The 70,469-nt window shown below is 53.3% G+C and overlaps 2 protein-coding genes across 4 annotated transcripts in view; both read right to left on the bottom strand.

Moving 5' to 3' along the window:
* ELK4 (ETS transcription factor ELK4) overlaps positions 1-6,634 on the bottom strand; it is a 17,273-nt gene extending 10,639 nt beyond the window's left edge. The window contains exon 1 of one of the 2 annotated variants that reach the window (XM_036442137.2): positions 6,341-6,627. The gene's annotated coding sequence lies outside the window, so the exon portion shown is untranslated. Of the gene's footprint in view, positions 1-6,340 lie in introns of both variants that reach the window. The other variant, XM_045583051.1, reaches the window with a different exon arrangement.
* A 17,395-nt stretch (positions 6,635-24,029) lies between these two features.
* Positions 24,030-44,802, bottom strand: SLC45A3 (solute carrier family 45 member 3). Of its 2 annotated transcripts, XM_036442520.2 has the most exons (6): positions 44,649-44,789; positions 44,139-44,213; positions 28,804-29,195; positions 27,004-27,792; positions 26,029-26,294; positions 24,030-24,592 (listed from the first exon to the last, which is right to left on the bottom strand). In XM_036442520.2, exons 3-6 carry the CDS (start codon positions 28,973-28,975, stop codon positions 24,155-24,157), a joined length of 1,665 nt encoding a protein of 554 aa, XP_036298413.1. In that variant the 5' UTR covers positions 28,976-29,195; positions 44,139-44,213; positions 44,649-44,789; the 3' UTR covers positions 24,030-24,154. The 2 variants fall into 2 exon arrangements, with proteins under 2 accessions (XP_036298413.1, XP_036298412.1); XM_036442519.2 differs by lacking the exon at positions 44,139-44,213 and having other exon boundaries at positions 44,649-44,802.
* Between the last annotated feature and the right edge of the window lie 25,667 nt (positions 44,803-70,469).

Below are 70,469 nucleotides of genomic sequence, written 5' to 3' on the forward strand. Positions count from 1 at the left end.
CTAGAAGCTGTTCTGTGCATTGTTTAGCAAAATCTCTGTCCTCTACCCACCAGGTGCCTTGTAGTACTTCCTGCCCACCTGTGACAACCAAAGATGGCCTCAGACACTGCCAATGTTCCCCCAGGGTACAAAGCCAACCCGCCGAAAACCACTGGTTTAGGCAATGGAGCAGCAAGGAACTGTTTGCACAAAGTTATTTTTCTCATAAAACTTCAAAACATCTTGTTTAACAGGAAGAATTCTTTAGGGCAAAAAACTCTGGCCAAATACATATCAGCACATCTAAGAAGCCCGTAACTGAACAATACCAACACACACACACACACACACACACACACACACAAAACAAACAAAAAAACAAAACAAAAAAAAAAAACTTCCTTTTTTAAATCTAGAAATGAGATCTCAATGAATCGGGATAGGACTTGAAAACTATTAAGCCATTAAAATACTACAAAAAACTCAAAACTTCTGTGCTGCACAGTAAAAAGAAGACTCTTTTACCCTTTGAGCAGCATGGAGGGACCTGGAGAGCAGCATGCTAAATGAAATAAGTCAGTTAGAGAATGTTAAGTATGACATGATTGCACTCATATGTGGAAGCTAAGTGACAAAATAACCTGATGAACAGAATGGATGCAGGTACATGGAAGCATGAAACAGAGGGCGCAATCTCAGTGGGAAGGTGGGGGAGGTGGGTTGGGTGGGAGGTAATCAGCCAAGGACCTTGTATGCATATTTGCATGGCCCTTGGACACAGATGAGGCCATGCAGATATGTGGCAGTGAGGGCCTGGGGTGGGCTGGAGGGGGTCAATGGGAGAAAAAAGGAGACATGGGTAATACTTTCAACAATAAATTATTATTTAAAGTAATAATAAAAATGAAACTTTATTTTGCTGCAAAAAATATCATCAAGTAAGAAGACAATCTGTAGAATGGGGAAAATATTTTCAAATCATAGAGACCTATATAAAAAAATTATAAAGAACTCTTATAATTAAAGAAGAAAAGAAAACACAGAAAAATAGGCAAAGGATTTGAAAAGACATTTCCCTAAAGATGGACAAATGACCAATATGCACATGAAAAGATGCTCAATATCATTACTTATTAGGGGAATAAAAATGAAAACCATCTTAGATACCAGATAATTCTTAGTAAGATAGCTGTAATTAAAAAGACAGACAGTAACAAGTGTTAGCAAGGATATGGAGGAAGTGAAACCCTCATACATTATAGGTGGGAATGTAAAATGGTATAGCCACAAGAAAGACAGTTTTGATGTTTCTTAAAATGCTAAATACAGAGTTACCTCATGACCCAGCAATTCCACCCTTAGCTCCAGACCCAAGAAAAATGGAAATTTATGTCTACACAGACACTTGAACAGGAATGTTCACAACAGCATTACTCATAATATCCAAAAAGTAGAAAGAGCCGAAATCGGTTTGGCTCAATGGATAGAGCCTCGGCTTGGGGACTGAAAGGTCCCGGGTTCGATTCCGGTCAAGGGCATGTTCCTTGGTTGCGGGCATATCCCCAGTAGGGGGTGTGCAAGAGGCAGCTGATGGATGACTTTCTCTCATCGATGTTTCTAACTCTATCTCTCTCCCTTCCTCTCTGTACAAAATCAATAAAATATATTTAAAAAAAAAAAAAAGTAGAAAGAACCCAGATGTCCACCAACTAATAATTGTATAAACAAAATGTAACACAACCATATGGTAGAATATTATCCAGCCAGAAAACAGAATGAAGTACTGATACATGCTACAGTGATGGATAAACCTTGAAAACATTAGGCTAAATGAAAGAAGCCAGACACAAAAGGACAGGTATTGTGTAATCCCATTTATATATCAATAAAATGTCCAGAATAGGCAAATCTATTAGACATAGAAAGCAGATCAGTTGCTGAGGGATGAAGATGGTTGGGAAGAAGAGTGGAGAGTGAGTAGTAATGGAGTGATTTAAATTATTCTAAACATAGATTGTGGTGGTGGTTACACAACTCTGTGAATAAACTAAAAGCATTTAATTTTACATTCTAGGTAGGTGAATTTTATGGTATGTGAATTATATCTCAACAGATGTTAAAAACATTAACTATAAACATTACAAAAGGTAGGCCTGAGCAGCTCAATCCAAGCCTATATAATAAAAGCCTAATATGCCAAGTGTCCAGTCATCTGTTCAACCAATCAAAGCGTAATATGCTATGATATGCTAAGGCCATTCAACCGCTCTCTATGATGTGCACTGACCACCAGGGTGGCAGTCGACTTGTCAACCAGTTGCTATGACGTGCACTGACTACCAGGTGGCAGATACTCTGACCGGTAGGTTAGCTTGCTGCTGGGGTCTGGCTGATTGGGACTGAGGGAGATGGGTCGGACATGCCCACAGTCCCTCCTGGCTGACCAACCTCCCATGTGCCTCCCCAGCCGCGATCGTGTACCAGTGGGGTCGCTAGGCCTGGCCTGCGCCCACTTGAAATCCAGGCTGAGGGGACCCCACTCCCTAAGTGCACGAATTTTGTGTACCTGGCCTCTAGTAAGGTATAATTCATCTCTATGAATCCAAGATCCTTAGGAGTCACCCATGCATGCTCCCAAAAAGGAGCAGAGATAAGGACCTTAAGTGGAAAATATTTGGGTTCCTATAACTTTTCTGAGACACTCAAAATGTCCCCCAACTACCCTCAGAGTTATCATGTTGAAAGCCTGGTTATGTAGAGGTACTGTCACCCAAAAGCAGAGGAGGGGAAATAGCCAAGAACAGAAAGGGGGAGATGCCTCCCACAGTTCCCCAGTTCACAGAGAAGCTGAAGCCAGGAATCCAACTCCCTTTCACCACAGGTCACCAGCTGTTCATTAGGAAAAGTAGTCCCTTTATGGACAAAAGCATTCACACCTGGCCAGTCGGGTGTAAAGAACTATTACATATTAGATACTAAATAACCTACAACTATGAAGTGCTACTTTAATGCTAAGTAACAAAGCCCACTAGAAACCAGTTTCCCAAAGTCTCCCTTAAACTAGGTTCAAACAGTAGATTATATTCTATCCATCAAGCACTGGGGGGCAGGGGAGAGGGGTTTCCCTGTTATTTCTCCCAGTTTACCAGATACCTTCTTCTGATACCTGGTCAAGGTAAGTTACTTTTTAACTTACATGTGTTTCCCATTTAAACAACTGCTTGTTACTCTAAACCTGTTAAAACTAGTACAGTGGTCGGCAAACTCATTAGTCAACAGAGCCAAATATCAACAGTACAACGATTGAAATTTCTCTTGAGAGCCAAATTTTTTAAACTTAAACTTCTTCCAACACCACTTCTTCAAAACAGACTCGCCCAGGCCGTATTTGTGGGAGAGCCACACTCAAGGGGCCAAAGAGCCACATGTGGCTCATGTGAGCTGAGGTTTGCCGACCACTGCCCTATAAGTTTTAGCTAAGACAAAGAAAAAGTCTCTACAATTCCAGATATCATCTTCATTATCAAGAATGCTTTTAGCTCTGGCTGGTTTGGCTCAGTGGATAGAGCGTCGGCCTGCAGACTGAAGGGTCCCAGGTTCCATTCCAGTCAGGGCATGTGCCTGGGTTGCAGTCTAGGGGACATGCAGGAGGCGGCGATCAATGATTCTCTTTCATCATTGATGTTACTCTCTCTCTCTCTCCCCCTTCTCTCTTCCTCTCGGAAATTAACAAAAATTAAAAAAAAAATAATGCTTATAGGAGAAGTGTGAATGTTCGAATTCAATGATCATGGTGATGGAAAGATGGGGGAGGGAGAAGGGAAGACAGGAAGGAAAGAAGAAAGTAAAGACTACTACAAATTTGGTACCTATCATTCCATGTTTTGGGGAAAAGTCCCAAAACCAAATCCTAGAGTCTTGATACCTCTCATGTACAATAGCTCATGCCTGAGCCGCACAGATTTGTAACAGCCAACCTGTACGTGCAAAGACAGAACAGCATCAACAGCGCCACGGTGAGCACGCAGGTGCCTCTGAGCCAAGGGGAGCTTCCCAAGTACAGGTGTTTCCCAGGTGCCTGTACTTTACAGGCTGGTTACTGGGGAGCGAGCGTACTCAGCTGTTTGAGATTTTAAGGCAGAACCTAACTGCTGTGGAAAATGCTGGGATAGACTCTGGGATAGAAGGCTGTGAGAATAAAAGAAATGGCATTGTGGTTTTGGACTGAGGTACTGGAAGATAATTTTCTTTTGCAAAAAATAAAAACAAAATCCCACAAACATACAATGGATATCTTCAGAGGGCACTTTAAAGAAACATTTTATTCACTCAATTTTGATACCAGGTTATTCCTTGTTTGAAAAGTTGGGGGACCTCTGGGTATAAGGTTAAATTTAATCTCCATTTTAGTTCCTCGGTCATAAAAGAGAACTAAAAGGAAAAGATTTCAGAAGACCATTTTAAAATTACAAAGGTGACATGAAGGGTCAAAAAATATACTTTTATTCTTGCCACCTACCAATCAAAAAAATAAAAACAACCCTTTATTTTTCTTCTCACAAAAATCTCATTTCCTACAATTACAGTTTTAAAAGTTGTTTTTGTTTTTTTTGTGTTTTTTTTAAGAAATATGAGGGAAGGAAACATCTGATCCAAATGAAGGAATCTGGTTTTTGAGAGGCTAAATAGTGAAAACTCAACTGATTCTACCTTAACGCTTCCAAGACAGTAGACAAATCCCTGAGCTACAATGAAAGAGGGAGCATGTTGAAATAAACTATTAGGGAAAGGAAGTCTCTATTAAATGACAACTTTTCCACCCTAAGTATGTTTATAATACACAAAGTCCAGTTGCTGTGGTGACCCACAGCCCAGCTTTTTTTTCAGAAACAGTAGCTAAGACCCAGAAAAAGAAATGTCTCCAAATTCAGCGGGCTGCTTAAATAAAAACACCGGATTATAAAATGTATCAAGACTTGTCTTGAGTCAAAACATTGTCGTTGTCAAAAAGTAACCAGCTGTCTAACTGTACAGTAGCCTATACTAAGAGAATATTACTAAAATAAAAGTATACTGCACCCTAACCAGTTTGGCTCAATGGATAGTGTCTAAAAGGGTCCCAGGTTCAATTCCGGTCAAGGGCAAGTACTTTGGCTGCGGGCACATCCCCAGTGGGGGAGGGGTGTACAGGAGGCAGCTGATCGATGTTTCTGATTATCCCTCTCCCTTCCTCTATGTAAAAAAAAATATATTTTTAAAAAGTATACTGCTATGTTACAATACAACTGGAAGCCAATAGTTCCCTAGGAATGTCATGAATTCCACTTATATAACTTTAATGCTTAAATAAAATCAAAGAGGAGAGAGATGGAGGGAGGGATTGAATCCTAACTACGTTTTAACGAAAACACCTCTGACAGTCTTCAATGTGGAAGCACCAAGTTTTGCTTTGCAAGCAGTGTGGAGGGAAGATCCGACCCAATCACCTGAGAGATAGGCTGAACCATCCTGATGACTACAACTCCGTCTTTATATTGTATTTAAACTCCAAACAGCAATCAGCTGGATCATCGCCAACTGTGCGCGCATCTTCCCCCCAAACAAAACCTCTTCTTTCCCAGCAGAGCCAGTTAATATTCCGCCCCTAAAAGTAAGGTGACCAGACGTCCCGATTTTTAACAATTTGTCCCGCAGCGTTTTAAAAAAGTCCCGATTTTTGCAGAGAATTTTTTTTTTTAATCGGGACTTTTTTAAAGACGTCTCGGGACTGTCCCGCCAAAAGCGGGACGTCTGGTCACCTTACCTAAAAAAGATGACCCCAAGGGATCTTCCTAGGCATGAAGCAGCTCCCGGCCCCGCTCCCACGTGAAGCGGAAAATGTAGGGGGAGGAGGTTTGAAGTAGGGAAAGACACGAAACTCGACACCGGATGAACGCGAGCTCGCGGGGCGGAGGCGGCAGCGGGGACCGTGCGCCGCGGGGAAGATCAAAGTCCGGAGGAAGCGCCCGTCGCACTGGCCCGAGGAGCGCCGAGTGACTGCACTTTCAGTTTCCGACTTCCTGCCACTGGGGCCCGACAGCCCCGCTGGGCGCCCCCTCCCCCCGCAAAACAAACAAAAACAAACAAACAAACCACCGCCCCCTGCGCCCGCGGGACCCGCTGGACAAAATCAGGGCGACGCGAGCGGATGGGCGCAGCGGCTCCACCTGCACGCGCCGCGGGGCAGGCGGGACCCCGAGGGGCAGCGCTGCGGAGGGTCCCCGGGGAGCCCGCCGCCCGCTCAGCCCCGCCGCCGCCCCCCGGCCCCGCTCCGCGCTCCCAGGGCGGTGTCCGCGAGACCCCGACGGGCCGCGCCGCTCACCGAGGACGCGCGCGGGGCTCCCTCCGGGTCTCCGTCTCCCGCAGGACGCCGCTCTCCGCCCGCCGCCTCCTCACGCCGGCACCTCGGGGACGGCGCGGCAGCCACGGCGGCCCCCGCGGCGGAGCCGGACAAGGCGGCTGCGGCGGCCGAGCCCAGCCCGCCGGGTGCCTGCGGCCGCCCGCATCTCCCTGCGCCCCGCCCTGCCGCCCCCGCGCGCGGTTCTCGTCGGGCCGCTAAACGCGGGCGGGCGCGCGCTCCGCGTTCCTGGCCGCCGCTCTGCCAGTCGCCCCGGCCGCCGCCCGTCGTAAACCCCCCTGCGGCGCGGGCCCCTCCCGGACGCCGTAGCCGCCGCGTCACTTCTGGGGGCGTGGCCGCGGGCGCCGCTCCCCGGGGGTCCGAGCCGCGCCCGCCCCTGCCCGGTGCGCCCGGGTGCGCTGGCCGGCGTTTGCCCTGGCTCCTCTGACTCGCCACTCTCCGCCCCGCGGTGTGCGAGGCGCGGACCCGCTCCCTCCGCACCTCCGCCGCCGCCGGAGCCTGGGCCGCCGGCCGGTGTTCCTCCCGCCCGTGGGAGGGTGGCGCGCCCGGCGCCCCCAGGGACCGCGTCTCTCACCGCCCAGCCGGGTGCTGCCCGAGCCGCCTTCGCCCCCGCGGCGAGGACGGAGAAGTTGGCGCCACCTCAGCTTCCCCGTCCACGTGCCCGGCCCCGGGACACCGCAGACCCTGGATAAATGTTAAATCCGCCGCCCTGAGGCTCTCTAGCCTGGGGACTGACCCATGGGGCGCGGGTGCCATTGGGGTCAGACCTGAGTCCAGTCCTGGGTCTCCTAAGGTGACCAGATCGTCCCGCTTTTGGCGGGACAGTCCCGATTTCTAACCATTTTTCCCGCGGCGTTTTACAGTCTACCCCCCCCCCCCACACACACACACACACACTAACTCGGTGATCTTTGCAACTTTCTTCACCTCCCAAGACAGCTCGTCACCTATAACACGGAGAAAGCGCCACCGCTTACACTTGTACTAATGAAAGGAGATCAGGTGCATACATCACCCTGCAGAGCCTCTAGCCCATAAGGTTTTCATTAGCTATAATTCCTAAGGAACAGGTCACACACGTGGCTCCTTAAATAATTCAGCAGCTGAAAGGATGTGCCAGTCGATTAGCTGAACTGAACAAAACCTCCACGAAATAGATTGCCTGTTCTACTTCACAGGAAACCAAGACAGGCCAGTGTGGGAGCTGCTTGTGCCTACCCATGTACGAGCTGTGTGACCTGCAGTGAATTGAATAACCTCTCTGAACCTCAGTCCCTTCCTCCGGTACAATGCAGGTGATGATGAGCGTTGCTGAGAACACTAGAAGAGATACAGGCTATGTTAATGTGCTGAGGGTATCACGTGGCACAGAGCAGGCACCTGGTGAATAATGATGTCCCATATTCCTCCCCCACCTACAACTGGATTCAGGGTAAAATTCATTTAAAAAAAATTATATACATACATATATATATATATATATATATATATATATTATTGATTTTTTACAGAGAGGGATAGAGAGGGAAAGAGAGTTAGAAACATCAATGAGAGAGAATCATTGATCAGCTGCCTCTTGCACACCCCCTACTGGGGATGTACCCGCAACTGAGGTACATGGCCTTGACTGGAATCGAACCCGGGACCTTTCAGTCCGCAGGCCGACGCTCTATCCACTGAGCCAAACCGGTTTTGGCAGGGTAAAATTCATTTGAATTCACTGAGTGAAACATGACCCTCTCATTATAGGCTTTTGAAAGAGAACCACCTCTCCCTTGGGTTTCTAACCTCCACTATGATACAGAGTAATTCTCATACACAGAGGTATTCCTGTAAAAAGCAACGCCATCAAAAGATGTGAGATTCTCTAAAATAATTTTACCAAAGGATGTAAGAAATAACGCGTTTTTAAAGGAACACGGAATATATGAAACCACCTACCACTCTTGGCACCTAATAATAATTTTTTTTTTTTTTTGCAATAGCTTCCATTAAAAAAAAAAAAAAACGAGGAAAAATAAGAATTTCTCAGGTCGGCTAAGGTGCATCCACTGGAAACGTTTGTTTATAGGAAGCTTCCTTCTTAAAGGCCCACATTAAGAACAGTTGATGGTGGTGGAGTTCTACCCTGCTCTGCCCTGGTGAGCAACGATCACCTGAGTCAGCCTCGGGGTCCACAGTTGCATCATAACCCCCTGAGACTGAGCCGACAGGATTGTCAATTGCAATGCAGTTTAGGAAAGGCCCTGTTTTGGGAGTTGTTCTTCATAGCAAGTCTGTGTGCTATTAGATTGACTTAGAACAACAACAACAGTGTATGTTGACAGAAACTAGAAGAAAAATCGATTTCAGATTAGTGGACTCAGGAGAAAAAAGTTTATTCACGTGCCTGATTTTCCCACTTAAGATTCTATAAATACAGAATCTCTCTCCATGGCTCCTCACACAGCAGATGGTCCTGTTTTTGCAAATTCTGTCGTGGTTATATTGGTCAACCAAAACAGTTGTGCTTTTTTTTGTTATCTTGTTGGGTCATTTTCCCTCCAGATACACGGATTCCAATCTTAGCCTTAGCTATGGAGGACTATCTCAAATCAAATTTGCTTTGGGCGCTTGTTAAATGACTTGTAATTATTGTATATGTGGGAACTGAATCTTAGAGGAAAATCTATCTTTAAAAATAAAATGCAGCCGAAACCGGTTTGGCTCAGTGAATTGAGCGTCGGTCTGTGGACTGAAGGGTCCCGGGTTCGATTCCGGTCAAGGGCATGTACTTGGTTGCGGGCACATCCCTGGTGGGGGGTGTGCAGGAGGCAGCTGGTCGATGTTTCTTTCTCATCGATGTTTCTAGCTCTCTATCCCTCTCCCTTCCTCTCTGTGAAAAATCAATAAAATATATTTTTAAAAAATAAAATAAATAAATAAATAAAATGCAGCCCTAACTGGTTTGGCTCGGTGGATGAACTTTGGCCTGGAGAATGAAGGGTCCCGGGTTCCATTCTTGTCAATGCACATTCCTCGGTTGCAGGCTCCTCCCCAGCCCAGGCCCTGGTCAGGCCTCATGCAGGAGGCAATCAATTGATGTGTTTCTCTCACACCAATATTTCTCTCTGTCTTTCCCTCTCTCTTTCACTTTCCCTAAAAACTGATGGAAAAATATCTTCAGGTGAGGATTTTTAAAATAAATAAAGAAACCTTAAAATTTAAAAAAATAAAAATAAAATGCAGAGTCGCTGTATATTGAATTTGGCAGTATTTGCTAACCCCACTACCGATTGAGGCCCTGAAATTCACCAAAGACGACCACAGAAGGGATGCTTAGAAATATTTTCACCAGCCCTAACCAGTTTGACTCAGTGGATAGAGCGTCGGCCTGCGGACTAAAAGATCTCAGGTTTGATTCTAGTCAAGGGCATGTACCTTGGTTTCGTGCACATCCCCAATAGGAGGCAGCTGATCAGTGTTTCTCTCTCATCAATGGTTCTAACTCTCTATCCCTCTCCCTCTCTGTAAAAAATCAATAAAATATATATATTTTTTAAAAAGAAATACCTTCACCACGGCTCTTATTGGGGCAAAGACGTTTAGTGCCCAGTAATAAGACTTAATCATCAGCAGGTATTCAAGGTCCAGAGAAATACGCCTGAGCAGGCCCTAGAACAAGGTACTTACGGCCTCTGGGTTAGGAGGAAAGCTGGTGGCAATCTCTCAGCCCTGGCTGGAATCCACAGCGCATTGTTTCCCCGGAGAGGACATGACAAGACACGCGTTCTTTATTGCCACTACGTGCCCGGGCATAGCAACCAATACAGCGAATGACCTATCCCAAGCATACCTCAGGAATCACTTCATCTCGTTTTAAATCTCTGGAATCTATACCCAGTCTACTTCCTCTCTCCTCCGCTAACATCTTTATTGGTCTCTCACGGATGTACTTTTCCTGGGCTTCTGAAATCGAGACGGAGTGTGTACTAGAGAAAGGAGGGCGCTTTCTCTATTGAATGTGGCAGCATTTGCTAACCCCACTACCAATTGAGGCCCTGAAATTCACCAAAGATGATCACAGAAGTGATGCTTAAAAATATTTTCACCAGCCCTAACCAGTTTGGCTCAGCAGATAGAGCATCGGCCTGTGGACTGAAAGATCCCAGGTTTGATTCTATTGTGCTTTGGAAAGGACGTCCCCAGCAGCAGCTCCTGACGCCCACCTCCTGCTTAAACTGTGTGAGACTCTGGGTACCTACTGCTCGGCATCATAAGCCGGGAGTTGCATTCCCTCTCTTGTACATCTTAGGATGGCCAGCTGGAAAGTGTTTCTTTTTCGATTGCAACTAACTCATGCCCTCCGGGGAGAGCATGAAGTTCCTCCCCGACCCCGTGCTCCCAGCACCCAGTGTTCACCCTTCTTCCGCTGCACCCTTCCTGCACCCCAGTGATTTTTTTACTGAAACCTCTAAAGCGGAGAGGATGGTCTCAGTCACCGCTGCATCCCCTCCAGGATCTTGTGCAGCCTCCAGACCATGGCTATGCATACACATACTGTGTGGGCCCTGGCTGGTTTGGCTCAGTGGATAGAGCATCGGCCTGCAGACTGAAGGATCTTGGGTTCGATTCCAGTCAAGGGCACATGCCCAGGTTGCAGGCTCCAACCCCAGAACGGGGTGTGCAGGAGACAGCCAATCGATGATTCTTTTTCATCATTGATGTTTCTATCTCTCTTTCCTCTCTCGCTTTCTCTCTGAAAGCAATAAAAATATGTTTAAAAACAATACTGTGTGAAATGAAATCCTCTCTGCCCACAGACCAGTATCCTGGCTAGATTTTCTTTTCCTTCTTAAAAAAAAATTTTAATATATATTTTATTGATTTTTTACAGAGAGGAAGGGAGAAGGATAGAGAGTTAGAAACATCATCGAAGAGAGACACTGATCAGCTGCCTTCTGCACACCCCCCACTGGGTATGTGCCTGCAACCAAGATACACACCCTTGACCAGAATCGAACCTAGGACCTTCCAGTCTGCAGGCAGACACTCTATCCACTGAGCCAAACCGGTTTCTGCTCGGCTAGATCGTCAGGGAGCCACTGGCAGGGTGAAGGCCTGGAGGAAAGAGGGAAAGGAATGTATAATACTATTGTGTTTACTATATACTACACTGTTTACTAGAGAGGACACTACGGAAGGTTTTGTTCTATTTTCTAGGAATTTTCCGTCTCAGACCAGTAACCCTCAGGGACCATCCTCAGTGTCCACGCCTTCCATCTGTGTTAGCGTTCTCGCACATCATCTCTTGCTCAGACAAAGAATCCAGCTGAGTGTCCAGCGAGGACGGGGAGGGCTGACAGTGGAGGGAGAACCAGCTCTCACAGGTTCTGCGGGCCCAGGCGGAGGGAGAGGAGAGGGAGCGAGGTTACCTCCTCCGCGGCCATGGGCGGAGGCCCGGAGACTCGGTGCTAATTCAGACGTGTGATGCCAGCTCCTCTCTTCCGCCCTGTATTTATCCAGCTGCAAAGCAGGAGGAGGTTCGCTCGCTCAGGAACTTGGCTGGGGTTTGAGCAGACAATTCCGAAGTGTGACAGCCGCCAGCTTCCCTCCCGCAGGCTCCCGGACACACACTGGCAGTCTGTCTAGGCTCGCCCTGAGAACAGGGGAATTGTGGGGTCTGTGGGGCTTTTTTCTCTCCCTCCTTTCTCGCAGCTTCTCCCTGCTGCTCAGAAAATGCGGTCGAAATCAGATCCCCGTGAGAGGCATGGGGTTCTCCCACGAGGGACAGGGAAGCCCAGCCAAGGCTTCGTGGGCACGGAGCACACTGTGAGGTTCTGTCTGGCACTGTGCTCTCCCCATTGTGCACACCTTTTACCTTCCTTTGCCTTTTACCTTCCTTTGCCTTCTCCTCACTCCTCATCCCAGCCCCCTCATCCCAGCCCTCTCTCTCAGCCTTATTTTTCTTCCATATCTACCTTTCCTTCCCCTTCCCCCCCCCCCTTTTTTTAAAGGGGTCTGGGATGGAGGAACCTGGAAGGGTAGTCGAGGCTCCACTGGCTGGATGGATCAAGGAAAGTTGCACCTATTAAAAGGAGACATGAGATGGGGTTCTGAAGTATGTTTGACACTTTTTAAAAAAATTTATTGATTTTTTTTACAGAGAGGAAGAGAGAGGGATAGAGAGTTAGAAACATTGATCAGCTGCCTCTTGCACACCCCCTAATGGGGATGTGCCTGCAAGCAAGGTACATGCCCTTGACTGGAATCGAACCCAGGACCTTTCAGTCTGCAGGCTGACGTTCTATCCACTGAGCCAAACCGGTTTTGGCTCCTTTTCTTTTTTTTACCTCCAGGCCTTCACCCTGCCAGAAGCCCTTGACAATGTAGCCGTGATTCTGGTCCGTGGGCCTGAGAGGATTTCATTTCACATGGTGTTTTTATGCATCGCCATGGTCTGAGGGGTACGGAGATGACTGAGACCAGCCTCTCTGCTTCAGACGTTTCTAGTGGGTGAGGGATGAAGGCCACTTGGGTGCAGGAAGGGGTGCAGGAAGTAAGGGTGAAAGCTAGGTGCTGGGAGCAGGCAGGAGGAGCATCATGTTCTCCCCAGAGAGCATCACCGCACTGCAGGGCCTCTGGGATTTAGAGGAAGTTGGGGGGTGGGGGTGTAGGATGCAGTTTGCTTGAATGCCTCCCCCCCTGCTCTTCCCTCCCCCCCCCCCATCTCCCACCTGAGGTCTCAGCTCAGATGGCATTTCCCGGAGGGTGTCCCCCCCACCCTACACTGGGAGTGTGACAGTACCAGCCCTGCTTGTGGCACCCCCACATTGGTCTGAAGGGTCTTATTTGCCTCCCCAGTCCTTGGGATGGGGTCCCCTAGAGGCCTGTTGGCCCATGCAGCCCAGCGCCCAGCGCCCAGCACAGCCCCTGCCCCCAGAGCTGCTCGGTGCCTGCGGAGGGAACAGTGCCGTCACCTTCTGCCACAGGTGTGCTTCCTGAGCCACAGCTGAGCCTCCCCCCTGGGCCTCACACAGGGCAGCGTCTCCTCTGAGAGCACCAGTCTCACGCACCCTCATGGCCCAAGCACCTCCCTTCCCTCAACACCAGCATCTTGGAGCAGCAGGATTTCAACATACGAATTGGGGGAAAGGGGGGACACCAACATGCAGTCCATAGCATGTGACAATGAGATGTGCCAGCTACACATCAGGGCTACAGGCAAGAGAGCCCTCCTCATCCCTGTCTCCACCGCCCCTCCTTCTTCCCCCCACCCCCACCCCCCCACCCCCCCACCCCTCAACAACGTGGGGCCGATCACTCTGGCACCGTCTTCACCGAGTCTCTTTCTGTCTCTACTGCCCACCTCCCTGCTGCTGACAGGTTCTCCTTAGCTGTCTTAAAAAGGTCTCCCAGGTGCTAGCAAGCACTGCCACTCCTAACCCAGTGGTGGGCAAACTCATCAGTCAACAGAGCCAAATGTCACCAGTACAACGATTGACATTCCTTTGGAGAGCCAAATTTTTTAAACGTAAACTTCTTCTAACCCCACTTCTTCAAAATAGACTCGCCTAGGCCGTGGTATTTTGTAGAAGAGCCACACTCAAGGGGCTGAAGAGCTGCAGGTGACTCAGGAGCCGCAGTTTGCCGACCACTGTCCTAACCAAACAAGGCATATCTAACAGAAAAAGAAGAAAAGTGTTGAGCCTCTTTACAGCCTAGATAACATCCTCTTTTGTGTTAGAGCCGGCTGTGTCTGTGGGATCGGGACCCTATATCTCTAGCCAAATAGAGGGCTTGTACCCCGCAGACCGGCACCTCTGGTTAAGGGATGGGTCCTATTCACACCTCTGTGCTTGTGGCCCCTGTCCATGTCTACAGCTTAGTTCAGCAGATCTCATGGTTAGAAGGTGCTTAATATTTCTCCTCTTTTTAAAAGATTTTTTATTGATTTTTTACAAAGAGGAAGGGAGAGGGACAGAGAGTCAGAATCATCCATGAGAGAGAATCATCTATCAGTTGCCTCCTGCACAGTCCCCACTGGATATGTGCCTGCAACCAATGTACATGCCCTTGACCGGAATCGAACCTGGAATCCCTTCAGTCTGCAGGCTGATGCTCTATCCACTGAGCCAAAACGGTCAGAGCTACACCTGCTATCTCTCTCTTTAAAAAAAAAAAAAAAAAAAAAAAAAAAAAAAAAATATATATATATATATATATATATATATATATATATATATATATATAGATTTTTTTTTTACAGAGAAGAAGAGAGGAAAAGAGAGTTAGAAACATCGATGAGAGAGAAACATCGATCAGCTGCCTCTTGCACACCCCCTACTGGGGATGTGCCCGCAACCAAGGTACATGCCTTTGACCGGAATCAAATCTGGGACCCTTGAGTCCGCAGGCCGACGCTCTATCCACTGAGCAAACTGGTTAGGGCTACACCTGCTATCTCTTAACGCATGAATCTCCTCCATGACCCTGCACCAAGCTCCTGTCCAGCCCGCGTCCCAGGAGAACTCCCTACCTCGGTTTACCCTTTGACTCCATCACTAACTGGATTCTGTGCCTCTCTCCGGCCTCCTGTTCTCGGGAAAACACAGAACCACCCACTCCTTCCTCCACGGAACAGCTCTTTAAATAGCGGGGACAGCTCTGCAGTCTCCTGAGGAAGCCAAGCCAAACACACCTCCACTTCCTCCACCCCTTCCCCACGGGATGGGATTTCCAGTGTCTCCACCATCTGGCCCGTGGCCCTGGCTCTACATCGGATGATGGACAATTCCGATGCCACATGGGGCAGAACATGGCTTTCCTTTTCAAAATATTGACCTGGGGAGAAAATTCCATCACAAGCTTCAAACAAGCAAAAAGAAGGAGAAAAAAAAAAAAAAAAGTTGCCATAAGGCTTGGAAACAGGCTACGGCTCCTCCCTGCTCCACACACTCTGCCGCCCACGCAACCCACAGGGCTTCCCAGTGTGATCAGGGAGGCAGACGGCATGCACTAAAAATGTCCCCTTTAGAAACATGCAAGCAGCAGCTAACCGTCTGCATTTCCAGAAATGTTCTGGGAGTTCACTGGAATGAGGGATTGGCCAGCTCCAGCCATTTAACCCCTGTACCCCCCCTTCCCCAGATGTGTACCGTTTCAGCTTCCCAGTGTCACAGACCACAGTGGCGAGGCCTGCGGGCCCGCCCTGCTCCTCCTGTACCACCTCCCCTTGCTCTGAGTGCCGTCTTTCTCCTTCAAGAACCAAACGATGGCCCAGCCAGTGTGGCTCAGTTGGTTGAGCGTTGTCCCATCCACAGAGGTCACCGGTTCGATTCAGGGTCAGGGCATGCTCCTGGGTGGCAGCCTTGATCCCCGGGAGGGGGCATGCAAGAAGCAGATCGCTGGCTCTCTCATCCATGTTTCTCTCTTTCTCCATCTCCCTTCCTGTCTCTGAAATGAATAAAAACATTTTTTAAAATATATTTTATTGACTTTTTACAGAAAGGAAGGGAGAGAGATAGAGAGCTAGCAATGTCGATGAGAGAGAAACATCGACCAGCCGCCTCTTGCACACCCCGCACAGGGGATGTGCCCGCAACCAAGGTACATGCCCTTGACCGGAATTGAACCCGGGACCTTTCAGTCCACAGACCGACACTCTACCACTGAGCCAAACCGGTTTCGGCTAAAAAGATTTTTTTAAAAGAATCAAACTGTGCCAACTGTGTGGTGTTTGCTTCTGCACATCTCCGACGTTCTCGGTGAGCGAGGACCTGCGAGGGGGGAGGAACTGTGTCTGTCTCTTCGCCTTGTCCCTTGCCTTCCCCCACCAAAACCTGCTCTTCCAAAAGGCATGTTATCCAGTCCTCCCTACGCTCTCAGAAACCCGTGTCAGGACACCATTCCCGGCCGGTGGAATGTGCTGCAGACAGAGCCTTCCTCCCCGCATTCCATCACCTGCAAATGGAGGGGATGTTTGGCCCTGGTCTGTAGGCGGTGATTTATGTGGTGTGGATAGCACCTCATTGTATTAGTCATGCCTCATTAGTCATCAGTCGATAGGCAGTTTCCTATTGGTTTCTCCAGATAGAACGGTTCATTATAAGGGATTGGCTCACGCAGTGATGGAGACGAGGCCTGGAAGCCATGGAGCGGCTCCAGGCCCACCTGACCGTTCCATTCGAGTCGGAAGGCAGGAAGACAGTGATGTCCGATCCAAAGGCAGTCAGGAAGGAGGAATTGTCTTACAGAGGCAGGCCAGCTTTTTATTTTTTTATTTTTTTTATTTTTACTGATTTCAGAGAGGAAAGGAGATAGAAACATCAGTGATGAGAGAGAATCATGGATTGGCTGCCTTCTGCACGCCCCCCACTGGGGGTTGAGCCCACCATCCAGGCATGTGACCTTGGCTGGAATCGAACCTGGGACCTTTCAGTCCGCAGGCCCACCCTCTATCCACTGAGCCAAACCAGCTAGGGCCCAGCTTTCTTGTTGTTGTTGTTGTTGTTCTATTCAGACCTTCAACTGATGGGACGAGGCCCACCTACCTTGGCTTTACTCAGTATACCCATGTAAATGTTGATCACATCCAAAAACGCCCCCGAAGACACTCCCAGAATAATGTCTGAGCAAATATCTGTCCACCTGGGGCTCAGTGAGTTGACATAAAATTAACCATCACACGGTGAGAATCGAGACGGTCGTGCAAAAGGCTTGGCCCTGGTTGTGAATAAGATGTTGCGATCAAAGCATCTCATCGATGTTTTCATTGCTCCCTCTCCCTTTCTCTCTCCCTCAAATCAATTCTCTCTCTCTCTCCTCTCTCTCTCTCTCTCTCTCTCTCTCTCTCTCTCTCTCTCTCCTCTCTCTCTCTCTCTCTCAAAAAAAAAAAAAAAAAAAAAGGAGAGAAAGGTCAAAGGGGAACGTTCTTTGAATACCTGGATTTAATACCTCTTTGAATGCCTCTTCTCCCTCTCTCTTCCCCGTCAGCCTCAGGATTTCCACTCCCACGCCACAACTTTAATTCTCTTTCCTTTCCACGTTGAGAAAAATGTAAAGCTCTAAAAAACATGTTACCCATCCAATCCATAGGCATTAATAAATGAAATGAAATATTCGGTTCTGCAGCACACTGAAACAAAAACCACAAACTCATAAAAAATAAAACACACACACACACACACACACACACACACACACACGAAACCACTCATCACTCACCCGGTATCACTGAACGGAACGTAAAGGTCCAAAACAAGGCCTCCGGCAAACCACGTGACCAGCCAGGCAGACCCCGCTGCCCGGCAGCAGCCTGCAGTGCTGGAGGCAGGACTGTTACTCGGAGGAGGTCCATGTGCTCAAAAGGAAGGAGGGTTTCATCTGCCCGCTTCTTCCATTGGCTCACAGTTCATTTAACCAAGCTAGCCGATGCATCGAGCACCTGTTCTGCATCGGAACAGCACTCAGAAAGATGCAGCTTTTGCTCCAGAACTTGGTGGGGGAACGGGCTGTGAATGCCTGTTGGGGTTTCAGGTCTCATTTTAGCGTCACGCCTCCTATAAACCCTCTCTGGTTCCCCACCAGCAGGCCTCCCCCCGGGCTGGGCCAGGGCCCCCCTTTGTACTTCCCTTGCCCCGTGGCCCTCCCCGTGTTGGGTGATTGCTTCTGTGGGTGGCTGCACCCCTCAGCGACCAGGGACTGGAAAGAGGGTAGAGACTGCTCCTATGTCCACCCTGCCACAGCCCTGGCACATGGGGGTTGCTTCATAAATGTTTGTGGGGAGAATTAGGAGATGGGTAAGTCGAAGGAAGTTTTGCCCCGTGTGCATGAGTGCCATAGCAGCTGCACGTTACGGGAAGACGGAGGAGGACGTGATTAGCATCGAGGAGCCAGAGAAGGAGATGGTGGAGCTGAGAGTCGAAGCATAAATACAACTTCAGTAGACAGAGAAGAGGCAGAGAGCTTGCCATGATGAGAACACATCACGTGCAAAGGCACTGAGGTCAGCAGAGGCAGGTGTGGCTGGCCCGTGGGAAGACGCGCACAGTGGCTGAAGTGGGGTTTGGGGGCTGAGGGGACAGGAGGGTGGCGGGCCACGGGGACACAGAGCTCGGGTGCCATTGCCGTGTGCAGGTGAGTCTCCCACGGTGAGTCTGCTCGGTGCCTTGGGAAGACCAGACTGCAGGGTAAGCAGGGGTGTAATGGCCAGCCATAGGGGTGAGCTGGGGATCGATGAGGTTAATGTATTAGTCCCAGACAGAGAGGACAGGACGGCGGCAGCGAGGGCTAGTTAGCAAGGAGGCGATCGATGGGAGGGGTGTTTAGGATGCACAATCAATATGCCCGGGTGGGTTTCTGAATGACTAATGCACAGAGCCTGGGGAAACGTATGTCCGGTCGATGAAGTGCTCATGGATTCGGAGAGCTCGTTCTGTGGAAGGCGCTCGTCTCTGTCCCCCCGTTTCAAACACATGCTCCGGTGGTGGCTCCTCCCGCCAGCGCCCTCTGCACTGTCCCGTACTGCTGGCGCTGGTCACACCGCCTCGTGCTGTTAGAGATAGCTTTTCGCTGGACACAGCTTCTTTCCCAGGGAAGTCTGAGAGCTCAGAGAGCCAGGACTGCCCACACCTCCATACCCGCTGGTGCCCTTCCCTCTCAGCTACCCAGTCAACACTAATGGTTGACAATTGACCGAATGCGCTTATCAGAAGGGCACGGCACAGATCAAAAGTCCTTCATATTGCCGAAACCGGTTTGGCTCAATGGATAGAGCGTCGGCTTGGGGACTGAAGGGTCCCGGGTTCGATTCCGGTCAAGGGCATGTACCTTTGTTGCAGGCATATCCCCAGTAGGGGGGGGTGCAAGAGGCAGCTGATCGATGACTCTCTCTCATCGATGTTACTCTCTCTCTCCTTTCCTCTCTGTACAAAATCAATAAAATTAAATAAATAAAATTTAAAAAGTCATTCATATTAAGAAGTCATCCTTTTATGTTGGAACTAGAGGCCCAGTGCACGAAATCTGTGTACTGATAGGGTCCCTATCAGTTGCCGGCTGCCAGCCAGGGCCTCCCTCCCTTCCCCCAGCTGGCCCTGCCTCCTGGTCGAACTCCTGGACAACTCCCGGATACGGGGACAATTTGCATATTCCGCTTTTATTATATGGATATCAGAGTCACAGAAAAGCTGCAGAGGTCTCCTACATGCCCCTCACCTCCTCCACCTGTCAGACCTGTGATGGTACAACAAGCAGAGCCAGGGGCAGTGCCCCTGGACCAGGGGCGGCATCTTCGCAGGCCTGTTTGTTGCTGGTGAACGGGTGCCTCCCTGCCACATGCTATCCCCAAGTCACTGCAATGAAGTCACCGAGCAAGGCCAGCCAGTGGGGTGTCCTCTGTGTCAGGGCGCCCCCCTCCCCCACCGCCTCTCCCCAGCCTGCTTCTCGCTGGCTGACCCACACCTGGCTCTCCCCGGAGCCGCTTCCCCCAGAACCTGGATCCCTAAGCCCGGGCTGCCCCCAGCAGCCTCCGCTCAGCCCATCTGAGCTGCAGGGAGGGAGGGTGGTTTCGTTGCCACAGTCCCAGGGCTAACACAGGTCCAGCATGCAGGAAGGTAGGCAGACACCATCTGGTGGAAAGGAAGGAGCATCAATGGGGGCTGTAAATGGCTTATGGGGGAGAGGGGTGTGGGGAGCTGCTCCAAACCACGAAGTCGTGGGATTCTAGCGCTGTGTCTACTCTATTAACCCCTCCCTGTGCCCACAGGAGAATGACAGGTCAAAGGTCAAATGCCAGCAAGAGGCAGACGGGAGTCAAGTGACCAGCTGCCTCCTCGGGTGCGTGGAGATCTAGTGACAGTGCTGGGTGTCAGGAAGCCCTGGCTCTGGGCTCTGAGCAGCCCTCCCTCCGGCCAACAGCGACGGACGGCCAGGCCGCTGTAACCAAATCTGACCCTGGAAACCGAGGGCTTTTCCCCAGCAGCACGAGAGGTAACCCGAGGTCCCGCTGCCCAGGCCATGTCCCCCACCCCTCCTCTCTCTGCTCCCCATCTTCCCCACCCCTCCTCTCTGCTCCCCCATGTCCCCCACCCCTCTCTCTGCTCCCCAATGTCCCCCACCCCTCCTCTCTCTGCTCCCCATCTTCCCCACCCCTCCTCTCTCTGCTCCCCATCTTCCCCACCCCTCCTCTCTCTGCTCCCCCATGTCCCCACCCCTCCTCTCTCTGCTCCCCCATGTCCCCACCCCTCCTCTCTCTGCTCCCCCATGTCCCCACCCCTCCTCTCTCTGCTCCCCCATGTCCCCCTCCCCTCCTCTCTCTGCTCCCCATGTCCTCCACCCCTCCTCTCTGCTCCCCATGTCCCCCACCCCTCCTCTCTCTGCTCCCCATCTTCCCCACCCCTCCTCTCTCTGCTCCCCCATGTCCCCCACCCCTCCTCTCTCTGCTCCCCATCTTCCCCACCCCTCCTCTCTCTGCTCCCCCATGTCCCCACCCCTCCTCTCTCTGCTCCCCCATGTCTCCCACCCCTCTCTGCTCCCCATGTCCTCCACCCCTCCTCTCTCTGCTCCCCCATGTCCCCCACCCCTCCTCTCTCTGCTCCCCCATGTCCCCCACCCCTCCTCTCTCTGCTCCCCATCTTTCCCACCCCTCCTCTCTCTGCTCTCCCATGTCCCCCACCCCTCCTCTCTCTGCTCCCCCAGCCCACCGTAGCTGGCTCTGCAGGGAGGGCACCCCAGGCCAGAAAGGAAGATCCATGAATGTTCAGGGATGGGGCACCGCCCACTGACTCCAGCCCAGGACCCTGGGCTCCCCGCACCCCCCGCCCCACTCCTTCTCTGACTCCTCAATCCTAATTCCATGTGTGGAATTTATTTTGTTCTAATTTGAACAAAATCTTTACAAAATAATTTGAGATGAAAATGTGAACCCTGACTGAATATTTGATTACAATGAGGAATTATTATTTTTTATTTTTTTTAATAATGGTAATGTGACTATGTGGTTTTTAAAATAAGTCCTTATCTTTTAAAAATAGATTCTGGCAGTGTGGCTCAGTTGGTTGGGTGTTGTCCTGTGCACCAAAAGGTTGCTGGTTTGATCCCCGGTCACGGTGTGTATAGGATGCAACTCATTGATATCCTTGCTCACATTGATGTATCTCTCTCTCCCTTCCTCTCTCCAATAAGAAAAAATAAAAATCACCCTAGCCAGTTTGGCTCAGTGAACAGAGTCTGTGTCAGCCTGTGGACTGAAGTCACAGGTTTGATTCCAGTCAAGGGCACATGCCTGGTTTCGGGCTTCATCTCCAGTAGAGGCAGCCAATCAATGATTCCCTCTCATCATTGATGTTTCTATCTCTCTCTCCCTTCCTCTCTAAAATAAATATATAAATAAATATATATACACACACACACACACACACACACACATATATAGTGTGTTTGTGTGTGTGTGTGTGAGTGTGTGTGTCATTGCCAACTTGATAGGCAAAATACTTTGAAAAATAAAAATAAAAAAGTTTTATATATATATATATGTATATATATTAATATATATATATATACACACACACACATATATATATATATATCACACTATCACACACACAGGAGTTAGGGTGCAGGATATGAAACAAAAATGTCGGAACATTCATAATTGTTGAACCTGGACTCATTATACCAGGTTCATTACTCATGTATGTTTGAAATTTCCATAATAAAAAGTTAAATAAAATATAGAACATTTAAAAAATGAATAGCCAAAACCAGTTTGGCTCAGTGGGTAGAGCATGGGCCTGTGGACTGAAAGGTCCCAGGTTCGATTCCGGTCAAGGGCATGTACCTTGGTTGCGGACACATCCCCAGTAGGGGGTGTGCAAGAGGCAGCTGATCAATTATTCTCTCTCATTGATGCTTCTAACTCTCTATCCCTCTCTCTTCCTCTCTGTAAACAATCAATAAAATATATTTAAAAAATAAAAATAAAAATAAAATAAATAAAAAATGAATAAAACTAGTTGTTGCTAGTAACTACTTAGAGGACAGGAAGACCCGTCAAGTTGAGGGAGGTGACAAGGCAGAGAAGCCTCTGAACTTGATCTGAGCCTGGCAGGAAGGATGAAGGAGAAAGGGCAGGACCAAGGGGGTCAAAATCCTCACCTGCATGCACATCAGGGGAGTTCGCACTGCTGTAGTTGGTAACGGGTGCTTGCTCCATCTCCTTGAGCCCTTTGAGAAGAAAAATGCCCCCACTGCCCTCCACTTCCAACCCTTAATCTCCCCCACATTCCCAAAGGAACCCCTCAATCCAGGGGGTACCACAGCCACAACCAGTCATCAAAGGACTGGAGTAGTATTGGTCTATGGCTCCACCTGCTGGTGACGCTGAGAACTGAAGCTGCCCTCCCCCCTCCCTCCCCCGGCCCCCCACCCCCACCCCAACTCCAATGAAAAGGGATCAGAGGATAATTTTTGAGAAATCTGGTCCTTCCCAGCAGAGATGAACACAGGCCGATTAAACATATAAGAAACCTTTAATTTCATCACCATAAACAGTATATTCTGATTGCTCACATACAGTATAAAATATTTACTCCGCTAAATAAATAAGACATGACGTTATTGCAAACGGCACTTAAAAACCCCCCAGAGAGATGCCCTCCTTAGCCTAGGCAGGGGGTGCTCCTGAGATTCTGTGTGAGGGTCCCCACACACAGCGATGCCCTGGGGGCAAAGACGGATCAAGGTTTCGAGGAGCCACACTGAGTGCTTCTGGTCCCGAAGCAGCCCCCCAAGAGAGGCCCTGGAGCCACTGGGGAAAGGCAGGGGGTGGGCAGCTCCTTCATCAGCCCAGACCTAGAGGAAGCAGAGGGGAGGGGACGGGGCACGCTGGGCCGAGAGAGGAGGGAAGACCAGGGAGGCTGCTCAGACCTGAGGTCCAGCCCTCCTCCTCTGCCTTGATCAGCCTTGGGGGAGAGGAGTTGGGATCAGCAGGGCCGAGCAGAGCTTCCAAGCTCCTGGGTGAGAACATTTTGGGGCCAGACCGATCCCCCCAGGAAAAGGGGGATTCTGGCAATGCTTAAACCCAATAGCCAGGCATCTCAGGGGGCCAGGGGACCATCATTGAGATGTCCCTCCCGGACACCAACCACACAGAGCTGGGAATCGACTCCCCTCTCTTTAAATAAATAAGTTAAGTATTTAAAGGCCTGGATCCCTGTGGTGGAGACTGGATCCCAGTGAAGCAGGGCTGGGGGAATCTGTGGAAAGGCAGTGTCCCCACTCCCCTCATCAGACGCCTGCCCCCCAAGTAACTTCCATACTTTCAAATTCTGTGAGGGGACAGTTTCACACTAGAGCAACATTGGGGGAACCTACAGGATAGCAGGGCTCGGAGAGAGGAGACCTGGAGCTGAGTTTCCTCAGCTCCCCAAGTGCCTTCTCTTGGTATGTCTTGATCAGGGCGCTAGCTGTGACCCCTGAGCCTGGGTAATCCCGCGAGAGTCCCGAATTCCAGTGCACGGTGCTACTCAAATGCCCTGACCTTCTCTCCCTGTAAGGCTAGACGTAGGCCCATGTGGACTCAGCCACAGCCCTAATGATTGGAGAGAGATGGGAAAGCCCCAGTGCCCTGTCTGTGCAGCTATGCACCTTACCGCCATGGGGTGGCAGTAGAGAGCCACGCCACTTGGGCAGCAATAGGAACTGGGAAGCCAGCAGCCCCACGGCCCTATGGAGCCTGGAAGACGGGGGAGCCGGGACCCAGGGAGGCAGGCCCTGGCTCCGTGGGTGGGAAGTGCTCTACACTGAGTATTTGGCTAAGTCACTCTTGTCAAATACCACCCGCGTAGCAAAGTAGATGGCAACCAGTCCCAGGCCCGCGGCCGACACCATGTAGGCGGTGACGGACTGGCTGAGCTGGACGATGGAGCCCATGAACAGGGACGGGGCCACCTGGGACAACAGGAAGGCACTGTCCAGGATGGCGAGGTCCAGGCAGATGCCCCTGCCCGGGACGGCCCTGGCCTCGGGCGGCTCGCCCACCACCACACGCATGGAGACGTCGCAGGCGGAGGCCCCGCAGAGCGCAGGCACGGAGGGGAGCAGGCCGCTGCCGCCCGCGCCCACGTGTCCATTGGGGAAGGGGGACGTGGCCTTGGGGCCGGGCGGAAAGCTGGTCAGCAGGCTGTCTTCGGGGGCACCCCCTCCGGCGTCTCCTCGGTGCTTGGGAAGAAATACCTGGGGGGACAGAGGAAGGACAAGGGGGCGAGGACAGGTGTGTACCCAGGCATGGGAGTCCCCCCCCCAGCGACGAGAACAAACCGGGTCCAGGGGCCTTAGTGAAAACCAGGCAGCGGGACAGGAGCCAGGGGGCAGGGATAGGACGAATCTGGAGCTAGAAGTCTAGTTGGCTGCATTAGGTCTGAGATCCACGGCAGAGCTCACCCCTGACCCCCGGGGAGCCCACCACTCACGGAAGTGGGCAAAGACAGGTGCAGGCGATGCGGCTACCCCAGGAAAGACCAGTGAGGCTGGAGCCTAGAGAGGCCCCTGGAGATAGAAGGGCTCCTGGGCCCCTGGGGAGGACTGGCCCCTGTATGTTCTCTGGCACCAGAGCGCGTGCCCAAGCCTGGCCCCACCCGTCAGCCCCATGCCCGCAGCCAGGGCGGCAGAGGAGAGGAGGCTGATGAAGGTATCGGTGTGCGGACAGGGGTCTGAGGAACCAGGTTCCCCCAACCAGAACCCCGGCCCCTCCCTCCACCTCTTCCACCCCAGCAGCTACCGATTCGGCTCACCCGCCTTCGGTTTGCTGCTTCTCTGCTACCCACTCACGCCCTGCAAGGGCAGAGACACGTCTCCCCGAGTCTGGAAGCTCTGAGGACACACCTGCATCTCCTCCCTGGGGACACCCCAGCTTCTTGCCCGTCAGGGCAGAGCTCTGCGCCCGGGACGGTAGCTCTGTGAGGCCAGCGGAGGAGATAACACTGACCATAGAGCCTGGTCAGGGGGCTTCCCACAAAAGGGAGCCCTGGAGGGGCTAGTTAGTGTGAGGCCCCCACTTACAAAGTGTCCAGGGAAGTGGTGTCAGGCCAAGGGGGTGGGGTAAGAGAACAAAGGAAGAGGGGGAAAAGCAGGAGAAGGAGAGAGAGAACTCGATAGGAAGAGGAAGATAGAGCACGAGAGGGGACAGGGAGGAGCCTTCCCCATTGGGGAGACCAAAGCAGGCCCAGGTCAGTGGGCCCCTCCCAGTCTCTGCAGGACACCGGCCTTCCCCACTCCTGTCTGCAGAGGCTGGGCCCCAAGGCCACCTGGCCCAGCGCCCCTCCCCCCCACTCCCGCCCAACAGCACCACCCAGCAGCCAGAGGGCTTGTTGGCAGGCCGCTCCAGGACTCCCCCAGAGAAGGATTTTGCATTTCCTGCAATCATCCACTCAAGTGCTTTAGAATCCTGACACCAGGAAGTCATTCCCAGAATCTAATCTATACCCTCCTTCCGCAGCCCACGTCTCCAGCCCCGGGGCTGCATGGCCTTCCTCTCTGATCAAAGACTGCTTTCTCCAACGCTCTCCCGCCTGCCCGCCTGCCCGAACCCAGCTCATGGCTGGCCACTCCGCCCCACCACCCCCGCCGCCGCCGCCCGCCCGCCCGTCCGCGGCCGCATCCGGTGTGAGTACCTGCCTCTCCCGGTGGTAGAGGGAGGCCAGCGTGTAGGGCAGGATCTGCAGGGTGGAGAAGGTGAAGCCTGTGAGCGCGGCGGAGGCGGTCACCACAGCCACGCTGCGGGACAGGCACGTGGCGCCGGCAGCCACGGGGAAGGCCACCACGCTGGCCAGGTAGACTGCCCGCGTGCCGAATCGCTGCACCAGCCGGTCCATGACCAGGGAGAAGAGCAGGGAGGTGGCACACTGCAGGAACAGCCCCAGGCTGCCCATCCGGACTCCTAGACAGAGAGGCGGGAGGGAAGGAGGCAGTCAGACATGGAGGGGGAGGGGCCCAGTACAACCTGGGGGTGCTCAGAGTTAGGGGCCCTGGGTCAAAACCTGCTAGGTCAACCCTGCTCCCCAGCACCCTCCTACCCTACCTGTAACCCCAGGAGCCTAGGCTGTCCCAGGGGATGTGGCCAGAGCGGCCAGCTCAGGGCAGAGGAAGCCGCTCTGAGGGTGGACAGCAGCCAAGCTAGAGCTCAGCTACCAGGAGGACGAGAGGGACACAGACAGCTCGGCCAGAGGCTCTGAGATTCCAGGACACCTGCGCCGCCCCACCGGTGTTGGGATTTGGAAAGCTGGGGGATTTGAAAGTCAGGAGCGGGAGGAGGGGACACCATCGACCAGGCAAACCTGACACACCGGCCTGGACTCCTCACTCCCTCTGGACCTTAAACCAGCACCGCCTTTTGGGACAAGGACCCTGATCCAACTCGCAGAGCAGCCCCGGGCTCCACCGAGGCAGTCGGCAGGCTCGGCTGCCCCGGAGCCTGAGGAGCTGCCCACGGAGGCTGGGCCTGTTTTCCTGATGGGGAAGTCAGGGTGCAGGGGTGCTCAGCTACCTGCCCAGGCACAGGTGGTGGGCATGCCCCTAGGCCCGAGCCCCCCATCTCTCCTTCTCCCCCCATCTCTCCTTCTCCCCCCTCCCCCGCCAAGGAGCCTTACCTTCATCGTAGTGTCTCCGGGCTTCAGTGCCTGGCTCGGCCCTGGGCACGCCCTGGTACAGCCCCTCGCCCACGAAGTCCGTGTAAAACAGCGTGAAGGTCATGAACGCCATCCAGCTGCACAGCTCGGCCACGAAGAGCCGGCGCAGGGCGCGCGGCACGCGGCAGCAGAGCTGGTGCAGCCGGGGCAGCAGGGCGCCCAGGTTCCGCAGAGCCAGGCGGGCACGGCCGGGGCAGCCGCGGGCCGGCCTGGGGGGCGGGACGGACAGCGCTTCGGCCGGCTCGGCGGGGCCCAGCGCCGCCTCCTCGGCCACCAGCAGGCTGGCCGCCATGCACGTGAGGAAGATGAGCGTGAGCAGGCCGAAGAGACACTCCTCCTGGGTGCCCAGGTAGGGGGCCAGGGCACTGGCGTCCCAGTCGATGGCGGGCAGGAGGTAGCCCAGGCAGCCCCCGAGGCTGATCATGAACGCGTAGACGGAGAAGGCCTGGCGGCAGTGGTCCGGGTCCCGGAAGAGGTCGGAGAGCAGGGCCTCCAGCGGGGTGAAGCACACCTGGCCGCAGAAGTCCAGCAGCCCCACGCCCACGATCAGCAGCGCCAGCTCCAGGGGCCGGGTGTCCGGGCACAGCAGCCCCGCCAGCCAGCTGGCCCTTGGGATGAGGAAGAGGCTCAGCAGGACGCCCAGGGACAGGGCCCAGATGAAGGGCCTCCGGCGGCCGTAGCGCCCACGCCAGTGGTCACTGGCTGAGCCCAGGAGCGGGACTGAGACCAGGCCCAGCACTGGACCAATGCCTGCAAGAAAGGCAAGAAGTGTGAGCTGGAGGCTGGGGCAGGGGCAGGGAGACCAACCTCCTTGGGAAGGACGGAAATGACCATGGTACTCCCACAGGAAGGACCACTCCTGTCCTGGGTACTGTGCTGAGTCCTTGGGGACTCTAATGGACTCCTCACAGCTGGGATCGCTAACACCCCATTTTTCAGGTGGGAAAACAGAGGCATGGAGCGAGGGATGAGTGAGACTCGCGTCCAGGGCTAGGGCGAGGAGGGCAGGGGGCAGGGCGTCAGCAGGCGGTCTGACTCCAGAGCCCATCATCCCGGCAGGGCCCCTGCCGCCTGGAAGACTCACGACGCTGCCCACTTGCCTTTGGTGGCCTTTGCAGAATCCATCCCACAGGTCAGCAGGAGCCCTGGCTGGGAGGAGCTAGCCATACAGCTGGCTAGGTCAGCTGACTTCTTTTTTTTTTTTTTAATGTTTATTTATTTTATTTTTTATAGAGAGGAAGAGAGAGGGATAGAGAGGTAGAAACATCGATGAGAGAGAAACATTAATCAGCTGCCTCCTGCACACTCCGTACTGGGGATGTGCCTGCAACCAAGGGACCTTTCAGTCCACAGGCTGACGCTCTATCCACTGAGCCAAACCGGTTTCGGCTCAGCTGACGTCTTAGAGACCTCCATTATCTGCTCTGTGGACTAGATGCCCTCCAAGGCTTGCAGGAAGCATTACATGAGATCATAGTCGTTAGAAAGGGCCAGCCCCAGGGGAGGGCCATTTCTTCCATGTCTCCTATGAGTCGGCTATGATGCAGGGCCAGGGGTATAGTGATGACCAGGGCATGTCCCTGTCCCCTTTTCTTCCTCTTGGGACCCTCTCAGCCCAGAGTCACCCCTGCCCCCAGCCAACCAGCCCAGCAGACGGCCCCCAGCCGCTCCCTCCAAGCGGCTCTGTGGACAGAGGCACCCTTGCCCCGTGCCCAGGGGGCATGGGTCCGGAACCGGAGGCAGGAGGAGGTGGGGACTTACCCAGCACCATGGTCATGAATTTCTCTTCTACCCCCACTTCCAGCAGCAGGGGGGGCACGTAGGTGATGCCCGCGGCCAGACACACCTCCAGGCCGAAGGTCAGCAGGTTGACCAGCAGGAGCTGGGCTTTCCGATGCCGCAGCAGGCGGCTCACCCACAGCCTCTGGACCATGGCGGGCCGGGCGGGCAGGGCTGGCTCTGAGCCCGTCACTCACGCCCGAGCCCCTCTCCGGACGCCCAGGCCTCTCCTCCTCCTCCTCCTCGCTGCCACAGACTGCCGAGGACTCAGACGGGAGCCCATTGCTGCCAGCCCTCCGTGCAGGCCCAGCTCCTCAGCCCATGACAGGTGCCCGCTGCCGTGGGTGCCCCGGTGGGGGCATGGCATTCGGATCCTAAAAGGGCAGAGACACATCCAACACTGAGCGCGAGGTCCTGGGAGCCGGGCCCTGCCACCTCCTAGGTGCCACCCCCTACTGCCCAATCAGGAAGTGCATGTTAATATTAGCCTAAGGCTGACATAATGAATAAGGTAAATATGATTGTTAAACCTCAGCACACTCCACAGCCAAACACATGTCGGTTATTCTCTGTCTAGGATACCCTTGCCATTGCCCTTGCCTGCTGGCATTGGGGGGGGGAGGGGGGCGCGGAGGAATCAAACCAACTGAATTCCCGGATCCCCAGACCCTGTTATTGGGGTGCCCCTGGAGACCCCCCAAGGCAGGGCCCATTTGCCTCTCTCCCGTCTCCCACAGCTGGGCCGCCCCAGGCCCCTTTGTTGAGAGCAGCGCCTGCGGTCCTGCAGCGCCTGGCCCCGAGCCTGGCTGCACCAGAACGCCCACCCCCAGGGACAGGACAGGACAGGACAGGACGAGGGGAGGGCGGAAGGACGGTGGTGTGCTGCGTGGGTCCGACCCGGCACTGACCTGCCGACAGAGCGCTCCTCCCCAAGAGCCTGGGCCCGACGCCGCTCCCTCAGCTCCCTCCCGCGCCCGGCGTTCACCGGGAGGAAGCGTTCCCACGGGTGCTGCCCGCGCGGGGCCACCCCTGGGCCAGGCTGCTCCCAGGTGCCCGCTGCACAGGGGTGTGAAACCACCAACTGCCAGCAACTGCCGTGCCCTGTGACCCCTGGGCTGGCAGGATGCCCCGCCACTTCCACCCGCAGCCTTTCTCTGCTCCCAAACAGGTCCGTCCATTCTCAGCAGAGAAGTCCTCAGCCCTTCCCTCCAGGCCTGACCGCTGTGCATCGAGATCCCATCCTATTCCCCCGCCAGCCCCGGGGAAGCTGGCCCCCAGGTCCTAGCACCCTCCCTGTGCCCCCCCTCCCCAGCCCCAGGGAAGCTGGCCTCCAGGTCCTAGCACCCTCCCTGTGCCCCCTCCCCAGCCCCGGGGAAGCTGGCCTCCAGGTCCTAGCACCCTCCCTGTGCCCCCTCCCCAGCCCTGGGGAAGCTAGCCTCCAGGTCCTAGCACCCTCCCTGTGCCCCCTCCCCAGCCACGGGGAAGCTGGTCCCCAGGTCCTAGCACCCTCCCTGTGCCCCCCCTCCCCAGCCCTGGGGAAGCTGGTCCCCAGGTCCTAGCACCCTCCCTGTACCCCCCTCCCCCGCCCTAGCCCCGGGGAAGCTGGCCCCCAGGTCCTAGTACCCTCCCTGTGGTCCCCTCCCCCCGCCCCAGCCCCGGGGAAGCTGGCCTCCAGGTCCTAGCACCCTTCCTGTGCCCCCTCCCCAGCCCTGGGGAAGCTGGCCTCCAGGTCCTAGCACCCTCCCTGTACCCCCCTCCCCCGCCCCAGCCCCAGGGAAGCTGGCCTCCAGGTTCTGCTTCATAACAACAGCACCTTCTGCCACCTGCCCTGTTCAGAAGTGACCACAAAAGAGGGAAGATCAAGTCAGCCACAAGAGGAGGCATAGAAGGGGCATCCGGGTGTGAAAAGGCAAGTCCTCTAACCCAGGGGTCGGCAAACCGGCTCAAGAGTCACCTGCGGCTCTTTGGCCCTTGAGTGTGGCTCTTCTACAAAACACCACGTGTGGCTGTGCACGTACAGGGCGACTGAAACTTCGTGGCCCATGTGCAGAAGTCGGTTTTCGGCCTGGGCAAGTCTATTTTGAAGAAGTGGCGTTAGAAGAAGCTTAAGTCTAAAAAATGTGGCTCTCCAAAGAAATGTCAGCCGCTGTGCTGTTGATATTTGGCTCCGTTGACTCATGAGTTTGCCGACCACTGCTCTACCCTGTCCTCCATGTCAAAGGAGGTGGGTGCACGGAGCCCAGGCCACAGGGGCGGGAGCCGGGGGCCTCCCTTGCCTCGCGGGCTCAGTCCCACAGATGCTGGGTGAAGGCCACGGTGGCAGCGGGCCAGGCTCCGGTCTCTTCCCCGCCAGGAGCACCCTCGGCCTTCACTCATCCCCTCTCCCAATCTCACTCCGCATCTCCTAATCTGGCGCGTCAACCTCTTTTATCTCTTCACATGACAGCTCCCCTGGGCCTCAACGTTTGCGTGTTACAAAACGTGCTGCGGGTGCTCTCCGCCCTGTGCCAGAGACATCAGATGGCTATCAATCCTGGGCAGAGTTCTCCATCCCATCACCGCCACTGGGCTCTGCAGCTGGCAGATCAGATAAGGCTGAGCCACCTCCTCCCCAAGGTTCCGCTCAGACCCGGCCCGTCCATGGGAAGAGTGTAAAACACTGGCCCACCAGGCCCCGAAAGGGGAGGGGGCATCGGCTACCACGCTTAACTGGGCAGTGGGGGTTCAGAGTGAACCAAGCCCCTCCCCAGAGGCTGCCTGCCCGCAGCACCCCCAGAAGGAACGCAGCAGAAGGCACAGAGGCCAGGGGTGCTTTCCGGCTTGGAGGGAGGGGTTCTGGGTCAGAAGGCTTCCAGCCCCGTCCACTCCCTGCCCTCCGCCTGGGCGGACCCTGGCCACTCACCTGCTGGGGATTTTAAGGGCCAGGCCCTCCCTGGGCAAACAGACGTGGCCAGACCCAGCCTCACCCACCACCTTCCCCCGTTTCCAAATTGCAGCTCTCCAGCTGCCATGAATCACCCACCTGCCTCCCCGCCTCCTTGCCTCCCTCCCTGAGCCCAGCTCCTCAGCCCACAAGAGAGAAAGAGAAAAGGGGGTGCAGGCAGAGAGGACTCGCCCCTCATTCACCTACAACCCATATAGCCCATGTGCCGGGCCCCCGCCTCAGCACCCCTCCCCGCCCCACAGGGGCGCTAACCTGGAGACCAGGGCCTGGCCCGGCGAGGAGTCCATGGAAAGGAGCAGGTTAGGAAGTTAGCTGGCTCCCCGCCTGCTCTGCCCACTGCTCTTAGGTCACTGGGCCCGGCTGCCCCTTTCTGATGTCTCTGGTGTGTGTGTGTGTGTGTGTGTGTGTGTGTGTGTGTGTAAGGCGGGGGGGGGGGGGGGGGGGGGGGCAGCGCGGTCCAGGGCACTCTCACCACCCTCGGGCTTTACTCCTGCCTGGAAGGGCCTGAGAATCCCAAGCCAAAAGAATGTTCTCCCCTCCAAAGCCCCCTTTCTTTTTTCTTTTTTTAAAAAAAAATATATATTTTTTATTAATTTTTTACAGAGAGGAAGGGAGAGAGATAGAGAGCTAGAAACATCGATGAGGAGAAACATGGATCAGCTGCCTTCTGCACCGCCCCCCCAACTGGGGATGCACCCGCAACCAAGTTACATGCCCCCAACTGGAATCAAACCCGGGACTTTTCAGTCCCCAGGCCAACGCTCTATCCACTGAGCCAAACTGGTTTCGGCTAAAGCCTCCTTTCTTCTTGCATTGTCCCCAGTGCCCCAGTCTGCCCCCTTCACCCCCACTCCGGGCCCTCAGGGGGAGGAGGTGACCGAGGGCACCCTCAGCACTAATTCCAGTCCTTCCAGGCCGCTTCCCTGGGCACGAGGGGGGCGGGGAGGCGCGGGGGGTGGGGGGAGAAGGGGACAGTGCAGGCCCAGAGCCCAGGAGGTGGGAGGTGGGAGGAGGAAGGGGCTCAGTACCACTGCCCCGGCTCCCTCCTACAAGCCGCCCCAGGGCGCAGGCTGGAACTTGCAGGTGGTGGAGCACGGCCAGTCCCTGTGTGGGGAGCTCCCTCCTGGCCCTCCTCAGGGACGGAGGAAGGGAGACAGGACCCCACCCCAGAGATGCGGGAGCATCTGCCTGCCATGCACAAGGAAGATCAGCCTGCAGAGGCAGACTCCACACACCTGGTGGGGAGGGGTGAGGAGGCACTGAGAGGTGAAGACCACCCCAAAAAGGAACCAGGGCCCCCAGCCTTCGAGGACAAGACCCTCTCACGTTCCCAATGGCCTCCCTCTTTTCCCGGCCCCCAGGATGGGGCAGCGAGAAGGCTGGAAGTTGCCCCAAGACTCTGCGGCACCTTCCTGGGGCCCCGCCCACCTGGGCCAGCCCTCCTCCCCCTGGGGAGCGGGACCCCAGCCCAGAGAGCCCAGGGCCCGGCGGGGACCGTGAACTTGCCTTCTGTCTGTCCGGCTCCGGACACTCAGACCTAGCCGGCGGCCCCGTGCTCCACCACGTGGCACCCTGGGCAGGCAGTGGGCCCGGCCACACCCACTTCAGGTCGGGCCCAGCGGGGAGTGTGGGGCGATGAACCGGCCACGCAAGGAGCTAAGCCTGAACTTTCTCCAAAAGGCCGGTCCCCGGGGAGGAGGCGGCGGGAGGAAAGGCAGCCGAGCCCACTCCCTCCGCTCCCCGTGGCAGGGAGGGTCCGGGGGACGGGCGCATAAAGGGGCCTTTGAGGGCTTTCAGAGGGGCTCCCGCCGCCCCGCACGCAAGGCTGACGGGGAGCCGTGGGGAGCAGAGTCCCCGGGCTGACACTGACAGGCAGAGGCCGAGGGAGCCGGGCGGAGGCAGCCCCGCGGTGGGCCCGTGTCAGGCAGCAATTCTATGGCCTCTTTATTCCGCCGGCGTCCCCACACCCCGCCCGGGCACATCAAACGGCCGCAGCCCCCACCCTGACCCCGCCGGGCAGGCGGCCGTGCCCTCCTCCCGCCGCCCTCACAAAGACGGCCAGCTTTCTCACAGCTCCTGGGGAGGCCCGCTCCTGCACCCCCTCCGCCTCCCCCTCCCCCAGCGGAGGAAACCGGGGACCGGGCCGGCCGGCCAAGGCGGGTAATGACTCAGCGGCAGAGGGGTGGGGTTCCTCCAGACCAATCTCCCCAAAGAACCACCCTACAGGAGGCGGAGGTCCCACCCCAGGCCAGGACTGAGGGTGGGGGGCATCCTTCAGGTGGAGGCTGCAAGACCCTGAGGTGGGGAGGACCCCGGCCCCCTTCCTCCACATGGGACTGGACCCCAGAATCTGGTTCCAGGCTGAGCTCTCCCAGGCCTTCTAGACTGGGGGCAGGAAGAGATCTGGGGATTCTCCAGCCCAGCCACCTGTCAGCCACCCCCCTGCCGCAGCTCCTGGGACCAACGTCCTTGGCCGGACCCAGCAAAACCCCAGAACACTGCATTCCAGAAACGCTGCTCCCCAGGAAGCCTGAGGACACCCCAGAAAGAAAGCAGCCATGCCGGCAGCCAGGGCACCTGGAAGTGCGCATCCTTATGAGGCAGCGGGCAGCCACGGTCTCAGGGCCCGTGTCCCACCCTGGGCAGCTGGTCCAAGGGGCACGGGATCAGACTGCATCGTGGTTCAGCCCCCGCCAACCCATCTTCAGTCTTTGATTCTCTGGGCTCAGATACTTCCAAAGAGGCGAGGGTCTGCCTTGCCTGATCCCGTCCCACAAAAAGGCAGGGATTTGCACCAATAGCCGAGGCACACGACCTAGGACTCCCACAGACACCTGCCCACACCCCTCCGCACGCAGCCCCTGCACCTTGCGGGACTTGTGAGGATAAGGGCCGGGCTGAAGGAGGAAGATCAGTCCCCTCCCCGCCCGGCTCCCTGGCTCCCGCCCGCCTCCCCCGGGGCCCAGAGGCCAGGGATTTAGAGCTCGCCTGCTGGGCTGCCTTTTCTTCCCTCCGACGGGAAGCCTTCTGCTCAGCAGCTTGTCAGAGAGTGCGAGGGGGCTGCAGGCTGGGACACAAAGGGGGATTAGGGAGAAACCTCCAGGCCCACAGAGTAATCCATCAAACTCTCCCCCGGCTGCCAGCACCAGCCCCTTCCCACTCAATTCCCCTTCCAGCTGCTGGGGGCCCCGCCCCCTCCGGCTCCTGAGCCCTGTCACGTCAGGCAGCGAAGAGAATCCCAGGCCCCGGGGGCCGGCGGGGGCCCACCGCAGACACTGGGAAAAGGGCAACGGCTCCCTCCCCGCACTCGGCCCCTCGGCCCCGATGTGTGAAAGCCCAACAGGTGGCAGTGGCTCAGAGGAAGGTTGCTTTTGTTGCCCTGTCGGAGCCCCGGCCCAGCTTCTGAAAGGAGCACATGCCAGAGGAGGCTGGGGGAAGGGAGGGGAGGACGGTCCCCCGAGCTCACTCTGATGGCTCCTCCCCCCTCCAGTCCAACCACAGGCCTGACCCTCACCTTGGCTAGCCTATGTCGAGGCCAAGCACCTCCTCCCAAGGGTCCCCTGGCACCATGGTGACAGTCGACACAAATGCACATCTGACTCCGGGCAATGGGTCTCCCTACCAGGCTTCCTTTCTGAGCACAGCTGGGACCCAAGGTCACACTGAGTCCCCTTGACCAGTACCCTCCACACCAAGGCAACCTGGGTAGCTCTCTTTTACCCCACCCCCAGTCTGAGGCCACAGACCCCTGAACCCGGCAGGTGCCGAGGGTGACCTAGTCTCTGCCATCAGCCTGACCTGGGTTTGCATGCCAACTTCCACCCCTTATTCTGTCACCTGTCAGCCAACTTGCTCATTGCCCTCCCTGAGCCTCAGCTTCCTGACCTTCAGTTAATAGTAGCAGCTATCATCCAGACACTATGTGCCAGGCACTCTTTCGAGCGTTTCAATCTCCCACCTGCCCGATGAGGTGGGTGCACAAGCAGACCCATTTGACAGGCAAGAAGACTTGGCTCAATACGAGCAACTTCATAGCCATGAGGTTTGACAGAAAGTATAGTGAGACCTTGGTTTCTCGAACGTCTCTCATCTCGAACAATTCCCTTCTCAGCCCGACAACCCTTTCATGCTGGTTCCTGTGTGATCAGTCACACGTCTCTTGGGTGACAAAGGAAAACATGTGCGAATATGATTCAGTCTACCACTCACTGTTAAAGTCTCAGGATATTGTGCTGTGAATGTTTTCCTGTTTTGTTTTGGGTTTTTTTTTTTTCCCCTGCTTATAATAATTGTTAAACTAGAGGCCCGATGCATGAAATTTGTGCAAGAGTAGGCCTTCCTTCTTCCTCCCCACCCCAGCTACTGGCACCGGCTTCCCTCTGGCACTAGGGACCCCGGCTTCCCTCGCAGCCCAACTTTTGTCCAGAAGATCGTCCAGAAGGACATCCAGTCTAATTAGCATATTTTGCTTTTATTATTATAGATTAGAGTCCTGGTGTCCAAAATTCGTGCAGTGGGGGGTGGAGTGGTCCCTCAGCCTGGCCTGCACACTCTTGCAATCCAGGACCCCTAGGGGGTTGTCCAACTGCCAGTTTAGGCCTGGTACCGCAGCAGTCAGCATTCCTCTCGCAATCCAGGACCGCTGGCTCCTAACCGCCTGCATGCCTGCCTACTTGATTGCCCCTAACCACCCTGCCTGCCTGCCTGCCTGATCGCCCCTAACCACTCTGCCTGCCTGCCTAATCTCTCCTAACCACTGGCCTGCCTGCCTGATCACCCCTAACCACTCGCTTGCCTGCCTAGTCACACCTCTGCCTCGGCCCCGCCCCAGCGGCTTCATCCAGAAGGACATCCAGAATGATGTCCGGAAAGTTGTTCAGCTTTCCGGTCTAATTAGCATATTATGGTTTTATTATTATAGATTTTCCTTTTTTACTGTACATTTCCTTTCCTTTACATTTAGTGTCCTTTTTGTTTTTAAAGTGTTTATTTATAGATTAAACAGTACAACAGACATATTCCTTGTATAAAAAAAAAAAAGATTAAAACAGGGAATCATTTGGGGGCCTGGAATGGATTAATTCAACTTACATTATTTCCAATGGGGAAAAATGATTCGGTTTTCGAACAGCCTTCCCGAGCGAAGGTTCCGCTGCCTAAGGGAGTTCCCGGCAGCCTCTTCTGCAGCTGCCCAGGCTTCCTCGGGCGGAGCAATCTGGAGAGGCTGCTCTTTCCCCAACAGGAGCGGCCGAGGTCAGAGGGCGACCAGCTACCCCTTTATTTTCCCTTCCACTCTCCTCTCAACTATACCCACCCCCCCCCACTCCCCACCCCCACACATACACACTAGCGCCTCTTCCAGCCCCAGGAGCAAGAGGAATGCCAAGAATGTAAATGCCTCCCCAGGTGTTGGCCCCAACAGGTGAGCAGAGGTCAGTGCAGCAGACCTGCCTGCTGTCGGAGGCCGGGCAGGCAGGTGGAGGGACGGATACACATCCCAATGTTATAAGACAGGGAGGTTCCCGTCCACAGGGAAAACCATCCCCGAGGCTGATACCTATCAACTGTCCAGGAGGTGTCCGGCAGGTGCTGGTAACTGACACACCTCCTCTCTCTGAGTCACACCATTTCCACAATCCTAGGCACTATTTAATATTCCTATTTCCCAAGAATGAACACTGAGAAATGCACGAACATGCCCAAGGCTGCATAGATAATAAAAAGGGGTTGAATGAAAAATTCACACAGTTTGAAAATTCTGGAAAGGGTTCTGAACCCGGAGCCAGGACAGTGTGGTGCAGCTTCAGCAGCAGCTCTTACAGCTGTGCCGCCTGGGTGACCCGTTTCACCTCTCTGGACTCGGCTGCCACACCGTAACATGAGAACTAGCCTCGATGCTGTCTCGGGTTCTTTGCCCCTGGACAGCTATGCGATCTCACACCCACCACCACCACCACCACCACCAAAAACCCTCCTTCGCCTGCCTTCACACTGCTCCAGGACCTCAGAGTGCCAAGGGTCAGCGGTCACCTGAAATTGAGCCAAGAAACCGAAACATCTGGGGGCAGAATGTGCCCTTTTCCCTGTGCCCTCCCAGAGCTAGACTCTGTCACTGGCTGAAATTTGTTAACCAATGTTGTAAGGTTGGGCCACAATCAATGCTTCCCTACCCCAAGAAATCCCTGAGCCCAGGGTGAGGAAAGAGGACGGATGTGGGAGGATGGGGAGTTGGGCACATTCTCCAAGTTCCCTCTCCCTGTTCTCTCTTCTTCCTACAGCCCCTGTGAAGTGAAACCCAAACTGGCCTCCCTCCGAGTGAACTTGAACTTTGCCAGTCAGCCAGCCCAGGAAGCTCTTCCCATCTGCACAGATGACCCTTGTCCTCTACCTGCAGCCTGGCCTCCCCCGGAGGGAAGGTGTACAGGAATGAGGCCAGGGGTGGAGGGTCGAGGCCAACCGGCAGATGAGCAGAGCAGAGCAGAGCGCGGAGTCAGACAAGGTGCTGCTCCCAGCTCTGCCATGTCCCCCCTCTAGGATCTCGGTCTCTAAGGCCTTTTCAGCCCTGATAACCGGGTCTGTGACCAGCCCCATTTATCCTGAGAGGCCAGACTCCATCCTACGGAAATGTGTTCTCAAAAATAGTCACTAGTGAGCAAGGTGAAAGCAGGCTCCAAAAAAGATGCGATTGAGTATGATTATGATTGAGTATGAATATGAGTGATTATTAAAGAGCTCTAGTTTGCCCACCTTTGGAGGAAGTATGCCTCAGTGAGTACAGCCTAAACTCCCCCAAAGGAACACCAAAGAGCACTGAAACTCACCCACTACCCATCCAACAGTCTCTGAGCCCCACTGTGTGCTAGCCCACTGAGAAGGTGCTGGAACAATGGACTGCAGCCCTGCTAGCAAAGGTGGTACAGGTGCAAAGACACAAGTCCCTCCAGTGGCGCGTGCTCAGTTCTAGGACCTCCTAGTGGAGGTAGCCATATTTCTGAACCTTGAAGGATGAGCAGGGAGAGAAGAAGAGGGAGAGGGAGAGGGAGAGGGAGAGGGAGAGAAGCAGGGAGGCAGAGAGAGAGAGAGAGAGAGAGAGAGAGAGAGAGAGAGAGAGAGAGAAACAGGTGAACATGATGCAGAAACGGGTAGATATCTGCAAAGCACAGCCCCTGAAGCCTGAGCCCTCCACACACCCCCTTCTCCTTTGGCCCCTTCCCAGTGAGGCATGGTGGAAAGAGTACCAGACCCACCCCAGCTGGTGTGGCTCAGTGGATAGCACGTTTGCCTGTAGACTGCAGGGTCCCAGGTTTGATTCCAGTCAAGGGTACATGCCCGGGGTTGCAGGCTTGATCCCCAGTGGGGGGCATGCAGGAGGCAGCCGATCAATGATTCTCTTTCAGCATTAATGTTTCTTTCTCTCCTTCTCCCTTCTTCTCTGAAATCAATTTAAAAATTTTTTTTAATAATAAAAAGAAAGAAAGAATACCAGACCCCAAATCAAGGAGCCAGTTTTGCTCTCAGATCTGGGTCCAAGAGGATATTCATCAGCTCTGGGCCTGTTTTTCTTCCAGTCACTGCCCTGCAGGGCCTCTCACCTGAGCCCTGTCCAGCTCAGTGCTGCCTGGGACCCACCCCTCCTGCAGTGCTGCCTGGGACCCACGCTGTTAGGGATCCCCCTTTCCTCCCAAACCTCCCGGGAGCCCTCAGGGCCAGGCAGCCCTGCCCCCCTGAGGCCTTCTTCCCCCAGGTCCCCATCCCACCAGCCCTTCGGCTCCGAGGAAGCAGGGCGCACAGCCCCTGCCCAGACCCGGGAAGAGGGGTGCTCGACAGAAGGCTTCACAGGGGACGCTGAAGCAGGGTTCCCGTCGAATGTGACTTAGCCTGCGTCCCTGGGACTCCTGGCAGGACCCCACACAGGGTTTCCGGGTGCGCGGCTCTCATGGCTGGAGCCGGGAGGGGGAAGCTCCACCGTCACATCCCTAGGAATGGGCCACGGGCTGCCAGCTTGGACGCTATTTGTCAGCTCAGAGGACACAGGATCAGTCAGAGAGGCAGGGCGCACGACAGAGCCCACTGGGAAGGAGGGGCTGTGGCCACAGGCTGGCGGCTCCTGAGGCCATCCTACCTGGCGAGGCATTCGGAATGGCCTAACTTTGGTGCCTGAAGGACCGTGGGGCTATGGGACCCTTCTTGCCGTCTCATCCCAGCTTCCAGAGTCTGGTGTCCAGAATGAACAAGGACGGGAAGGAAACAAACACGTATGGAGCTCCTGGTCTGTGCAGCACTTTGCGCACCGTGCCTCTCTCCTTTAACCCTCGCCGTGACCTTGCAGGGTGAGCATCATCATCCCCATTTTACAGACACAGAGCCACGGCCAACAGGTGAGAATGGCCCGTCTCCGACAGCCCCCGCAGGTCATTCAGGGCCCAGAAGCACTCTTCCCATAAAGAGCAAACACCATGAAGCAGAGAAAGGGGATTCAACAGGAAGCTCTGGCAGGATGTCAGGACCATCCCGTGACGGCTCTGTCACCAGCCCCGGGCCCCACACAGGGGCACTGAGCACACTGGACAAAGCTCCACACTTCTGCGCTGCCGCTGGGAGTCCAGTGGCGTCGGCGCTCCAGACGCCGAGCCTGGCACCCCCTGGTCCGGCCTCGACTCCTGCTGTCCAGCCAACAGGGCCATCGACTGTTCCCACGGAAGCTGGGCTGGGTACCGGAGAGCAGGGCAAGGATGCCCGTTGGGGGGGGAGGGAGGAGCTGAACCCTCCCCATCACAGTTCCCCTAAAAATCGCAACAAATGACCTTTTTGCATGCAAAACTCTTGACTTTTCAGAATATACACTGAAGGGCTAGATTATGATGATCTCTGAACACATAATAATCTAGTCACTCAGTGTATATCCTATATAATAAAAGGCTAATATGTAAATTGTCCCCTGGACCAGGAGTTCAACCAGCAGGCAGGCCGGCCAACTGCCCATGTCCCCTCCCCCTGGCAAGGCTGGCTGGACCCCACCCATGCACGAATTCATGCCCCAGGCCTCTAATACACACACACACACACACACACACACACACACACACACACACACACTGAGTGGCCAGATTGTTATGTGTTCAGAGACCATAATAACCTGGCTACTCAGTGTGTATTATCTGTCACCTCAGGATTCACTTCCATCACCACGTGAGGAGGGAATGGGGACTGGGATGACTGGACAGATGAAGAAACAAGTCACACACGATACTGACAAGGAGAGGCCAGGACATCCAGTCCTGGCGTGTTCTTTCCACCAAACCACAAGTTCAACCGCAGTGTGTGTCATTCACAGTTTACATAGGGTTTTATGTGGTGTGATTGCCTCACTAAGAAACTCTGGTCTCAAACTGTAAGCCACAACCATTGTCTTCATTGCCACCGAATAGCGGGATCTGGCACTTAGCCAGCCCTTTTCACCTCCAGCTGCTGCGCTCGGAGCTTCAGCTGCATGCGCTCACTTAATCCCCACAACACTGCGAGGCGGGTAACTCATCCGCAGTCTGAGAGGGGGAAGAGGAAGCACCGAGAGGTGGAGTAACTTTCAAAAGGGGAAATAGGATTCAAACCCAGGCAGCGGGGTGCTACAGCCCAGCCTCTTCCCTCATCATACAGACTCCCCAAAGTTCGGGAGACCTCACGCCCAAAGAAACAAGGTCAAGAGCAGAACCCAAGAAAGGAGGGGGTCGCCATCCAGGCAGTGACAGTGACAGGTACACTGGATGTGGTTAATACTAGTTGGCACTTTTTTTTTAAATAATATTTTTTTATGTATTTTATTGATTTTATACAGAGAGGAAGAGAGAGGGATAGAGAGTTAGAAACATCGATGAGAGAAAATCATCGATCAGCTGCCTCTTGCACACCCCCTACTGGGGATGTGCCCGCAACGAAGGTACATGCCCCTGACCAGAATCGAACCCGGGACCCTTCAGTCCCCAAGCCAATGCTCTATCCACTGAGCCAAACTGGTCTTGGCTAGTTGGCACTTTTAAAATATATATATATTTCTTGCCCTGACTGGTTTTGCTCAGTGGATAGAGCATCCACCTTTGGACTGAAAGGTCTCGGGTTCGATGCCAGACAGTCAAGGGCATGTACCTTGGTTGTGGGCACATCCCCAGTAGGGGATATGCAGGAAGCAGCTGATCAATGTTTCTCTCTCATCGGTATTTCTTACTCTCTATCCCTCTCCCTTCCTCTCTGTAAAAATCAATAAAATATATGAAAAAATATATATATTTCTTTATTGATTTCAGAGAGGAAGGGAGAAGGAGAGAGAGATATAAACATCAATAATAAGAATTATTGATCGGCTGCCTCCTACACACACCCTACTGGGGACTGAGCCCGCAACCCAGGCATGTGCCCTTGGCTAGAATCGAACCTGGGACCCTTTGGTCTGCAGGCTGATGCTCTACCCACTGAGCCAAGCCTGCTAGGGCCTTGCTGACACTTATTAAGCCCTTCTTTCCCATCAGGCACAGTCAGTCCAGTGCTCTGTCCGTGTGGTTTCATAGAGCTACACTTGCATATCTTTTATATAGCATATAGAACTACATTTATAAATATTTTTCATTTGCTATATTTGTTGTCTAATAAATAATAAAGCTACATGTAGGTATCATCATTATTGTTATTCTCCTCATCCTCACTTTGCATCTTAGAAGAGGTTAAGTAACTTGTCAACATTCCATAGCTGAGAGAGTAGCCAAGACATAAACCCTGTCTTTCTGACAGTCTGGGTTCTTATCCATAATGTTGTGCTATTAGACGATAATGGTCCTGATAATAGTGCTTTAATTTCACTTCTGGAGTCCTCAGCCATCCCCGCCTCCCTGCCTCTTCTCTCCAGAGGCCTGGACAGGCTGGGAAAGGGGAATCCACACCATCATCCCTCCACCACCCACTGGCCCACCAAGAATCACTGTCTGGCTCCTCCTCCTTCTTCCCCTTTCAGGGTAACTCAGCGAGCCAGGAGAGCCAGGGGAGGTCACCACACACTCCGAGAGTCCATAGGAACCCCACCCCCACCACCACCCACCCACCCACCCACTAAATTGGGGCCTGTATGCCCACAGCTGCACATTCATCCACAGCTGTATTTTTATCTCCAGACTCATCCTGCTGACTCAAGCTTCAGTTTTCTGAGCCCTTTTAGAACAACAGAGTCCTGGCTCCGTGACAGGCCTGGGGGGAGGAGATAAGGGAGGAATGAGGGAATGGGACCCATCCAACTAAAGGGCCCGTGACCTCACAAATGCTCCCACTCCCTCCCGAGGAGAAGCTGCTCTGTGGGCTTCCTCAGGCTTCCCATCCAGCCTGCACCTCCCGGCCCCTGCCTTCCCCACCCTCAGAAGCCAGCCTGTTCCCGGGGCCCGGGCAGGTGCGCCCACACCAAGGCTGGCTCTGAGGGAGACCTGCTAAGCGCCTCAGGAGAAGCAGCCAGAGGCCCCCGGAGCCTCCCTCCAGCTCCCAGCAATGCTTCCAGGAGCCGGGCACCGGTCACTCTGGGCCCTGGCCCACTGGCTGTGCCCAGCTGCAGGCTCCGGGGCAGCGAGAGAGCAGCGGGGCTATTCTTAGTCCCTGCCCCACTGAGGCCAGGTGCCTGTACCAGCAGAAAGGGCAAGCCCTGGGCCAGGGACCCACCACCATGCCAAACCCGTCCCTGCCCCCAACGATGGCCTCCTGAGAAAAGAGGAAGCGCAAGGGAGAAGCCCTGGGGAGAAGGAAAAGCTGAGGAGGTCAAAACAGTGTCCGTCACCAAAGAGGGAAGCTGTTTCCAGAGGTCAAGGGCAAGAGCAAATCACAGGAGACCCTGGAAGGGCTGCCCCTCGCTCTGGAGAAACCCTGCAGGTCCCGGGGGACCTGTCCAGCAGGAGAGCCTGAGCCCGGAGCCCTGGGGCCCAGGGACCACCTCATCACACCGTCTGCTGGGCTCAGATCCTCTCCGCTCTCCCCAGCCCTGGCAGGCGAGGCAGGAGGGCAGAGCACTCAGCTTCCCTCTCCCCTTCTCCCCGAGGGGTCACCCAGGCTGAGCAGGAGCAGAGGAGCTGCACACACACAGTCACACACACAGTCACACACACACACAGTCACACACACACACAGTCACACACACACAGTCACACACACAGTTACACACACACACAGTCACACACACACAGTTACACACACACAGTCACACACAGTTACACACACACCAAGTTACACACACACAGTCACACACAGTTACACACACACACACACACACACACACACACTCACGCTCCAGCCTCAGCTCCCTGCCCCAGAGCCCGGCGCCAAGACGCACGTCCCAAAGGGGCTCGGCCACCTTTGCCGCGGGCGCCCGGCCCCTTTCCCAGCTCCCCGGCCCGGGACGGTGCGCGCCGCGGTGACTCATCTGCCCCTTTCCGGCGCCGCGAGACCGGGAGAAAACACGCAACAACTTTCCAGAGAGAATCCGCGCCCCGGGAGGGGCCGCAGGGGCGCGCGCCCGCCGCCCGCCGCCCGCCGACCGGGGACCGGGGACCCGGGATCGGGGACCCGGGATCGGGGACCGGGGCCCGGGCGCCCAGCCCAGCCCGGCCCGGCCCGCCTCCCGCCGAGAACCGACAGCCCCGCGGGGACCCGCGCCGGCGCCCCGCGCTCCGCAGCCCGGCTGCCCCGCCGCCCCCTCTGGGACCGGGACCGGGACTCGGGGGACGGCGGCGCCCGGACGGCCACCGCGCGGCCGGTCCCAGCCCGCGGGGCGCGGAGCACGGGACCTCGCGGGGCCGCGCCGCGTCCCCCCTCCCCTCCCCGCGCCGGCACCCCGATCCCCGGAGGAGCGGGGCGCGCCTACCTGGCCGGGGAGAGCGGCTGTCACGGGCCGGCGCGGCCGAGCTCGGCCTCCCGCTGCCCCGCGCGCGCCGGCCGGCGGCTTTTAAATCTCCAGGTTCCTCCGCGGTGCGGGGAGAGAGCATGCGCGCTGGGCGGCCAGGAGGGGGCGGGGCGAGCGGCCCGGAGGGGGGTCCGCGGGGTGGAGAGATCCGGGGGGTTGGGGGGGGTCCCCCAGCCGAGGGAGCGCGAGGTCTTTGCAGCCGCGACCGCGCCGGGCAGCCCCCGCACGGCTGGCTCCCGGCGGCCCTGTCATTACCAGGGCAGCGCCCCGCCCCTCGCCGCCGCCGCCATCCAAACATTTAGGTAAAAGCCACCCGGCCCCGCGGGGCGCCTCCCCCGCTCGGGAGGGAGCCAGGCTGTGACCGTGACCTGGCCGGGCTCTGTCTGCGGGTCATGCCCCTGTCCCCAGGCAGCGCGGCACCCTGCCCATCCCCTCCAGGACCAGCCCTTGCAAGGTGATGTCCCATTCTGCCCTGAGTGCCTCCGTCTCTACTGTTTGCTCTTCTCTGGGGCAGAAAGAGCTTCCTGATACCTGGCTCAAACCCTCTTCCTGAAGTTAAAAGCCAAATTCCTTCTCTCTCTCTCTCTCTCCCTCTCTCTCTCTCTCTCTCTCTCTCTCTCTCTCTCTCTCTCTCTCTCTCTCTCTCCTTGGGGGGAGGGGGGGGAGACAAGGGGTTGGTGCTTGCCAGCAAAATGTTCCCTTTGTCAGCGGTTGAACAAGGTCCCCACACATACCTGTTCCCAGGTGCCTTGGACAAGCGTCCCAACAATGCAGATGGGAGGCAGAGCGCTGGAGGCCGGGCTAGCCGGTATCTTTGTCTCCTCCCTGGGGTCTTATCTGGAGGGATAAATGCCAGTGGCCGAGGGCTGTTGACTTGAAGACTTCAGAGTCACAGGAGGATGCCTGTGAAGGGATGACCTTGCTGTGGCCACGGGCTGGGCATTGGGGGCCCTGGGCTCCAGCGCTGGCTCTGCCACCAAGCAGGTGTGCTGGGCAGCAAGTCCCTTCCTTATGCCGGGCTTCCGTACGGAGAAGGCTTGGCCAGGTCCCCTCCGAGGGCGCCTCCGGCTGGGAGGCAAAGAAGAATGGGGAAGAGAGGAGAGACAGGGAAGCCATGGAGCCGGGTGGCCTGGGCACACAGTGGTGCAGGAGGGAGCAGAGAAGAGAAAAGAATCAAGAATCTGCCTTTTGAGCCCTGGCCAGTGTGGCTCAGCTGGTTGGGCATCTTCCAGGGTTTGGAAGGTTCACAGGATGGATTCTGGTCGGGGGTTCGGCTTCATTCCCCATAGAGGTCAGGTATGGTTCTCTCTCCCTCTCCCTCCTTCTCTCTCTAAAAATCAATTTTTAAAAAAATCTATCTTTGCCAAAACCGGTTTGGCTCAGTGGATAGAGTGTCAGCCTGTGGATTGAAGGGTCCCGGGTTCGATTCCGGTCAAGGGCATGTACCTTGGTTGTGGGCACATCCCCAATGGGGGTTGTGCAGGAGGCAGCTGATCGATGTTTCTCTCTATCTCTCTCCCTTCCTCTCTGTAAAAAAATCAATAAAATTTTTTTTAAAAATCTATCTTTTAGTCATTTAAGGAGTTTAACATGAAAAGGAGGAAGCACTTACCCCTCCAGCAGGTGACCCTCCAGCAGGTCACCCTCCAGGTTCCCAGGTTCCCAGTCCCTTTGACATCCCCATTGGTGGCCAACAGAGCGACCGGGAGCCCCTGGGTCCGTGAGGGGGTGTCCCCACGGCCCCGCGAAAGAGGGCAGGAGACGGGGGGAATTCCAGGTCAACTGGAAAATTACAGAGCCCAGAGAGGCAGCTCGTGGTATTTTCCAGGCGTGGGGAAGGAGCCCTGGGAGCAAGAGGGAGGTTTCCCGCCTCAGAGCGGTAGGAGTCCCCTTCTCCTCTCCCTCGTGTCTTGCCAGAGGCCTGCATGCCTTAGGCCTTGTGTGCCAACATCCTGGTGTGAGATCCCGTATCCACCCAGGGCCTGTCCACCTGGACAGGTGCCAGGTCATACCTCCCCAGTTCAGGTGACTCTTCTGGGCCAAGCCAGGCAGATGCACTGTCCAGGGCCTGCCCGCACAGGCTGCTGTGAAAATGCTCCCCTCCTGCGCCATCTCCAACCTCCAAAGGCTGGGGTCCCTTTGAGGTCGCTCTGCTCCTTCCCCTGTCCGCCTTAGGGTCCTGGGTGAACAGTCTTTTAAGTAAAAAGGCCACCTCCTTTTTCTGCTGGCTAAGCCTCCTCGTGTAATAATAATAGTAGCCACTAACTATTACTAATTGTGCCAATCCTTGTTCTAAATGCTTTTCATGTATTTATTCATTTAATTCTTATGACATTCAAGAGGTGGGTAGTATTTTCGGATAAACTGGGGCAATCCTTCAGTCCAATCACTATCCTTCCTCCCTCTCTGCTATCCCCCTTTCCTCCTCTCCCCTCCCCCTACACACACACACACACACACACACACACACACTCTCCAGGAACCAGGCAGAGGCAGCCATCCCTCACTTAGCCTGGCCAGTGACTTCAGAGCCTTAGAGCAGGTCCCAGCACCCAGACCACTCCTCACAAGGCTGGGCCCATTCTGGACGATGCTCCTTTGGGTCTCAGTTGCCCACTGAGTCAGTGGTAGGAAAACCATTATGTCCCTTTCCCTTCCTCCCTTCCTCCCTCACCACACACACACACACACACACACACACACACACCCTGCTCCCCAGCCACTTCCCATTTCTAGGAAATGGGGATGACGTGAGGAGCGAGGCCATCCTTGGGGACCTGCTAATTGTCTGGCTGAATATTGGAGAAACCAAAGATGCTGGCAAAAATGCATTAGCAGCTTCTCGCCCCGCCCCCCACAACCCCTCCCCATTATCCTTGGGCTCAAAGCAAGCATTATTCTCTTCCGACAGAACAAGCCACCTAGCTGGGGCTCGTTGCCCTGGGAGATGGCTGAGCCAGGAGCACCTGGAGCTCTCCTGATGCTCCCATCTCCTCTGCCATCTCCACCATCCACAGGCCATGCTCCCCTTTGAGGTCTCTTTGCGTCTTCTCCCCTGCCTGCTTTAAGTCAGGGGCGAGCAGGCTTAAATATAAAGGCCACCAGCAGGGCCAAATCCTGGCTATGGACTTGGAAGGGGGAGGGAGAGGTCCTCTGGACACAATTTAATTTCTGGGGTTTTGCTTTGTGGCAAAATAATCAGCTATGTACATCAAAAGTATGTGGCTGGGCCAATACGGCTCAGTGGTTGGGTGTCGACCCATGCACTAAGAGGACACTAGTTAGATTCCCTGTCTAGGCACATGTTTGGGTTGCAGGCTCAATCCCCAGTAGGGGCCGAGCAGGAGGCAACTGATCCATAGATGTTTCTCTCCCTCTCCCTCTACCTCTTGAATCAATAAAAACATTTTTTTAAAAAAAGTATGTGATGCCCTAGCATATACTACCCTTTACCTCTTTGCACACAATATGCCACAATTGCCCAATCCTCACAGCTTCCAAATGCACAGTAACATTTATTCTAGTCCAGTGGTCGGCAAACTCATTAGTCAACAGAGAGGCAAACCGCTGCCCTAGCGTCGGCCTACAGACTGAAGGGTCCCATGTTTGATTCCGGCCAAGGGCACATGCCTGGGTTGCAGGCTCAATCCCCAGTGGGGCGCATGCAGGAGGCAGCCAATCAATGATTCTCACTTACCATTGATGTTTCCATCTCTCCCTTTTCCTTCCTCTCTGAAATCAATAAAGAAATATATATATTTTATCTATTTTTTAAAATATATTTTTATTTATTTTTTACAGAGAGGAAGGGAGAGAGCTAGAAATGTCGATGAGAGAGAAACATCGACCAGCTGCCTCTTGCACACCCCTTACTGGGGATGTGCCCGCAACCAACGTACATGCCCCTGACAGGAATCGAACCTGGGACCTTTCAGTCCCCAGACCGACTCTCTACCACTGAGCCAAACCGGTTTCGGTGAGAAATATATATATTTTAAAAAGTATGTGCGTGATATTCATCTCATTCTTAAAATCATGAAAAATTAGAAATAATTTAAATGTATCAATAGAATAATAAGCTATTGGATAAGCAAAATTATGAAAAATCCATATAATGGAACATTATGCTTCCATTGAAAGTGGTGATGAAGGAAGAATTTTAATTGACTGGGAAATGTTTATAATATACTAGAGGCCTGGTGCACGACATTTGTGCCCTGTGTGGGAGGGGGTCCCTCAGCCCCGCCTGTGCCCTCTCTCAGTCCAGGGGAATGTCCAACTGCCAGCTTAAGAGCAGGCCTAAGCCGGCAGTCAGACATCCCCCAAGGGGTCCTTAGAACAGAGGCAAAAGAGGCTCCTGCCACCACCATTGCACTCACCAGCCATGAGCCTGGCTCTGGCTGAGTGGTGTTCCCCCTGTGGGAGTGCACTGACCACCGGGGGGGGGGGGGGAAGCTCCTGCATTGAGCTTCTGCTCCCTGGTGGTCAGTGTGTGTCATAGCGACCGGTTGTTCCACTGTTCGGTCTATTTGCATATTAGGGTTTTATTATATAGGCTTACTAATAAAAACAGCCAGCTACAAAATAGTAATTACAATTACTGGGGCTCAGTTGGTGGGCGTGTCATCCTGTGCACCAGAAGTTTGTGGGTTTGATTCCAGTCAGGGCACATACCTGGGGTTACCTGTTCCATCCCTGGTCAGGGCATGTATGGGAGGCAAACAATCAATGTATCTCTCTCCCTTTGATGTTTCTCTCTCTCATCCTCCCTCTCTAAAAAATATCAATTAAAAGTAGGTGTATAGGAATGCAACGTGATCTCCTGAACTGGATCTTGGAACAGAAAAGGGATATTGGTGGAAAGCTGGTGGGAACAGAATAAGGTCTGCAGGTTAGTAAGCGGCACTCCAGTATTGATTTCTTGGGTTTGATCATGGTTCTATGGCTATGTTCACATCAGAGAAAACTGGTTGACGGTTGTGGGCTTGATCCCCAGTAGGGGGCTATCCCTGATGTTTCTATCTTTCTCTCCCTCTCCCTTCCTCTCTGAAATCAATTTTAAAAAAATATTTTTTTAAAAAGGCAATGGCTTCAGTGGGCCGACCTAGACCAGAGGAGACAGTGAAGAGGAGCCAGGTCATAGGTGAGTTCACTGAGGGGCAGGTCCGAAGCAGCTTTAAACAGGTGACGTGTGAGCGGCGAGGGGCTGTGCAGGGCTCAGGCACCCGGTAAGGGGTGAGCCTAGATGAGCACAATAGTCCTTTCCAGCTGAGAGTCAATGAGACCCCTCCACTCTCCTCTCAAAGGCAGGAACTCTGTCTGGCAGCCTCCCATCTGGGGGTAGGGGGGCAGAAGAAGGAGGGGAGGTGCAAGCAGAATGCTCCATCAAGGAAGCCTAGTTCAAAGCCTGGAACTGTACCTGCTCAGTGTTAGAAACGGAAGTAACAGGGCAGATTGGGACTGGGGTTGGATACTTGATGGGACTCGTTCAGGGCATTAAGCAGAAGCAAAGATGGTAATGCTGTCCCCTCCCTTTAAGGTTTCAGGCGAGCACCAGACAGTCTTCCTAAGCCAGTCTCTAAATGGGGAAGACACTTCGTTAACTGGGCTGGGCTGTGAAATGCCTGGAGGGAGGAGGTGATTACTTCATGGTGAATACCGGGAATTCTGCTCAGGAGCTGGGTGCCTGAGGGGCTGACTGCGGGTGGGTTAGCAACGGGGAGGGACAGCCCGAGGCGACAGCTCTGCCAGCTCCACACCCCCACGCAGGTCCTGCAGGGAGTCAATGAAATGCTGTGTGCTTTCGTGGAAAACACGTGGGCTCAGGGACCAGACAGACCCAAGGCCACTCACTATGCATCTAGACATTCTGTTCTCATTCAATAAACATCTATTAACTAATAATTATGAATCAGGCTCGATGCTACAATATAGTAACTTTACGCCTGCAAGTGAGTCATTTAACTTCTGAGTCTCAATTTCTAATCAGAGCTCTGGCCGGCAGGCTGGGCCCGGGATCCCAGTTGATTAGAGCCAAGGTTTTGGGCTCAATCCCTGCTCAAGGCACATATAAAAAGCAACCAATTAATAAATGTATAAATAAATGGAACAATATCCCCCCCCCTCAAATCAATAAATAAAATAAATGTATGCTGAAAGACACATTTGTTGGGGAAAATGAGGGCTATTGTGCAAGTAATGTCCTTGGAGGAGAATCTCAATGCACGTTTGTTCATTCTGTCTTGTGTACAGAATCCTAAATGAGATGCAGAAGGACATACAAGGACCATCCCCTGCCCTCACGGAGGCTTCCATCTTCTCTGGGAAATGAGAGGGACACAAAAAGATTACTACTCAGCAGCACGTCGGCAAAGTCTCAGGGCCCCGACCCAGCTCCAGAGGCCTTAAGCCATCAGAGCTCAGCGGGATCAGCCCAGGGAAGCCGGGCAGCGTGGTGAAGTTTAGAACTGAGTGTTCAAGTCGGCGTGCCGGTGATCGTGAACGATAATAATTACTTGTTTCTGGTTTGTGCTGAACGGCTTACCAAGCACTTTCACAGACGCGGTCAGGCTCAGTTCTCACAGTGCCTGTAAGGTAGGCAGGTGCAACCTGGTTTTACAGTTGGGGAAACGGGTCAAGTTACTCGCCGAGGGTCGAGGGTCGCAGAGCTAAAGCCCTCCCCCTCGTCCTCACCGTTGCACCTGCGGGCGCTCGGAGCCCTGGGGTCCCGGAGTGGCGGCAGAAGCCAGGGCTCAGCTCTCCCTGCATCAGTGCTGCACTCCGTGGTGTTGCTACAGCAGCAGCCCAGACAGGGCCCAGATCAGTAGGCAGAGGAGCTCAGAGTTGGGGGGGACTAGAGGGGTCAAGCGAGGGGCAGGAGGGTGCAAGGGAAGGGGCCCCAAGGTCTTGCTCCCATTTTCCTGTTTGGCTGACTCTGGGCTGTGAGGCAGGAATGCAAGGAGGATGAGTCTGCGATGCCCGCCATCAAATGCTCACACACTATTGACTCGCCCAGAGGCAAGGAGGGCCGCCCAAGAGGAAAAACTCTACCACGGCAGCAAGAAGGAAAGGGAGTCCGACTAGAGGAGGGGCTTCCCTGGGCACCTGAGATAAAATGCGAAATCTCGAACCCCTTTCCCGAGCTGTCCCCCGACCTCGAGCTCTCGGAGTCCAATGCGATACAGCCCAGGGGTAAGGGATGGGTGGGGTGACCTGTGGCAGACCCCATCTTGGAGATATGATGTTGGGGATCCTGCAGGTGGGGCAGCTTTTCCCGTTCTGGAAGGGATGGCCTAGATGTGCCAGGAGTTGTGGGGGAGAGGCTGGGGCTGGAGTGACTTTTGGCAGGATTTACTACTGAACCTGCGTGTGTGCGTGTGTGCGTGTGTGTGTGTGTGTGTGTGTGTGTGTCTGGGGTGAGGGGATCTGATGCTAACTTAAGTGCCTATAAAGCCATTCTCACGGTCCTGATGCAATGCTCAGGGTAATAAGCAGCTGAGTAATTAGTAATTAGGCTGTGGACTCAGGGTAGGTAGGTGCCTCTTCTGCACGCTCCATCCCCAGGCCTGCAGGACAGAGAGGACAGGTCTGAGTCCGGGTACCTGGCAGGGCCGGCAGCCCCTGACTCTGGAGCTCCAGAGGAGCAGAAGGATTTGGTGGGAACCCCCTTCCCACCTCCTGCTGGGCTCCAAGACAAGGAAAAGGAGGAACAAGCCACAAAATCTATAGCCTAGACCAGTGGTCGGCAAACTGTGGCTCTCGACCCATATGCGACTCTTTGGCCCCTTGAGTTTTTAGCAAAGGCCAGCTTAGGAGGACCCTAATTAAGTTAATAACAATGTACCTACCTATATAGTTTCAGTTTTTAAAAAAATGTGACTCTCAAAAGAAATTTCAATCATTGTACTGTTGATATTTGGCTCTGTTGACTAATGAGTTTGATGACCACTGGCCTAGACTTTGTTTTGTTTTCTATTTCTCTTTTTAAAAATGTAACGTATTTCTATTGATTTCAGAGAGGAAGGGAGGGAGAGAGAGAGATAGAAATATCAATGATAAGAAAGAATCGTTGATCGGCTGCCTCCTGCAGGCCCCACACTGGGCATGTGCCCTGACTGGGAATTGAACTGTGACCTCCTGGTTCATAGGTCTACGCTCAACCACTGAGCCACACCGGTCAGGCTTGATTTTCTTAATTAATTCGTTCCAAAGTCCCTCTCAGGGCTACTGCGTACAATTAATTGCACGGTAGTGACTGCGCACCATCTAGCCATGTTGGCCAAAAGATGCCTCCTCCGTTCAATGAGAACGGAAGAGAAAGAACGCTACAACATCGACCCCCTGCCTGTCCAGCAGGTGAAGCAGCTGTGAGCGAGGTGTGTTACTACAGCAGCTGTTTGGAGACGTCACACATGCATGGGGGGGTCTGCATCTGGAGGGGCAGGCCGCGTCCCCCTCCACCTCCTCTCAGCAATGACAGCCCCTGTGACACTCCTCCCCATTTGCATATTGTTCCCCACATTTTTCCTTCTTCCCCATCTCCAGTTACTCTTTATTTTAAAAAAATATATTCTATTGATTTGTTTTTACAGAGAGGAAGGGGGAGGGACAGAGAGTTAGAAACATTGATGAGAGAGAAACATCGATCAGCTGCCTCCTGCACACCCCCTACTAGAGATGTGCCTGCAACCAAGGTACATGCCCTTGACCAGAATCGAACCTAGGACCCTTGAGTCCACAGGCCGACGCTCTATCCACTGAGCCAAACTGTCAGGGCCCCAGTTACTCTTTATTGTTCAACCCCATTGTTTCCTAAGCTTTGTTTTTTCTTTTCTTAATTAATTTCGGAGTGCCTCCCAGGGCTGCCACGTACTAACACAGCTGTACATGTTAGTCACTCTGCAAGCACAAGTAGGCAAGGCTCTTGGCTGTACCTGCCTTTTCTAATTTGCATAAAAGTGCTCCGTGGGCTGGGAGTCGCCCTGGCACCTTCGGTGGACCAGGCACTGTGCCCGGCGCTGAGACACACTTCCTGTCCCGTCCTCCCCTGGGTCCACCCTCCTTCTCCTCCTCCTCCTCCTCCCCCCCCCCCCCCTTTAGTCTGGGCCCTCACCAGGAATGGGCTCTTAGAGACGTGGTAGGGGGCAAAGATCATGAACGCTGAGGTTACACAGACTCGGCTCGCTGCCTTGCGCTGCCCTTAAAACCAGCGGTAAATTTGGGGCAAACGACCGAACGCTGCTGAGCCTAGACTGCCCTCTGTGAAGGGATTATCATTCCCATCCCTCAGGGCCGGGTGAGCATCGGAGCGGGCTTCGCTTCATGCCTGACAGGGCAGTGGATAATTACTGTCCTCGCTCCTTCCCTCCCATCCCCGGCCGCTCAGGCCATTACCGGTTCTGTCCCCTCACCCTGGACAGGAAGCACGTCTGAGTACCCGCTCTGGGAAAGCACTAGTCACTCACAGGCAGACAGCACCGTATGCAAAGCACTTGCTCAGACACCTCCCATTGGCCCTGAGGGGCGGTCAGGAAAGGTGTCAGAAGTACCGAGGGTTTTGTGGCTCCCGACTGTCAGGGCTGGATTAGAACCCAAGTCCATTCCCTTTGGGCTGAGCTCTCCCCCCTCTCCCTCCCACGTTCTATGGGGGTTTCCAGAACTTTACTGACACCTTCCAAGAATCACAGGGGGGCCGAAACCAGTTTGGCTCAATGGATAGAGCGTTGGCTTGGGGACTTAAAGGTCCCGGGTTCGATTCCGGTCCAGGGCATGTACCTTGGTTCCGGGCATATCCCCAGTAGGGGGTGTGCAAGAGGCAGCTGATCAATGACTCTCTCATCAATGTTTCTAACTCTCTAACTCTCTCCCTTCCTCTCTGTACAAAAATCAATAAAAAAAATATATATTAAAAAAAAAAAAGAATCACAGAGGGGAGAGGCAGGCGACAGCTGAAACTCTCCCATTAAGAACCTGCCCTTGCCAAAACCGGTGTGGCTCCGTGGATAGAGCATCGGCCTGCAGACCTAAGGGTCCCAGGTTCGATTCTAGTCAAGGACACATGCCTGGGTTGTGAGCTCCATCTCCAGTATGGAGTGTACAGGAGGCAGCCGATTAACGATTCACTCTCATCACTGATGTTTCTCTCTCTCCCTCTCCCTTCCTCTCTGAAATCAATAAAAATATATTTAAAAAAGAAGAAAAAAGAAAAAAAAGAAAACCCTGCCTGGCCGGTGTGGCTCAGTGGTTGAACATCAACCTATGAACCAGGAGGTCACAGTTCAATTTCCAGTCAGGCCATATGCCTGGGTTGCAGGTTCAATCCCCAGGAGGGGGCATGCAGGAGGCAGCTGACCAATAATTCTCTCTCATCATTGATGTTTCTATCTCTCTCTCCCTCTCCCTTCCGCTTTGAAATCAATAAAAATATATTTTTTTAAATGTGAAAACCCTTATTACTCATGGGCCATGTGGAAACCAGTGGTAGCCTGGTTTTGTTCTGTGTGTCTCTCCGTCAGAGCAGCCTTGGGTATCGGCCGCCTTACATAAAAAGAACAATAAAGTTGAATAAAGGAGTATAATAGTACCCAGGCTCTATTTTGCTATCTTTGGATAATCCTGTGGATTTACTTATTTTTTAAAATGTATTTGTATTGATTTCAGAGAGGAAGGGAGAGGAAGAGAGAAATAGAAACATCAACGATGAGAGAGACTCATTGGTCAGCTGCCTCCTGCATGCCCCACACTGGGGATCGAGCCCCAACCCAAGCATGTGCCCTGACCGGGAATTGAATCGCGACCTCCTGGTTCAGAGGTCAGTGCTCAACCACTGAGCATCGCCATGCAGGCTGGCTTTGCTTTTCAAACCAGCGCTTATTCCATATCCATTTTGTGCTTTCACACACAATTCTCTCACTCTGCCCACAATCTCAACGGAAGCACTTCTAGTCATCTGAGGAAAACAATGCAGAGGCAACGCCATGTTCCTGGGGCTGCACAATTACCACCTGGTTAAGCCGACGTCCAAACCTCTACTCGGTTTTCTAGGCTCTGGGGTCAGCGTTCTGCCCTCATTGTGGATCTGTTCTGCCCCACCGCAACCTCAGGCGGATTCATGAACATCCAACACAACGTTAGGAAAGCCCCTTCCAGATGCTGCGGACACACTGGTGAATGGGGCAGACAAGGTCCCCTCATCTTGAAGTATATGTTTCAGTAGGGAGACCACATTCATAACTAAATAACTTCGGATAGGGATGAAGGAAGGAAGATGAGATGATGAGTGAGAGGGCCTGTGGGCGGGGCTAGGGAGGGAGTCAAGAAAGAAAGGACCCTCTGAGGAGGTGACACTGGGACCGTGAAAATGAAGAAGCCCACCCCAGGAAGATCTGAGGGGAAGGCACAGGAAAACGGAACAGCAGATGCAAAGGTCCTGAGGCAGGGCCAGCCAGTAAGAAAGATGAGTGCCAGGAATGGAAAGAAAGCCAGAGCAGGAAGAGGAGGCAGAGACGGGGTTGGATAAGTAAGCAGAAACCGGACGGTGAGAATTTTATTCTTGTGCAATAAGAAGACACAGAGGGAGTCAAGCAGAGCAGTGACCTAATCTAATTTATGTTTTTAAAGACCATTTTGGGCCCTGGCCAGGTAGCTCAGTTGGTTGGAGCATCTTCCTGATATGCCAATGTGGTGAGTTCGATCCTTGTACAGGGCACATGCATGAACCAATCAAAGAATGCATCAATTTGTTGTTTGGAACAACAAATGGATGTTTCTCTCTCTAAATCAATAAACACAAATTTTAATTAAAAAAAAAAAATAAAGATCGCCCTAACTGGTTTGGCTCAGTGGATAGAACGTCAGCCTGTGGACAGAAGGGTCCTGGGTTCTATTCCGGTCAAGGGCATGTACCTTGGTTGCGGGCACATCCCCAGTGGGGAGTGTGCAGGACGCAGCTGTTCGATGTTTCTCTCTCATCCATGTTTCTAACTCCCTATCCTTCTCCCTTCCTGTCTGTAAAAAATCAATAAAATTTAGAAAAAAGAAAATAGAGATCACTTTGGGAGGTGTAAGTCTGGCAGAGGGGGGTATCAATAAATTCAGTGAAAAAGTGATGAAGGGCACAAAGACGTTTGGAACAGAATAGAACAGGGCTTTTTCTGTGGCCACTATTATGGGATGGAGGGCCCTGAACCAGGGTGGGGCTCCTTCTGATTGGTCGCATGCAAGGGAGCTGTGTCTCCATCTTCCTTCTCTTATCTCCCCTACAGCCACCCCCACACTGGAGGAAACAAGCCCTCTGACACCCCGAGAGCCACGGGAGAGAGAACCGGCAGAGGGAGAAGGCCGAGGCATTGGGAGGCGGTGGCCTGCTGCCCCCTGTCCTCCCAACGCCTGGCTTCCAAGGCCAGGGCTCTTCCCGCCCCGGCTCTGGCCCGGCCTGGACCCGGGAGGCGCCGGAGGCGGGGTGAGCAGATGAGAGCAGGGAACAGGGTGCCAAGAGCCTGCACCTCCTTCTCTTCCAGAGGAGGGACCCGAAGGGAGGCGATGCTTGTTCCAAAGAAACGAGAGTGGGAACAAGGAGGGGGGAGAGGGGGTCTACTTCTCCTTTTCCAGTGGCTACAGCTGGAGAAAGTCCCATGATAGGATCAGAGGTTAAACGTCTTTGTCAGACCACAGGGGGGCTGGGAGGAGGGCAGCGCTGGGACCAGGCAGTTTCTGGAAGGCGCTGGAGGCACCACGGGCTTTGGCTGCTTGGGGTTTAGAATGGAAGGGGGCGGGGGGGTTGTGGGCAGTTTGCAGGTGTTTGGAGGGGAAGGCATCCTGCCCAGCACACCCTAATGACCATTCCAAAGAGGGATGCCCAGCCATAACCGGTTTGGCTCAGTGGATAGAGCGTCGGCTTGCAGACTGAAGGGTCCCAGGTTCGATTCCAGTCAAGGGCATGTACCTTGGTTGCAGGCACATCCCAGTGGGGGTGTGCAGGAGGCAGCTGGTCGATGTTTCTCTCTCATCAATGTTTCTAACTCTCTATCCCTCTCCCTTCCTCTCTGTAAAAAAGCAATAAAATATATTTTTTTACAAACATTAAACAAACATACAAACAAAGAGGGAGGCGCCCCGTCCTTCTCAGGCCTCCAAGGAAGCCAGGACACGCTCCCCTGGAACGCAGAAAAGCCGAGTGGGAGTGGAGCCCGGGTCTCCCAGGCCCCTTTGCCTGGTCCTGCTGTGCTTTGAGCCGACACCAGTGCTGCAGAGAGGCAGCCTGCACCTCACCCAGCCGCTGCTGAGGTCTCCCCTTCTCCCCCGCACCTTCACCCAAATCCACCCGTGACTCTGAGGCTTCCTTTAGACCAGACTCCCGCCCAGGCCTCTCCTGGTCAGCCTCGCTCCCACGGGGAGGGGCGGGCGGAAGGAAGCGCGTTTATTCAGGGGCTCCTTCGTGGGAAGAACGTTATAATAATTCTGTTTTCTTGATTCCCTGTGACTCTTCTGAAAAAGAGATTTATCTTCATTAACAGATCAGGAAGTGGCCACTCGGAGATGTGAGTGCCTTGCCCGGAACACACAGCTAAGAAGCGGTGGAGGCGAGATAGGGATCAATCAGGCCGGCTTCCAGAGCCCCCCCTCCCCCAGGCTCTCCCACGAGGCCCCATGAATCACAGCACACCGCCCTCCTTCCCTCTCACCTGGATTTTGAACCCTCACCTGCCTTTGTTCCCACTACAACCTGCTGTCCCGTCATCCAGCTGCTCAGGGCCAGTGATGGCCGTGTGTCTGTTGATCAATCCTTTCTTCAGACGGTGCCTTGACGCTTGGTTGGTGGTTGAAGGTAACCACTGTCACCCACCATTCATTCTCTCCTCGTCCTTCACCCCGAGCCGGCCAGAGCAGATCGTCCTCAGTCACTACCGAGGAATATGGGCCGAGGGGCCCCTGTGGATGCTGTCACTGGATAAAGGGACCCCTTTATCACATAAAACCTAGACGTGAATGGCCATAGCGGCCGTATATGTAATCCCCCCGAAGTGGAAACAACCGGAGTGTCTCTGACAGGCGGACAGTAAACAAGCTCTGGTCCTAGCACACCCCGAGGCCGACTCACCAACACAGAGGGAAGAGCTGGCAGCCCCTTGGGCAGCATGAGGCGGAGAACAGCCAGACCCAGAGAACCGTGTGCTGTGGGACTCCGGCCACAGAACAGCTTTGAAATGAAGCTCCAGGGAGGAAGCACAGAACAGTGGTAGCCACGGGCTAGGGGAGCGTGAGGAGGCTGTGGTCTTAAAGGGCAACCGGAGGGGTCCCTGCTCACTGCCTCAGAATGGGAATGGGACAGTGCGGGCATACACAGGTGACAGCATCGCACAGACATGACTACACACATGCATCGCATGTAAGCACGCACGCAAAGGACAGTGGGGATTCGGAATAAGATCTTGGGACTGTATTGGAGTCAACACCCTGGCTGTGATGTACTATACTAGTAGTTTTTTTTTTGTTTGTTTTAAATATATTTTTATTGATTTCAGAGAGGAAAAGAGAGGGATAGAGAGTTAGAAACATCGATGAGAGAGAAACATCGATCAGCTGCCTCCTGCACACCCCCTCCTGGGTATGTGTCCGCAACCAAGGTACACGCCCTTGATCAGAATCAAACCTGGGACCTTCAGTCCTCAGGCCAACGCTCTATCTACTGAGCCATACCCGTTGGGGCATCCCTGGCATTTTTTAAAGGAGAATTGGGAGGGGGCACTTAGAGATCAGGGGGTCAGAGAAAGCACCAGAGAGGCCCGCTCCCTCCTGGCTGCCTAGCACCGAGTCCCTGTGGGGACTGAGGAGACTGCTAAGCCATGGTGGGGTGTGTCCGCTCGCGCTCTCTCTCCCTCTCTCTCTCTCTCTCTCTCTCTCTCTCTCTCTCTCTCTCTCTGTCTCTTCCCCTCCTTCCCCTCAACAGTGGAAAGAGGAAAGGTGCCCAGAACCCTCACATCATCCTGAAACCTGCTTCGTGAGTGAGTTTTCTGGGGAAGCAGCAGCCCAGCTGTTTCCTGCCCCATAAACGCTCCCTCCGCGCCCCCCTCACCTATCACCTCTCCTGGGACTGTTTTCTGAAGCCGCCTCCCAGGGACTCTGCTGACGGAGAGAGGGAGAGAGGGAGGGAGGCCCTGGGGACAAGGAAGGCTTGGCAGCCCTGTCCCAGGACCTCAGCCAAGGCCCCCCCCCCCCAGTCCCCCTCACCCGCCTCCCCACTGTGTCCCAGCCCCCCTCCAGCCCAGCCCGGAGCAGCCGGCACTGTCCCAGCAGCTGGACACAGCAGGGTGGGACGGCCACACTCCCTCTGGCTCCCAGGCAGCAGCTGAGGGGCAGAGCATAAACAACTCGCTTCCCCAGGGCCCTGGGACACAGGCCTCTTTCCACCACCTACTCTCAGCCTGGCCTTGGGCTCCTCACAGGGTCCGTGCCTCAGCCATGCCCGGCGCCAGGCTGGCAGGCTCCTGCTGAGGGAGGGCACGTTCCCTCCAGAGAGGGCCCGGCACTCCTGGGAGGGGCAGGGGAGGCCAGGAGCGGGAGCTGCCTCCTTTCTTCTCCTTCCCCTGATACCCATGACCGACCAACCGACCGGGTGGCACCAGGCACTGGGGCGTCCCAGCTCAGCTGAGAAAGGGTTTCCTTTCCTAAAGAACATGTCATTATGGGCAGACAAACGGGAGACCCCGAGGGGAACGCGGGCTTCGGCTGCGCCGATGAGCAGAGCTCGGAGAGAAGCCCCCGCCGGCCTCCCAGCCTCCGCGGCACACAAGCACCCGGTGCTCTCTCTGCCCTGTCTCTCACACGAGCACAGCCGCGTTCAGGCGGCCCCGTCGGTTGGAGCATCGTCCTGAACACCAAATAGCATCAGGTTCGATTCCCGGGCAGAACACATACTTCCATTGAGGGTTTGATCCCTGGTGAGACAACCGACTTACGTTTCTCTCTGGCTTTGCTATGTCTCTACCTCCTCTCTCTCTCTCTCTCTCTCTCTCTCTCTCTCTCTCTCTCTCTCTCTCTCTCTCTCTCTCTCTCTCTCTCTCATCAATAAAAAACATATCCTCAGGTGAGGATTAAAAAGAAAATCCTGCTATAAAAAGTAAGAGAGAAACTTCAGGTGCCTGACCGTATATGGAATAGCATTGAAATCTTGTGGACTCAGGTGCAGGACCACCCCTGGCCCTGAGCCACTTCCCCGAGGAACCAGTTTGTCACCCCTTTTTCCCTACTTAAGTTTCACACTCACTTTCCATTCGCCAGCAGCTGTCCCCCCTCCCCGAGACTGAGCCGCCCGAGGCCTGTCCTCGCTGGCTGCTGGAGTCTATCCACCCAGGTGGGTGTAAATTCCAGGCCTCCCCCCTCCCCCAGCCTCCTCTACAGGAATCACTGCAGCCTTAAGAGGGAGTTCACACCACCCTCGTCCCCTCTCCTCCCCAGTCCACCATGGTATCGTTCTATTTCCTAGGCAACGCCTCCATATTAAATGCTTCCTGAGGGATGCTAGTTACTTATCGTTCCCACCGAGCACTACTTCCCCCCCCCCCCCCCCCCACCTGCCCAGGGAGATGTGAGCAGCCAGGAGAGCTGCTCTGAGGCAGGCCAGTCTGGGCCCTCCCTGATGTCTGGCTCCATCCACAAGCACCCTCACTGCATCGAAGCCTGTACGTAGTGTGGCAGCTAGTTCACAGGAAAGTATACACTGTGTGGCCAGGTTATCACGATCTCTGAACACATACTAATCTGGCCACTCAGTGTATATCCTATATAATAAAAGGCAAATATGCAAATTGTCCCCTCGACCAGGAGTTCCACCAGCAGGCAGGCCGGCCAACTGCCATGTCCGTTTCCCCTGGCCAGGCTGGCCGGACTCCACCCATGCACGAATTCATATATTTTAGTGGCCAGATTATTATGTGTTCAGAGATGATAATAATCTGGCCACTCTGTGTAAATGAACAGATAGTACCTGAAACAAGGCACACGGAGAGGGCAGAGAAGAGGCAGCCAGGAAGCATGGAGGCCAGGTGGCAGGGTGGTTCCCAGCCCTCCTTCCCATCCCCCTGTTCGCCGACGTGGCAGAGTCTTCCCACAGTCAGAATCACAACTTCCCTCAGCAGCGGGCGTGACAGGCCCTGTGGTTCCGCAGCTCAGCCGCTCCCCACCGCCTTGCCCCGAGGCCGTGAAGGCCTCATTACTTCTCGTCCCGGAGGGGGGGGAGGGGAATGACCTCTGGGAGGCCTCTTGCCAGGCAGTGCCACTTGGGGGTCCTCACAGCTCCGAACAGTGTGTGTTACGGACATGGTGAGCCGTCGGAGAAGCCAAAACCCTGGGAGGTATGTGTCTTGCCAAGGGCCTGGCTGGTTAGTGAGAACCAGAGCTCAGAACCAGGCCCATGACTTTCTGTCGGGAGGTTTGTACTCTTTTGTTGTTTCATCATATCTCTCTTTTTCATCTATTTTTGGCCAATTCACTGCTTGCTCCCCAAGCTCCTGCTAGAGGCTGTTCTGGGAAGCAAGTGAAGGGAGCCAAAAGGCCACTGGCCAGTGTCGATCAAAAGGTGGCCGAGGGCGGCGGTGTCAGGCCTGGGACCTGGAGCACGCTGTTGGACGGTCTCCGCCTCAGCTTCCTCCTCTGTGATGGGGCGTTGTGATAGCACCTGTGCCTCACGGAGCCACTGGGAGGGTCCAGTGGCAGGAGGCCATGGGAAATGTTCAAGCGGGTTCCTAAGCACTCAACAAGAGAAGCTACTGCCCTCACTGGTTTGGCTCAGTGGATGAAGCCTCGGCCTGCAGACAGAAGGGTCCCTGGTTTGATTCCGGTCGAGGGCATGTAACCTTGGTTGCGGGCACATCCCCAGTGGGAGGTGTGCAGGAGGCAGCTGATCAATGTTTATAGCTCTCTATCCCTCTCCCTTCCTCTCTGTAAAAAATCAATAACATATATTTTTAAAAATTAACAAAGAAACAAGAGAGAGAGAGAGAGAGAGAGAGAGAGAGAGAGAGAGAGAGAGAGAGAGAGAGAGAGAGAGGCTACTGTTATTAGCAAGACATTGGAAGAAGTACAAATTATCCAGGGTAAGATGCAGGCCATTAAAGGAACAATATGCCTGTTTTCTTTATTCCAGTCTTTAAAAAAAAAATACTTTATTGATTTCAGAGAGAAAAGGGAAGTGAGAGAGGGATAGAAACATCAATGATGAGAAAGAATTACCTACCAGCTGCCTCCTGCATACCCCACACTGGAGATCGAACCCAAAACCTGGGCCTGTGCCCTGACCGGGAATCTGACCATGACCTGCTGGTTCCTAGGTCGATGCTCAACCTCTGAGCCACACCAGCTGGACCTCTTTGCTCCAGTCTTAGCATGAACATCTGTGTTCCGTCAAAGACATTTTCAGGGACCGGTTGTTTTTACCAGAAAGGGAATGAAAAGAAAACAAAACAAAACAAAAAAACCCTCAGAACCGAGACCTGAGTCTGTGAGAGGTTCAATCGCAGCAGGATTCTTGTCCAAAGTCACAGGATAAAAAGCAGACGCGTCAGGGGAGGTGAAGGGCAGTGGGATTCCTCGAGGAGAAAAGGGTCCGTGTTATCGCCGGTGACTCCTGCACAGGGACGAGGCGTCCAAGCGCGAAGGAGATGATTTCCAGGGAAGGCAAAGATGGCAACCAGAACAGGATTCCACTGGTGCTGCCGTGCCAGACAGACAGTGCCTCCCGGGTCTGTCTCAACATCACCGAGGCCAAGTTACCTTCTCCAATGTGAACAAAAGGGTGAGGGTTGGGTCCAGCAGGTTCTTTGGCCTGAGGTAAACTAGCAGTGGTTCTCCAGCCGCCGTGTGCATTCGAACCAAACAGAAGGCTTGTTCCACCCAAACTGTTGGGCCCCACTCCCAGAGTTTCTGATCCAATAGGACTGGGAGGGGCCGAAGAGAATGCATTCAATGGTGCATGTTCTGTACAAGTTCCCAGCTGTTGGACCAGCGATCACATTTTTTTTTCCCTTAAGGTATATCTTATTGATTTTTTACAGAGAGGAAGAGAGGGACAGAGAGTTAGAAACATCGATGAGAAAGAATCATCGATCAGCTGCCTTTTGCACACCCCCTACTGGGGATGTGCCCGCAACCAATGTATATGCCCTTGACCAGAATCAAACCTGGGACCTTTCAGTCCGCAGGCTGACGCTCTATCCACTGAGCCAACCGGTTTCGGCCAGGGATCACATTTTGAGAACCACTGGTTGAAAGCACTCTTTCTATGGCCAGTCAAGGTGTATCAAACACAAACCTTAATACAGGTCCTTGCTTTCCAATACATAAAACAGTTGCATTGAATTATTAGCCTTTTCCTCTCTTTCATCATATTGATTGGAAATTAACATTTATTCTCAATATTGAAAACAGCCCAAATCAATCTCTTTTGAAAGTGTGATGGACAGACGACAGAACTGATGGCCTGCCTGTCAAATGATCGGAGAAAGGGCCCCCTTATCATCTTCCTCCTGTTGGCCCTTCACCATTGGATGCTTTCGCATGAGGACCAGCCTGTGTGCAAACCAGCTAGCATTCTGACTACTCTCGTTTTTAAGCTGTTTTCTTGTAATACCACACTCTTAAGAGGGAACAAAAGACCAGTTCTCATGACCTCAAATGCTGGCTCTTATCTGAAATGTTTAATGAAGGGGAAGCGTGTGTCATGCACATTAACCGAAAGGATGGTAATTGGGTTGAGAAAGTGAAATTTTTACTACAGACACAGGACCAAGCTTTATCTCCTCAAGGAAGATGACTGACAAGAGGGACGTTTGCCTCCCGGGAGTTATCTTATCTTACCAGAAGCACAAGGCCAGTTCTTAAGATCAGATGGAAGAGGGATTACGAGATAACAGGCTCCTGACCAGAATTTCCATATTTAGATGGTCTGGCCGTTACTCATCAAACTTTTTTTTAAAAAAGGCCTCTCACTATCTGCTGAAATTTGGTCTTTCTTCCCTAAAGACTGAAGAGAATTTGTGGGGGAGGAGGCATCCCTCTGCAGCTCGTCCCTGGGTGCAGTTGCCATGATGCTGTTTGTCTGTAACAGGGAAGCTCCAGTGCCCAGAGAACACGGGCGGTGGCCTGGCACCAGCCAGACATGTCGGTTGAGCCCCTGGGTTCTGTCCCCTGATGAGGGCTCCAATTGATAGTTTCGTGGCTTCCTTTCTGCTTTTAAATTTATTTTTTAAATTAATTTCTTTATTGCTGAAACCGGTTTGGCTCAGTGGTAGAGCGTCGGTCTGCGGACTGAAAGGTCCCGGGTTCGATTCCGGTCAAGGGCATATACATTGGTTGTGGGCACATCCCCAGTAGGGGGTGTGCAGGAGGCAGCTGGTCGATGTTTCTCTCCCATTGACGTTTCTAGCTCTCTCTCTCTCTCCCTTCCTCTCTGTAAAAAATCAATAAAATATATTTAAATTAATTTCTTTATTGATTAAGGTATCACATATTTGTCCTCAACCCCCCATTCCAATCCCTTACCCCCCCCCCCACACATGCCCCCACCCCTCTATTGTCCTTGACCACTGGTTAGGCTCATGTGTACGCACACAAGTCCTTTGGTTGATCTCTCCCTTTTATCCCCACCCTCCCTTTGAGGTCCAACAGTCTGATCCATGGCTCCTTATCTCTGGGTCTGTTCTTGTTCATCAGTCTATGTTGTCCACCATTTCCCCTAGATGAGTGAGATCATGTCCTACTGGAAATATAAGAATCAAAAATGAGACAAGCAATAATCGTTATGCTGGAAGGCATATGGATCAGTGTGTAGTGAGCTTCTTTCTGGGCCACCAGTTCTTTTGAGACCCAATTTCAATGTCAAACAGTTCCTTATGTATACATCTCAGCAATGATATTTCAGTTTTGGATGGTGGGCAAATGGTGGTATCTGCTTTTAAATTCAAAAGACCCAAGATATAATGATTTCATATACAAAGAAACATGCCCCTGACAAGTACTTCCAATCAGTTCTGTAGTCCCAATGAGTGTCCTTTCATTGGAAACGTATGTCCCATAACTAGGAATACTGTTTGTAACCACTGGATGAAAATAATTTCCCCATGAGAAACTGAACAGTCCAACCGCCATCAGTCCTGTGCAGTTACACTCTTCAGAGACCCCTTTACTAGTGCAGGGGACCTGGGAGTCACTGCTACTCTCCTCTCGAAAGCCACCCTAAATCACGGCTGGTTAAAATTTACCCTTTTGCAAGAGTGCTCCGACTAATAACTAACTCATTTGTGCTCCAGAGACCAAGCGAAAGGGATTTCAGTTCCGAGGGTACGGTGCCCACGCAGGCATGGACCCTGCCCTGGGGGCAGGCTGCTGGGGGGGGGCCGGGGGGGGGCAGGGGGCCTGCAGTGCCAGCAGCCCCTGAGAGCAGAGCTTCCCTCCTGGGCGTTAGGTGCAGCAGCCGCACTCCCTCTGGCCCTTTGACGCGGGGGATCATCGGCTGCTTAGTATTCCCAGTCTATAAAAAGGAGAACCGGGCAGGAGGAGGGGGGCGGGGGAAGATGGCCAGGCGGGTGCCAGAGCCCAAGACCACTCTGGACACGGATCTGCTTCATCCACCAGAGCTCGGCTGAAGCAGGTCACGCGATGAGGAGAGGCGAGGGGGGGGGGGGGGTCTCAATGGAATAACTGGCGGCAGCTGTAGTGCGCAACGCTGCGGCCAACCACCTGCTGACCGTCTCATACTTGTCACATCCATTTCCCGGGATTATCCCGTTTTAAATATTTTCTTCTTCGGTTCCTTAAGCCATAAAAGTACCCCCGAGATGGCAATATTCTCAGATCCACACTCTATTTACACGGTTTTTCCTCTTGGGGAGCAGGACAAAACTCTTCATGCACCACAGGCCCCATGATTTTCACTGTCAATAAACACAGCTGGCAGGTTCCGAGATGAACTCTAGAAGCAACACATGGGCTAGGCACTCCCATGTTCACCGACTGGCGTGAGTTGTGTGTCCCCACTTACACTTACACCTCCCAGTGGCTGCTCGCTAGTGTGGACTTGACCAGTTAGTGACCCGGGAGACAAATACGAGGTTTTATTGCTTCACTGGAGGGTGTGGGAAGGGAAGGAGAGAGACGCAGGAAAGAAGGGAAGAATGCTTTGCTGATAGCCCAAGACTGGCCCATTGTGCGAGGGCCAGGACAACAAGCGCTCTCTTTCACTGCCGCTGTGTACATCCTGTCTACCTGAAGTCACACCGGCCCTTCCCTACAGTGGCACGGCGGAATAAGCCCTGCATTGTTCCCACTTTACCAAGAAATGCTATTTACCTTGTACTGGGGCCAACGGTGTGGCTCTCTGTAGGACAGCTGGTTCCCCAGCCACGTCTAGGACTGCCTGGTTCATATATGAACAATATATTTGCCTCAAAAACACTAACCTCATGGAAACTTTTGTTCACAAAGGGAGAGAGAGGAGGAGGAAAATAGAGATAGTGTTTAATTAGGTCAGAGGCAGGAGGAAAAGGCCCAACGGGGAGCGTGGAGTAACTGAGATGTGGCATGCATTAGATATGAAGTGAGGATACTGAAGCCCCAGATTATGTTCCAAGATCTAAATAGAATGAGTTCTTGTGACTCCTAAAGACACTTAGTATGTTATAAAAGAGTTTTGTTATAACATCATACTTTAGAAGTAAAGCCATATATTTTTTTAAATTTATTTTTATTGATTTCAGAGAAGGGAGATAGAAACATCAGTGATGAGAGAGAATCATCAATTGGCCGTCTCCTGCACCCCATACTGAGGATCAAGCCCACAAATTGGGTATATGCCTTAACTGGGAACTGAACTTCGACCTTCTGGTTCATGGTCGATGCTCAACCACTGAACCACCAGCCAGGCAGTAAAGCTGTATTTTAAAAATGCTTAGTACTTTATTTTTAAAATATATATTTTTACTTTTTTAAAATGTATTTTATTGATTTTTTACAGAGAGGGAGATAGTTAGAAACATTGATGAGAGTCATCGATCAGCTGCCTCTTGCACACCCCCTACTGGGGATATGCCTGCAACCAAGGTACATGCCCTTGACCAGAATCAAACCCGGAACCCTTCAGTCCCCGAGCCAACGCTCTATCCATTGAGCCAAACCGGTTCGGGTTAAAAATGCTTAGTATTTTAATCCATAGGCTAAATCAGTGTACAAGAGAACCAATTTATCGTCACAAGTGAGGATCCAGTGTATGTCACTGTCTCTGCACACTTTTTGGATAAAGTCAAGTGTTTCACAATCTATTTTATATTAATTATGACTATACATTCATTTTATTGTTGGTGAGAATCATTTTTTTAAACTTTGTTTTACATTTTTTTTAAAATGTTTTTTTAATTTTAAAAAATATATTTCATTAGTTTTTTACAGAGAGGGAGAGGGATAGAGTTAAGAAAAATTGGTGAAGAAATATTAATCAGCTGCCTCTTGCACTCTCCCCACTGGGGATGTGCCTGCAACCAAGGAACATGGAATAGAACCTGGGACCCTTCAGTCCACAGGCCGACGCCCTATCTACTGAGCCAAACCGGATAGGGCTTTTATTGACTTTTTTTAAGAGAAAAGAAGGGAGAGGCATAGATAGGAACATCTATGAAAACGAAACATCGATTGGCTGCTTCCTGCACACCCCACACTGGAGATTGAGCCCACAACCTGGGTATGTGCCCTGACTGGGAATCAAACTGGTAACTTTTAAAAATATATATATATATATATATATATATATATATATATATATATATATATATATATATATATATATATAAATTGATTTTTCACAGACAGGGAGAGGGATAGCTAGAAACATCGATGAGAGAGATGCATTGACCAGCTGCCTCCTACACACCCGCCAAGGTACATGCCCTTGACCAGAATCGAACCTGGGATCTTTGAGTCTGCAGACCGAAACTCTATCCACTGAGCCAAACCGGTTTCCGCTGAACTGGTAACTTTTTGATTCACCGGTTGACACTCAACCACCTAATTACACTGGTGGGGCAGTGAGAATCATTTCTTAGAACATAACCAATCAGTTACCAAACTGGTATTTATCCTTAAATTTAGGCCGTTTTCTTTTCTTTTCTTTTTTTTTTTTTTTTATTGATTTCTTGCAGAGAGGAAGAGAGAGGGGTAGAGTTAGAAACATCGATGAGAGACATCTATCAGCTGCCTCAGGGATGTGCCCGCAACCAAGGTACATGCCCTTGACTAGAATCGAACCCAGGACCTTTCAGTCCGCAGGCCTACGCTCTATCCACTGAACCAAACCAGTTTCGTTTTTCTTGTTCCAAATGACTTTCTACCTCCTTCAGAGCCTTACCTAAGCCATCCATCCTAATCTCTTGTAGTCAGTCACAGTACATATTCTTGTTTGTACCCAAAGTGGAAATGTATATCTATTAGATATGTTACATTCCATGTTAGCCCAGGATGTGGTCCCATAGGTTCTAAAAGGACGTGTGTGTACATACACACACATATACTCCACTTAATAGCTAAAACATTACCTATAATAGCGTAGGTTTGTGTGTGTGTAATCTTCCTTGGTCTACTTATTCTGTACATTTTTTTTTTTTTTTAAATATATTTTTATTGGTTTTGTACAGAGAGGAAGGGAGAGAGACAGAGAGCTAGAAACATCGATGAGAGAGTCATCAATCAGCTGCCTCTTGCACACCCCCTACCGGGGATATGCCCGCAACCAAGGTACGTGCCCTTGACCGGAATCGAACCCGGGACCTCTCAGTCCCTAAGCCGACGCTCTATCCATTGAGCCAAACCGGTCTCGGCTTATTCTGTACATTTTTAAACAACTCATTTCTGGACGCCAGCTCAGACCTAAATCAAAGCAAACTATTAATTCCAACATTTTGTTATCATGCTTTAAAGTAATTATTTGCTTTACTAAGATGGAAATTCTGGCTGCACCCTCTCACTCTCTGACCCCAGAATTAACACAGTATTTATTTCACAATGTTTGTCCAGGACTTTAATATTGAAACGGGGTACACCTGCAAATAAATTATTTACCCTGGTGGTGGCCCAACCAAAACTTGTCAAATGGGTACCTGTCCATTCTGTCAAGGTCTGGAGGGAAAGGGGAGCGTGCCATCAGATAGAGGAATACAAGCGACCACGCTACCTGGAAAACAAGTCTCGGTATCCACTGTATGTGAACATGTATCGGTGCGCTTGTGCAAGAGACAAGGCTTTTGAGCTGGAAGGCAATTTCAAAAGGCAACACCTGTTTCAAACCAAGGCCAAGAATTTACAGCTGCATTTTGAAATTTCAACATATGTGTACTTTAGTTTTGGGATGTTATCCATGTAGGATTTGGGAATATAAAGACCATAAGCAGACAGATGTGCATGAACCATGAGATCCTATTTTGCACTTAAAATCCAGAAAATATTGCTGCTGCATACACTAGGATAGTGGTCGGCAAACTGCAGGCTCACGAGCCACATGCAGCTCTTAAGTGTGGCTCTTCCACAAAATACCACAGCTTGGTTGAGGCTATTTTGAAGAAGTGGCCTTAGAAGTTTAAATTTAAAAAAATCTGGCTCTCAAATTTCAATTGTTGTACTGTTGATATTTGGCTCTGTTGACTAATGAGTTTGCCGACCACTACACTAGGATGTTGAGTGGGCACACTGAGCACTGAGCAGGGGAAGGTATCTAAAGATGAGATGGGGTGAGCAGCAGGCTCACTA

The sequence above is a fragment of the Pipistrellus kuhlii genome, unplaced genomic scaffold (genome assembly GCF_014108245.1).
Source record: "Pipistrellus kuhlii isolate mPipKuh1 unplaced genomic scaffold, mPipKuh1.p scaffold_m20_p_18, whole genome shotgun sequence".
NCBI lineage: Eukaryota > Metazoa > Chordata > Mammalia > Chiroptera > Vespertilionidae > Pipistrellus > Pipistrellus kuhlii.

Excerpts from the sequence above, each read along its gene's own strand:
- SLC45A3 (XM_036442519.2), bottom strand. The coding sequence starts at position 28,975 with ATGGTCCAGAGGCTGTGGGTGAGCCGCCTGCTGCGGCATCGGAAAGCC. Across the intron at positions 27,793-28,803 it reads ATTCATGACCATGGTGCTGG|GCATTGGTCCAGTGCTGGGC; the intron begins GTAAGTCCCCAC and ends CCTTTCTTGCAG. Across the intron at positions 26,295-27,003 it reads CCGGAGACACTACGATGAAG|GAGTCCGGATGGGCAGCCTG; the intron begins GTAAGGCTCCTT and ends CTCTCTGTCTAG.